A 72,089-nucleotide genomic window follows, 5' to 3' on the forward strand; every position below is an offset into this window, starting at 1 on the left:
TAACTTCCCAAGCTCATAGTAAAATATGTACAGCTTTGTGCAGCCATCAATGAAACAAGCACATGTTTTAAATCAGGAAACCGGAAAAATCTGCAAAGGTTTGAATTCTTTCACAGTCAAAACCCAATTGTTTTTTTCTTTAAACACAAAGTAAAAATCACAGAGTCGTTGAACAAGCCACGTAACCAACAGTGGACTACCCGAATAACGTTAACTTGCATGTAGATTTTATTGACATAACTAAAATACACAACATAAATCACGTTTTAAGAATGTAAACCTGTCAAGCAATTATGCAGATTCTCTTTTGACTTCAGTGTCACCGTATTCCCTTTATTAAAAGTTCTGATGGGTAGGCACTACAGTACATTCTTGTTGGACATCAGTTTTGTTGAGCACTATAATATGTTCAGAGATGTTACAAGCTTTATTTTGAAATATGCTTTTCCAGCCATGTCACGTTTGGTAAACTCTGTTGTCTGGAAATAAATCTGATGTACCCTGATGCTTTGTTATCTTGTAAGGAACTTGATATGTGTCCAAATGCACCAAATCTGCAAGAAAAAAAAAAAAAAGAAAATCTGAACTTAATAAAAGCAAAAGTAACTCTAATGTCATGATATTGTTAGCATAAAACTGTGTGGATCTGGCACAATCTAATAGCCGCCATTGCTATACATTAGAACATTGTAGACGAGAACAGGCCATTCAACCCAACAAAGCTCACCAGTCCTATTCACTAAATTGTCCCTAAAGTCTTACTGTCTGCCACACTACTTGGTAGCTTATTCCATGTGTCTGTGGTTCTCTGTGTAAAGAAAAACTTCCTAATGTTTGTGCGAACTTTACCGTTAACAAGTTTCCAACTGTGTCCCCGTGTTCTTGATGAACTCATTTTAGAGTAACAGTCTTGATCCGCTCCACTGATTCCCTTCATAATTTTGAACACTTTCATCATGTCTCCTCTTACTCATAAAACGACGCAGCACTTTTAATCTTTCCTCACAATTCTTCACCTTCTCATAAGGAGTGTTCTATCCAGGCCCAGGGACTGCTCCCCAGCTCGCCTGTGGGTTGCTTTACTTTTTTTTTTTTTACAGTTTTGTTTATCTGTGCAGCTTTCTTCCTACTTTCCTAATATGTGCTGCTCTCTGTAAATCTACTTTGAACCACTGTCCGCATGTGTGATTGGGTTTTTATGTGCCTTGTGACAACGTGGCGTTTCTCTTAAAAGTTATCTTGCACCTGCTTCTGCCTCAGCAGACTCCTGTTCACATGGATCGTGAAGTGCATAAATAGGCTGGCAAAACTGGTGGACATACAGTTAAGTCCATAAATATTTGGGACAGAGACAACTTTTTTCCAATTTTGGTTCTGTACATTACCACAATGAATTTTAAATGAAACAACTCAGATGCAGTTGAAGTGCAGACTTTCAGATTTAATTCAGTGGGGTGAACATTTTTTTAACACAATCCCTTCATTTCAGGGGCTCAAAAGTAATTGGACAATTGACTCAAAGGCCATTTCATGGGCAGGTGTGGGCAAGTCTGTCGTTATGTCATTATCAATTAAACAGACAAAAGGCCTGGAGTTGATTTGAGGTGTGGTGCTTGCATGTGGAAGATTTTGCTGTGAACAGACAACATGCGGTCAAAGGAGCTTTCCATGCAGGAGAAAGAAGCCATCCTTAAGATGCGAAAACAGAAAAAAACCATCCGAGAAATTGCTGCAATATTAAGAGTGGCAAAATCTACAGTTTGGTTCATCCTGAGAAAGAAAGCAAGCAAGCACTGGTGAACTCAGCAACGCAAAAAGACCTGGACGTTCATGGAAGACAACAGTGGTGGATGAACGCAGAATCATTTCCATGGTGAAGAGAAACCCCTTCTCAACAGCCAACCAAGTGAACAACACTCTCCAGGGGGTAGGCGTATCGATATCCAAGTCTACCATAAAGAGAAGACTGCATGAATGTAAATACAGAGGGTGCACTGCAAGGTGCAGGCCACTCATAAGCCTCAAGAATAGAAAGGCTAGATGGGACTTTGCTAAAGAACATCTAAAAAAAACAGCACAGTTCTGGAAAAACATTGTTTGGACAGATGAAACCAAAATTAACCTCTACCAGAATGATGGCAAGAACAAAGTATGGAGAAGGTGTGGAACATCTCATTATCCAAAGCATGCCACATCATCTGTAAAACATAGTGTGATGGTTTGGGCGTGCATGGCTGCCAGTGGCACTGGGACACTAGTGTTTATTGATGATGTGACACAGGACAGAAGCAGCCGAATTAATTCTGAGGTGTTCAGAGACATACTGTCTGCTCAAATTCAGCTAAATGCAGTCAAATTGATTGGGCGGCGCTTCATGATACAGATGGACAATGACCCAAAACGTACAGCCAAAGCAACCCTGGAGTGTATTAAATCAAAGAAGTGGAAAATTCTTGAATGGCCAAGTCAGTCACCTGATCTTAACCCAATTGAGCATGCATTTCACTTGTTGAAGACTAAACTTTGGACAGAAAGGCCCACAAACAAACAGCAACTGAAAGCCGCTGCAGTAAAGGCCTGGCAGAGCATTAAAAAGGAGGAAGCCCAACATCTGGTGATGTCCATGAGTTCAAGACTTCAGGCTGTCATTGCCAGAAAAGGGTTTTCAACCAAGTATTAGAAATGAACATTTTATTTGCAGTTATTTAATTTGTCCAATTACTTTTGAGCCCCTGAAATAAAGGGACAGTGTTAAAAAAATACTTTAGTTCCCTCACATTTTTATGTAATAGTTTTATTCAACCCACTGAATTAAAGCTGAAAGTCTGCACTTCAACTGCATCCGAGTTGTTTCATTTAAAATTCATTGTGGTAATGTACAGAACCAAAATTAGAAAAAAGTTGTCTCTGTCCAAATATTTATGGACCTAACTGTAAGTGATTATTCCTCTTAGGATTTATAAGACGGCACTGTGGTGGGCTGGCACCCTGCCCAGGGTTTGTTTCCTGCCTTGCACCCTGTGTAGGCTGGGATTGGCTCCAGCAGACCCCCCCTGTGACCCTGTAGTTAGGATATAGCAGATTGGATAATGGATGGATGGATAATAATGCAGAGTGGTGGCTCTGAAGCTCAAGATCTACGCTAGTATCTGGAAGGTAGCCAGTTCCACTACTGTCAGAAGGGATCTTTCTCCACTGGGCCCTTAACGTGAAAATTGCTCCAGGGCTGCTGTACAATGGCTGACGCTACACTGTGTCATCCAAAGGTCATGCAAAAAGACAATTTCCCCTTGGGGATTAATACAGTGTACCAAATACCAAAAATAATCGGCAGGAATTAACTGAAATATTCACTTAAATGTTCTAAATCACATGTAATGTCATTCCTGCTCTATTCATTGCTGGGATATACCACTGCTGTCTGTTACCTATTATGAAATTTCCTGTTTAGCAAGTCTAGTTACAGTAATTTTCAAGTGAAACTGTGCCACATGCAACCATGCATGTGAACCAACAGATGAAAACTCTCCTCGCTGAAGGTGTTAACATTTTTAAAAACACTAAAATGAAGGAAGATCCGACTCAACGTGTACAATCCAGCATGAAACCTCAATGGCCACATTTACTCTGCCAGCGCAGTCTAACCAAATGTCAGTATTTTTGGATGTCTAACATACAAGTATAAGTGATTTTTCCCTCCCACCTAAACAGTGCCCATGGAAATCCGATCTTTTTGTACTGGAAGAAAGCCACATTTATGAGCAGACCCCTCAACTTGAACATAATTCTCATTGGCCTACATGTGCATGTTTAGATACGATTTTTAAAGATAAAATGTGTTTTTCTACAATACTGAAGATCTAAATAAACACTGGGACTGTAATGAGAAGGCAAGTACTTATATGGATGACTAGATGAGTGGGATTAGGAAAATCCAAATTGTTTCTTTAAGCCTGTATTTCAATGTTTCATTTATATTACACATAAAACACTATCCTAATTCAATAATTAAAAAAAAAAAAAAATTCACAACTAAAAGCTTGGTATGTTCTTTTATGACTGGTTTAGTCCAATGTTACTGTAATGCTGTTGGAAAATGGTGCTTTTACCATATGTTAAATATGACTCATAATATTTTTAATTTGTGTACTTTTATTTTAGAATTATTTAGATAAAAACTCAAGCTGTGGTTTCAGAGCTCATGTGGGAAATGTTCTGTAACAAAGGGCAGGCAGGCACAAATGGCCTCATTAGCTCATTAATATTCATGAGGTTATTTTTCAAATTTGGGATTAGATCAAATTCTGGGTGTACGCCACATAGACAGACAGGAATTCTGGGAAAATAAATATAAAATTGTTATAAACAGTGTCATTGTTTATTAGAATATATACGTTTGCACTTAGATAAAGTGACCAGTGTGTGTGTGCTGATAAGGGTACGTGAAGTGGAGGCTTAGGACTTAGAACATGCTTCATGTCTAGCCAAAAGTAACTTACTGTATATACTCGCATATAAGTTGGGTCTTGAAACCCGAAAAAAATCGATCATAAAAATCAGACCCCAACTTATACGTCCGTTCAAAAATGTGACACTTAAATTTTTTTTTTTTTACATCTTCTTACCTCCTCCAATCTCGCACCAGTTTCTCAGATGTATCGAATTTAGTTGCAGCAGCGCAGCTACCAATTTCTTTTGCCACTTCAACGTTTAATTTAAAACCAGCATCATATTTTCTTCTAACGCTCCATCGTAGATAAGGGATGCTCTTATGATAAAGGTGTATGAGGGTGTGAGATACAAAAAAAAAAAAACACAAAATGGTGCAAACGTCGCTTCGGAAAAGGCAGTGTGCTTCGTGGTTACTCTCGTGTTAGCATATCGTAATCTCTCGGACCAATAGCGTGAGTTTTCTGCATTCGACTTATACAACTGACATTATAAAATACTGGAAATAATACGGAAAAAATCAAGCCCAGACTTGCCTGCGGGAGAACTTAAACACGAGTATATACAGTAATTAACAGTCAAATAGACCATGGAAACGTATCAGTGGTCTGAAATTTCTGACTAATGCAATATCTTACACAAGGCGGTCAACAAAAATCTATAAAATCACAAGATTTTGAAGTAAGCGTTCAGAGAATGAGAGAACGAGGAACAACAGCTGAAGAAGTCAACTTGGTCAGACTTTGCCACCTACAGACCACCCCCCCCACCCCCAACTACTAAGCATCGTGCCTGGTTTAAGATAGATAGATAGATAGATACTTTATTAATCCCAAGGGGAAATTCACAAGAAAACAAAGGCTGTAACAACCAAAGTCACAGTCACCTGATATGAACCCCGATTTGAATCATTCAGGCTATATGTTTTCATATCTAACGTTTACACCTGGTCTCTCCTTTGAATATACAGAATTAATGATTGCAATAGTTTGAGTATTGCTTTGCTGAAGTTGTCCTGTTGTTTACTGACATCTAGCAATGGTAGATGATTGTTAATGAAACAAACTGCGTCCATTTCGATTATAGATAACGTTGTAGCAAAACTGTCTATAGTTATAAACAGCACTAGATTTTCACATATTCAGTTTCTCAAACTGCTCCTTACAATAAAAAGTAATGCAGCTTAGTCCTCTTTTCCTAATAGGCCAAATTTGGACCATCTTTTATTAAAAAAATAACGAGACACACCTTCTTGTTTAGCCAGACTCTGTGCCAAATGTGTAATACAACACCACTTACGTCAGGTAAGTTGAGATTCACTTAGGATATAAGAAGGGCAGCACTATATTTACATGAAAAACTGAAAAGCCTTTTGTCATATTTGCATTAAACAGTTATATGAAGCTTAACTTGCTTTTTAGTTTCTGTGGAGATTTAAAACAAAATATTTATACCTCAATGGCCAGGCACCAAAGCCTGCCAGCAGAAAGAACAACAATTCCAACCCACTGCAGTATACGAGGTAGGTGAAGGGGGTCTGTTAACACTCCTGTGAAAAATGAATACAACCAGACAGGCAGCAGATGGAGTCCAGCAATCACAAACACACCAAGAGTGGTTTTAAAACCTAAAGTGATAAAGAGTGAACAAGGAGTAATATTACAATAACAATACACTGATAAAAAAGATGCATTACGGCATATACTCACAAGATTAAACAACTATGATAATTATATCATTCATGATTATATATAATTAGAAAATAAAAGTGAATTGACAAAATGATCATCTTTCCAAAGGGAAAAAAAAAAAAAAAAAATCCCAATTCCAAACGTAGATTGGCTAATCGTCAAAGGTACTTCATTATTTGTTACAGTTTTAATTACATGCAGTAACTTACTTCTAATCAAGTCACTTAAACATTGTGCTCCAGCTACAAAAAAAATTGTATATAAAAATTGTACTGTGTGCTTGTTATATGGAAATCATTTAAAACAAAATATACTGGACAAATAAGTACATAAGAAATGATACCATTTGCCATAACTCTGTGCACCCACCAGGGGCTGCTCACAAATCTGCTCTTCCACTCGGCGCCCATTGAGCTGTGGGTACAGACAAAGACACACCATTCTAAGGCTGAAATAAAACAGCCACCCTATAAAAAAAGAAAACATTATCTTATTAGCAGAACACATATTGCTGATAGAATGACATATTACTATTCATAAAATAAAAATCTTAACGTCTGCAAATTAGTGTACAATACACTAAGAGTAACTTTACACATTAAAATAAGTGTCAAACAAATAAATGTATGAACAATACACACTACTAAGCATTACTACATTTTTACTTTGTTTTATGCAGATACTGTATATGTATAGAGTACTGTGCAAACATCTCAAGCACTTGTGAAAAAATGCTGTAAACCAGGAATGCTTTTAAAAATAATGCCATGAATAGTTGTTAATAATCGATAAACCTCCTAGAAAGTGACGTGACCAGAAACAAACTAAATCAGCATTTGGGGTGACCACCCTTTGCCTTAAACACAGCAGCAATTCTCTTAGATTCACTTGTGTGCAGTTTCTGAAGTTACTTGTGTTGTAGGGTTGCTCCAAGCCTCATGGAGAACTTGCCACAGTTCCACTGTAGGCTTTGGCTGCCTTAACTTTGCTTCTTGTGTGTCCAAACATTCCCAGTCTGGCTTAATGTTGTTAAGATCAGGGCTCTGTGGAGGCTTACCATCTTTTAGGAGTTCCTGTTGCTTTTTTGACTGCATATTTGAATGGTTCTTGGCCCTGTATTTGGTGTCATTGGCATGCTGCAGAATGGGACCAATCAGACGCCTAACTTCAGATACTGCGTGATGGATAAGAATCTTCCTGTACTTCTCAATCATCAATTTTGATCAAAACACCAATTTTATTTGTGGAAATGCAGTTTCTGTCACTTCTTCACTGCTAGCAGTGCTGATCATCTTCCAACTGCAAAGGGAAATAAGTTTCTGTTGCCAGACCACTGCGTTTCTAGTCCTCGGCCTTGCCTGACTGTTTTTGTCTTTGTTGATGTAGGATGATCAGGTTAAGTTTTGCTATGGTTTAAGAGCTGTAGTTGAAACCTGTACATGTACCACAGCCTGACCTTTTTAGTATGCTTCTCCCCTGTACAGGTTTATTCCCTTTACATAGATGTTCCTGTTTCAGTTCATCACTTTGGTTCAACCTACACATTAGGTCGCTGAACATCATTTGTTTGTTATTTTGGGATAATCAAGCACTAGGTTATATGCCTAAAAAGATTTCTCATTTTTTAACTTGAAAGTTGTATGTTACTATGTTAGTTTCTTTCTTTAAGGACATTAAAAAATCACTTTTTGCAAAAGGAATGTTTGGAACTGTAAAATGTGTCTTCTTCTGTTGACAATCTAATCACAAAGACATAAAATCAATGTGTAAAACAAATATATTTGTCAACTGTCTAGGATGGTCCAAAGTTATGGCAATTCCAAACATATGAATAGGGACATAAAACCCCCATAATTTTTTCAACCAAATTTTGATATAGGGACTTGTGTTTTATTTTTAACTCACAAAAAGTAGTAAACTAGTTTTGACACAAATGAATACATAGCAGCCGTCGGTAACACTGAGGAATAGTACTGCAACACTACAGACTTTGTCACCATTTTGTGTGCATGTGTAGCCAGATGTACCCAGCAGGATGCACAACTAAGCAGTAATCTCACTCACATATAAGCAGCTCGACTGACAGGTGGCTTTTTAGCTAGAGCATTAGAACCCACTGCTTGTAATTCCCAGCATCCTAAGTTTGCATCCCAGCTGTGTCGCCTCAATGGGAATAGCTGCGGGGATGGGGTGCTGATACTTCACAATCTCTGAGCAACTATAGCACACGTAGCCACACGATAAGTTCCGTCACAGGTAAGGAGCTGCCCGTGTAATGGAGCAGATGAAGAACATGCAGCTTGTAATGCCCAAAATCCTAAGTACACATCCCAGATAGGACTGAGCAATATGGCCTAAACATAAAATCTTGGGTTTTTTCTCACCTACACTCAACAATTTGAAGTGATCTTTTTCTTTAAACAAACTCTCTAAACATACGTTATTCAAATAAGTGTGGTTTTCTTTTTAACAATGAAAGCAAAAAAAAATGTTTAAGAATATCACGCATATTTCTTGTCTTTGTTTTTTTTTTGTAGTGGAAAAGGCTTTACAAGTGGAATTGTTCACTAAATGCTGATCAGTCCCTGCTTACTACTTGTAGTTGTTAGCATAGGTTTAGTTGTTAGGGTAAAGTGCAAAAGATAATTTTCCCTATGGGGACTGATAAAGTGTAAACACAAGCAAGTTCACAAATCAGAACAAATAATTAACTTCATAGAAAAAATGCCTTATATCCTCGAAGTAAGACTATTCTAAACAAAACAAATAGAAAAATAATCTTGTGTGAGCTGCTTTTAAATGTCCTTTAAAAGTTTTGGGTTTTTTTGGCAAGGAATATACACCTGTCTACTGCCTCTGATATGAGGCATTCTCTGTGCCATGTTACAATGCTGCCCCCCACACTAAAGACCCTTTCTGATGGAGCACTTCTAGCAGGCATTTATAGAGATTTATTGGCCAGACTACTGAGTTTTTGGAAGTTGGATTAGTGGCGCCTCCACCAACGCAGTCAATTGCCGTCTGTGTCTGGAAAAATGACTCTGCTATTGTTATCTGCTTTTTTGTAGTTGTTCTGGGGCTGCCGCTAGATTGTGCATTTTGCAGAGCTACACGTCTCTCCCACTTGGCTGCATGCCTCTAATGGAGATCCTGGAATAAGTTTGTTGTGTTGCTACCTTGCTAAAGACTTTACAGTGGCTTACTCGACATCAGACATTGCATAATCAAACCACTTCCAAATGACAGAGGAGACACTGCCAGTTTTAGACACAATCTCCTCACTTGTTCATGCATGTGCTGCCATCTTGCTACTGTGTTTGTGTGTGTGAGGGGGTGGAACAGTTTGACCGAGTGTTTTCTCATTACCCAGGTTAAAGTGAATCTAGATTTTTTTATTATTTTTTTAACATACTGCCCTAACTCAAAAATTCGAATGAATCGATAAAATCAATTTATCGTCAAACTCTACTCCCAGACCAGCCATATCAATATTCGGTTAACAGCAGCAGGGATTCCTTTTTCATAACTTGGGGGTCATCTGTATGTATACATACTTACTGTAATAGAGGACATGGACTGAATTCTTTACCCAGTCAGGAGGCCCCTATCATGGAGGAATCCCATGAATGGATGGGTGTCCCATCTGAGAATGTAAGCATTCCATTTTCTGGTGAGGATAATATACTTGAAGAATGGAAGCAGACTGTCTCCCAGTGCCATGTGTTTCACCAGAATGCTGAGTGGGTGGCAGTAGCCCTCTGATGGGTCTGCCATATGGACACCTGCAGCACTGCATGGGAGTTGTGGTCCCTGCTGGATTTCTTAAGAGATAACAGGGAGAGCTGCAAGGAGAAGGCTTCCTTGCTTTAAGATGGCTCAACTTGACCTTTAAGTCAGTCAGTCATTGTCCAATCTGCTATATTCTAACACAGGGTCATGGGGGTCTGCTGGAGCCAATCCCAGCCAACACAATGACACACACACACACACACATTTTTGTAATAAAATAATCAGTATTTTGTACCTGAAATAGTGCACTCCACAGCATTCCCCTTCCCAGATTATCAATAGCAACATCTAACCAGGCTCCGAATTCTGAAACCTGCCCAAGGTAGCGGGCTGCATACCCATCCAAGCCTTTGAAAGGAGTGATGTGGAATGTTTAGTTTTACCTAATTACTTTAAACATACATTTTTGTAAAGTATTAATTTTGTTTTAATGAATTACTGTAATCTGATATATAAAGTCAATAAAACCCAGTGAAAATAAATGTAAAAATCAGTACATGAATAAAAACATTTTATGGAAGATGTATTTGCACAGGAACATTGAACTACAAAGCTTCAATTCATTTAAAACATAACACAGTCATTTACTTTTCACCTGCGATAGCTACCAACTGGTAACTAAGGGGAGTCAATGAATACACAAAATGAGCACAATGAATATGATGCTTGATTTAAGACTCAATTCTGTGGCTCAGTTAAACTGTGGATAAATCAACAAAACTTCAGAACTGTGAAGGTCACTATATACTTCTGAGCAAGTAACTCAATGTACCTGTGCTTGTAACAATTAAGTGTATTTTAAATATAAATATTGTTGGATTGATTTCCATTATCTTTCACTACTAAAGAATACTCTATATTGGTCCATATGAAACAAATTATATTTACCATCAAGAATTACGAACCATAAATAACAGGGCAGAAATATTTGGGGATAGTTAAGGAAGCCCCAAGCAGTCAGCAATAATACAATTCTGAAGTATCCTAGAGAAATAGAAAAGCAGAATGTTAAACAGACAGTAAGTTACAACAGAGAAAATCTGCCTTATGCTATTGCTTTTAAAGTTATTTATTAATTTAAGTTTATTTATAAATAAAATTTACACCTTTTTTGTAGTGATATTAAATTTTGAAGCTTCATTAATTAAATGTATTTGTAGTGGACTGACACTTAACTCTGCCTAGGTAGTTCTTGTTAACACCTCTAGGAACGAATATGCTTCTGGGATAGAAATGCTTAGCCTGTCCCAAGTCAGGATAAAAGAGGAGGGTTTCCAGTCAGTCAAAACTGCATTGGTGTAAATGGAATCATTAGGCCCAGTAAGCAGTAAGCAGACGAGAACATTCAAAGCTTGTAGCGACTCTGAAAAGTGCAAAAGAAAAGACACAAAGCAACTTGAAAACCTGCCAACAGATCCAGTCTCATGATTCCATGAAGGGTGAGGGGGAAACCAAAAGGATCTCTACCTCTGACAATGCTGATGTTGGACAAACAAAAGCCAATGGAACCACTCAAGGCTTACATCATATCTAGCTACAATATTCGGACAAATAAAAGCACCATGAAAGTTGCACCATAATACTGACCAAGTACGCATTCAAGAACATAAGTGGAAAGCAAATGAAGGTACAATCCACACATACATACCGTACCACGAGAACAACAAAGGATGATTGTTTATATACATTACAGCAACAAATGAGGGCATTGGAAGAGTCTGCATTCTACTTAAGGAACATAAAGTTCGAATCATCTCAACACAATTCGTGTCCAACAAAATCGTACTGATCCACCTCAAAGGAAATCCAGTAACAACAATAATATTTTAAGTTGGTTTATGCTCCAACTGAAAATATCTGACGACAGTGAGAAGGACAAATTTTACAAACATCTATATAACACCATAACATTCCAGCACACAACGTACTGATAATAGCTGGAGAAATCAATGCAAGAATGGAAAAAGACAGTCACTCAACCAATCCATTGGTAGTAGGTCAATTCACTTTCCATGATAACACCAACAGCAAAGAAAATAGGCTGATAGAACTATACCAATCCTTTAAACATTACCACAATTCAAAGCAAATTTCCTTAACTGGGAACACAGCTTTGGACATGAAAGCACCCTGCTGAAACGGTGGCACAACGAGATCATAGATTAGGCGAAAATGGGTAAAAGGAACTTCAAGGCTTACGATACAGTATATGTAGAATCAGATCACAGAATTATCAGTGCCAACATCAAACTAAACCGCAGGTCCAATCAAGCCCCAAAGCACCACAGAAACAAACACACATGGGACAAACTGCAGAACAATAAGTCCCTTCAAAGCAAATTCGATGTTTAAGTCCAGAACAAGTACAACATTCTCATGAAAGAGTGATAAGAGCAACACAGATAAGACAACTTTGAAAAAGCAGTACAGGAAATAGCAGCAGAGTTAACAACACAAGAAACACTAGGTCACAGAGAGAAGTCAAGGGCTACTAAACGAAAGTAACAAAGCCAGACAACACATAACAAGATACACATGGAGACGTTAAAGATCCAACTACAAAAACTCAACAGACTGCTCAGCAAAGTGTATGCTGAAGATCAACCAAAACATCTAGAAGAAAAACTGGTAGACTTCTGCAACACAGCTAGTGCCAATTGGTAAAGAATTACATGGGGAAATCAAAGAACTCAGCAGAACCCACTCTACCCACCAAGCCACCAAGTTTAACTCTTTCAGGGCTGATGTCAACTTTTGTCAAAATTCAGGAGTAGAGGACAGTAATCAGCCATAAACTGCAACAAATTACATTTTAGTTTGACTCTCTTTGCTAGAAGAAAAGTTATGAAGCTTTGTTGATTTAACCTTGATTCCTTATGCGTGCGTGAGTAGCGAAGAGCAAATAACCTCTAAAATGGCACCGACATCTGGTGAGAAACCAAAGAGAATATAGAAAGCAAAATGCTCTATGGACGTTTTACGTAATTTTGTTGAATAGGACTCTGACTTGTCAGACTCCAAGTTTGATGCAAGTGATCTGGAGATGGAGATCAAAAACGAAAGTGAGGTACCAGCATCATCTAATCAGTCCCTAGGTGATCGTGTTGCTGAACACTTTAATGTAGCTGACACCTACAGCAGTGTTTGCCTGGGAGGACCACCACTTATGATGACAAGAGGTACAAACCAGATTGCGTCACACTGCAACTGCCACTACAGTTGCCCACCATGCATTCCTGCTGACCATCGAGGTGCCACCAATCCAGCCACTGCCGCCAGAGATGCCCAACCTGCACCAACAGCAGCCACAGCAAATAGCAACTGATGTTTTATGTTGACTTGTCATGTGTGAAACCGTTGCTTTGTGTGCTTTTCAGAAAACTGAGTTCTTTGTAAAAAATATTCAGCCCTCAAAGAGTTAAGAAAGCAGACTATGCCACAGCAAGCACAACAGTTGAACATATGGAAGAATGGGCCATATACTTTGAAGATCTACTCAATGTCCCAGAGACATGATCACTGGATACAACAGATGAACCAATCCTTCTAAGAGAGAATGACCTCAGCTTTGAAAATTGGTCCAGTAACATTAGATGATCAAAGAAAGCAATCAGTGAACTTGTTGAAGCCACTGTCCTCCATACTCCAGTGCTTCTGCTGTTATTGAGCAATCTATGCCAGTGCCAGTGTGGTGCATATGCAATAAGGTGTACACAACTCATAAAGCACCAAAACAGTGGCTCACAAACATCATCGTACCATTACCACAGAAGAGCGACAAATTATTAATGAGCAACTACAGGGGCTTCAGTCTTGCATCAATGGCAGCAAAAACTTACAATTACATGCTGCTAAACAGAATAAGAGAACCAGTCAATACCATTCTACAATCAAATCAGGCAGGCTTTAGAAAAGGTAGAAGTTGCCTCAAACAGATACAGTGGTGTGAAAAACCTATTTGCCCCCTTCCTGATTTCTTATTCTTTTGCATGTTTGTCACACAAAATGTTTCTGATCATCAAACACATTTAACCATTAGTCAAATATAACACAAGTAAACACAAAATGCAGTTTTTAAATGATGGTTTTATTATTTAGGGAGAAAAAAATCCAAACCTACATGGCCCTGTGTGAAAAAGTAATTGCCCCCTTGTTAAAAAATAACCTAACTGTGGTGTATCACACCTGAGTTCAATTTCCGTAGCCACTCCCAGGCCTGATTACTGCCACACCTGTTTCAATCAAGAAATCACTTAAATAGGAGCTGCCTGACACAGAGAAGTAGACCAAAAGCACCTCAAAAGCTAGACATCATGCCAAGATCCAAAGAATTCAGGAACAAATGAGAACACAATCAAATGCTATCACTACATACTCTGCATTGAAACTATCGATGCTAAGACCACATACAAAACAGAGAAATCCTCAACCAAGTCAGGCAAGAATCACTCACTGATACCATACAAAAGCATCCACTAAGATTCACTGGTCATCGTTTAAGCGGAAACCCAATAGAATCTTGTGACATCTATGCACTGTACACTCCAACACATGGGAAATGAAAAAGAAAATAAAAACTACATAAGCAGGCTGATCAATGAGTAGGAAATAAGAAAATTGGTAGAAGACAGAGCTGGCTGGTCAAAACACTTGCTCGACTGCATACCCAAACAGTAGCAGCTGAATGATGATGAGGATGATGATGATGGACTGACACAGTAGCCTGGATTGCTTCCTAATTTGCACACTAATATCCCAAGATTGTCTCTGCCTCCCCATGAAACTGCATAGGATAACCAGGTGAATAAATGGATTAATTAATTTTTATGTAAAAATAAGTAAACAATATATGCAATTTACTAGTGCATGAAATCTATTCAAAGCTACTAGTGTAGCATGCACTTGGTGCAAAGAGGGGTGCAGTTATGTAATCACCTTACTCAGAAAGAGAGTGGTGTACCGTTCCAATCTCCTAAAATAATGTAAATACAGAGACAACCAAACAGCTGCTAACAACCAAGTTTAAGAAACTCATGCAGGAAAGTTTTAGAGCTCAGCAGTGTGATTGACTGGATGGTTTTCAAACATGGTGTTGTTCCTGCGGGATAACACACACTTTCATATGGACAATTTTTCTACTGAACTGTCAAAAATTAAAGAGTTTCTGAAGAGAGTTTACATTGCTAATGCAATGAATTAAAGTATCCTTTAATCAAGTTTCTGAACTAATTTGAACTTCCTGGTGACAGCTCCCACTCAAGTGTGTTATTTTAGATTCTCACAAACTTATTACTGTATCACAGCAAATTACTAAGTGTAATGTTTATCATATACAGTAAACGTTCATATACTAACAACTTAAAGGAGGGCACAGTGAATAATCAGAATCAGAATCCCTTTTGTTCACCAGCACTTAATGTACAAAAATTTGACTTGGTAGATTTGGACCTGCTTATAATGGAACATAACATTACATACAAATAACATAAATAGCTTAAGTTATAAAGAAAAACTTTAAGTTGCAGAAACGCACAATTATAAAGATGTGCAAATGATGATGTGCGAGTGAAAGTGTGTGTGTATAGTGAGTACGCAAGTGCACAGGCATACACAGACATACCCTGGAAACACACACACCTTCATAAAGTATATGGCAGAACGCATGAACATACAAAGAAGACCGCTACTGACCTCCAGCCTTTTGGATTGGATGTGCGGAATTGCCTAGATATGGCTATCGATTTTTGGCGTATAATTTGTTATACTCTTAAATATGAACAAAAAAAAATGGTAAAAATGTGCTGAAAGTACCATAATTATAATGATCTTAAGGCAGGAGATAATAAATGAGGCTTCTGTGGATAATTTGTCCACGACCGCCCAGCTGTAGTTTTACAGGTCCGCGTGTTATTGTCAGTTGTGTTATTGTCCGCGTGAGATTGTCAATACGAGGCCGCAAGAGACAGTGGCGGACAACTTGTAAGATACGTAAGGTATGCAAATTTTCAATATTACGTAAGTCCAATTAGAACAAAGTAGCGCTCATTCAACTTCCCCCGAAGATTTTAGTCTAAACATTCACATTTCTTACCGATTATATTTGGTATATACAGGAATACTTCCGACCTCATACTCACTCAAACCCAATAACACGCGACATTTAAGGGCGTTGCCACGGAGGCGACCAATCTGCAGGGCTCCTGGCTGAATGACGTCACGCCTGTTTTTAGTTCGTTTGTTGATGCTGAAGTGCATAGAGGCATATACAGATAGACGCCGCATTCACTGTGCTGCCCAGTCGACACGATATGTCAGCGCGTCCGCACTATTGCGAGTGGCAAAAGTGCCATTTAAACTAATACAGGTAGACGTGGAAACCGGGTTTTCTGATGAAAAACAATAACGTTGAAAACAGTATCGTTTACATACAACAGATTTTGGCGAATCGTTTAAATGCAATTATTTATATCCATTTATATACTAATAGTGGCAATTATTAAATAATAATATTATTATTCCATCCATCTATTATCCAACCCGCTATATCCTAACTACAGGGTCACATGGTCTGCTGGAGCCAATCCCAGCCAAAACAGGGCGCGAGGCGCCAGCCCACTGCAGTAATATTATTAATAATAATAATAATTAATAATTATATTCTTCTTATTATTATTATTATTAAATAATTCCTTCCATATAAGTAACATTTCTCTGACTGCCTTCTTCCATCTCCAAAACATGTCTAGACTTCGTCCTGTTCTTACGCAACACAGTACTGAAGTATTGATTAATGCCCGAGTCAACCTCATGTATATATTACAGTAATGCTATTCTAACTGGTATCCCACAAAAACTTATCCATCGCTTACAACCTCTTCAAAATTCTGCTGCCAGTTAGTGGTGTTTCCAGACCAAATTTACTAGGGGGGCCAGTGTTTTTTCATGGGGGCACAGAACATCCCCGTAAGTAATTAATTAAAATTTGATCTGTTCAGCACAGGGGCCACGGCCAGTTCTACAGGGGCACTGGCCCCTGTTTGCCCCCATCTAAAACCGCCTATGCTGCCAGTATAATCCATCCATCCATCCAACCCGCTGAATCCAAACACAGGGGTCTGCTGGAGCCAATCCCAGCCAACACAGGGCACAAGGCAGGAACCAATCCTGGGCAGGGTGCCAAACCACCACAGGACACACACAAACCAAGCACACACTAGGGCCAATTTAGAATAGACAATTCACCTAAGCGGCATGTCTTTGGACTGTGGGAGGAAACCGGAGCAAATCCTCGCATGGGGACATGGGGAGAACATGCAAACTCCACGCAGGGAGGACCCTGGAAGTGAACCTGGGTCTCCTAACTGCAAGGCAGCAGCGCTACCACTGCGCCACCATGCCGCCTGCCACTATAATAACCTATTCTAAATCCACTGAACATGTTACACCTCTTCTCTCTCAGCTTCACCGGCTCCCTGTTAACTACAGAATACAATACTAAATACCGCTCTTAACATTTAAAGCTCTCCACAACCTCACTGATCTCCTACAGACTGACACTCCTCTCGCTCACTCAGATTCTCATCTGCAGCTCTACTTTCTCTACCACACATCAAACTCTGTGCTATGGGAGCTCAAACGTCTCTCATAGTGCTCCTCAACTCAGGAATTCTCTTTCCTCTCATATACGTCAGCTTGATTCAATAACACATTTTAAAACTGCCCTCTAAACTTATCTTTTCAAACTGGCATACCAATTGTGAATTTTGCACTGTCACTGCCAGTTATCTTTGTTTGTCTTTCTTTTAACAGTGAAATGATTCAATCAGTGACAAAAATAAACAATTTTATTGTAAACAAATTGGCTTAATAATTTCTGAAAACATTTCACTCATTCCTCTCTCTCTCTCTCTCTCACACACACACACACGCACAATGTGGTTACTTAAATATATACAGGACAGGATCTAAAATCTGTGAAACAGAACTGTCTTACATAGCTTTTTCTGTGTGTTGCCACTCTGCAATTTGAGAGTATTCAGTCTGGCAATCTGGTGCAGCCTTAGTTTGTGGAAGACAGACGCAACTAAAGACATGAGCATAAAATGATGGTTGTAAATTTCAAACTGTGTTTCCTCAATGTGCTCCTTGAGAAAAAACACATCATCTGAACCAATCTCAGCCCGAACAAGATGATTGATCAAAGATACACTGACAGCTTGCCCTAATGTCGACTGTCAGATGACACACTCAGCTACTTTGACCACCTTGACTGTACCCTCAAAAGGAATCATCAAACCTTCTTTGTTTTTTTTAAATGTGAGCAAGGGGTAGCTTTGATCATATGATGCCGGAACAGCATCTGTTACCAAACTAGCACGGCACACATCACAAGACAGCTTTCTCAAAATCCCGTCTAAGGGCTACCTCCCACTGCTTCTTGAGGTGGATTTCTTTGGGAAACCTTCAGAATTTGAGAAATGTTAACAGCTAACAACAATCTACATAGTTAGTGACTAAATACACTTAGCCAAAATGTTGTTTGGAGGCTCACTTGAGTACATAAATGCACAGCTTTGCTAGCTTAGTCTGGCATAGCTAAAGTAAAGATTATAAAACAGGATTTTCAAATGGCCAAATATAACCAAAACAATTGTTCAGCCTTACCTATGAAGTGTAATCCCCCGAGATCTGGTTTGGAGCATACAGCGGTTTGTAAAATCCCAAGCAGAACATGTGTGAGGGATCTTATCCATTACTTCACTCCACAGCAGTGCCACTCGCAATATGGCGGTGACGTTGACGTACAATGCTGCTGGTCATGCGGTGTCTAGTAATTCTTAGTCTATGGTGTTAAGGGTGTGTTATGGTGTATAAAATCTGTACATTTTGGTTTCCATTATATTTTGTTCGAGACAAGACAATAGACGAACTAAGACAAATTAAAGCAGGTTTTCTTTTAGTTTTTGTTTATAGCTTAGTGCTAATTTGGTTTACAGCCTGGGAAAGAATGCTGAGCTGATACCTCAGGCTATTGATTACTTTATGGATGGACATCTGGAACAACAGTTTGGTTTACAGCCTGGGACAAGAAGAACTACTGATACCTCAGAGTACATCAAAGGTTTTGTTGTTTGGGAAAACGGACAGTGAATTAATTCATCAATCATTTTGACAGCCAGCCAATCAGGTGCATGTGTTGTGAAACCAAGGCATGACATTTTCATAATAAATATGCCTTGGTTTGAGACAGAAGACAGAGAGAAGAAAAGAGGAGAAGCAAAGAAGAAGAAGAAGAAAAGGAACGGACGAAGACGGCACTGGTCGTCAGAAAGGCATCATGAACATCGATTGCTAAATCAAACGCCTCCCTGGGACATTCATCCTTGTCATCTGTAACTTTTTCGTAAGGTTTTTCTAAAGACTATATTTATTCAGACTTTCCTATCAGTACCTATTTTCTAGTATTCTTTGTTCCTGTGGTATTATTGTTATTCTTGTAATAAATACCATGCTGCTTTTAACTTTCAATGCTTTGTCTTAATGTCTAGAGTGATTGAAGTAATAAGTTAGATTTCTTTGAGCACCTGGTGACAGCCGGATTTTTACCATTATTTCTGTGCTGCGAGGTTTATAAGGCTAAGAGTGAGAGCGCTACTCAATAGAAGGGACAATATGATAAACAAGGTTTTCTTGGCTGATAAATGGCCTATAGTCAAGAGTGCCGAGTCTTTGTATGTTTAAATGTATTCTTGTAGACCAAAAGTAATATTTAGGTCTGAGATATCACTAAAACATCGTACTGTATGTTGTTTGTGCCGAAAATAAGTAAGTCTCTTGAAGTGCTGAATGACAGACTGTTATTCCTATAGCACTTGTGTGGTTCAAAGTGCTAAGGGTTAATCAGCATGTGTGTGTCATTCATAGGGCACTGTTGTTAGGGTCTGTGTGTGTGTTTATCTATGTGTGTGTGTGTTCATATTAAAGTGCAACAGTAGACCAACCCGATAACGAACTTGACGAGAACACTTACCCTTGAGAAAACAGGTAAAGGGTAAGTAGAGGGAAACACTACAATAATACAGGGAGACACTGTGATTGTTGTTGATAGACGCACATTAATTCTTATATTTATTAACAGTAATGACAAAAAAGGAAACTCTTTTGATTTCATCTGCAGAATTTTTTCTTCTAATTAATTTTATTCAGAAGCCTGTCATTGCCTTCAATTCGATGACAATTTGTTTCTCCACTAGTGAGTTCCTGCTCTTGGCTTAAAACAGCAAAATTTTACAACTCTTCATTTTCTCCTTACATTGAACTGGATAATGCAACTTTGGATATGTTTGTGTTTTTAAAAAATCAGTAAAGCAGTGTGTGTTTTGCAGTAAGGTTCGAATTAATGTAACATTCTAAATCTCACTTCCTCCAGTTCAGGCTTGTGGGGCAGAGGGATGCTGGAGTCTGTCCAGGCAGCAGTGCAGGAAACAATTCCATACATAGTGCCATTGGATTGCAGGGCCTTTCCTACATACGCACAAACAGGGCCTGCATGAATTATTAACTTACCTTTCATGCTTTTTGGGACATCAGAGAAAACCTGGAAAACCCAGAGGAAAATCCCTGCAGGCATGGGCAGACTGTGCAAATTCCACATAGATAACAATTGCAGGAGAAATTCAAATTCAGGATGTTAATCCATGAGGCTAACTAATGTACCACATTGCTGCCCAATCCAATATTGAATTGGCCCCCCAAATCCTAAAATTTTCATTTAGGAAGCCATATTATAAGAAGACTAAAACATTATGGTTTTTGTTCCAGCCAGTTTCATATTCAGTTTGTCTCATGATTAGCTTCTTCTTCTTTACTTATTCTGCATTCAGAAAACCTGTGTGAATTACAGTTATACAAAAAATGAAATATTGTTGTTTTTGCCATTGCTTTAAATGCATAACCTTCTATTTGTCAGTGTCCTACTAATTTGACTTTTTTTCATAGTTTGCTCCCTTAATTGAATCCTAATGATAACAATTGATGAGAGGGGAGGACACCAGGCCAAATGCCACTGCATGGTAAAGAGGCAGCATCTACTTGATTGTCATGATCATTAGTAAATAGCAGCTTAAATAATCAGAGCACATGATAAAGTGGAATAAAAATGATGATGATGATGAAAATCTTAAAAAGCAAGACAAAAAGAGTAAATTATCTCAAGCAAACATATGTAAATGCTTGCTACAAACTTTGTAGACCAACATGGATTAGTGGGTTTTGAAGGTGGATGGATGGATGGATGGACAGTTGTAATTTCTGGACATCAAAACTAAGAAACTGGCAAATAACAACTTTCTGAATTAAAGTAGGAGTCCCCCCAGGACTAAACTTGAGAATGGCAGCCATGGCACCTTGTATTGTCAGGAAACCACAATAAGTGAAAATAAATAGTTAGATTTCAATGTTTATTGCAGTTTAAGATTAAGATAAAGAAAAACCCTTCTAATCACCTCTCAGTATATCCAGTACACTTCAGAAATAGTGGCTATTGTTTTATCCTTACAGATGGATTGAAGAAGCCCATGCAGAACAATGGTAATATGTTTGGACTCATTATCAACCCTGGTGAATGTTAAGTCTGGTTGTTCACCACTGATATAATACATAAATTAATAAGGTGCTGCTTCAATTGAATCTTCGTATCATTTATATCATATGTCTGCTTTTGTGGATTCAAGCTCATAAAGTTAAGGAATGAAATGGGATTGTAGATTTCTTGTTTAAAAAAAGGAAAGTTATTAGAGAACTTCCAATTGGCATAGGAGAAGTTAAGAACGGTCCTTATGGGTGACACTGCAGTTGTGACTTGCTGGGCTGGCTACTTTGACCAGCTGTTTCAACTGATCCTCCAGCTAGGATGTTGGATATCTCTGGGTACACAATTCTTGAGGCTGGTTTTCCAATTAGCTGTGAACCATCCAGTCTCACTGAGATTGCACAGGTGGTGAACCAGCTAAAGGGGGGAAATGCTGCAGGGATCTGTGGTATCCATGGTTAACTTCTCCAGACTGGTGGTAAGGCTGTCCTCCTGTCATTGCAAGAAATCTTTGCTTTCATTTGGGAGACTGGCATCATCCCAACTGACTGGAAAACAGAACTTGATGTTCCTCTTCCCTGGAAAGGGAAGGGTGATCACCTGGACTGCAGCAACTACAGGGTGATAACACTGCTCTTGGTGCCGGGTAAGGTCCTTGCTATGGTCATCCTCAATACGATTTGTGATCACTTGATCACCTACTAGTGACCAGAGCAGTCTGGTTTTATGCCCAAGAAGCCTACAACTGACTGTATCCTTGTCGACCTTGTCAAGAGGTTTACTTACCTCGGTAGTGACATTCATGTCTCTGGTGACTCCTCCTATGAAGTCAGCAGATGGATTGGGAGAGCATGGGGGGGTTCATGAGGTCACTGGAAAGGGGTGTGTGGCGCTATGCAAAAGTACGAAGGTCCAAGTCTTTAAAGTCCTGGTGATTCCTGTCTTGGTATATGGTTGCACTGACTGTATCCTTGTCGACCTTGTCAAGAAGTTTACTTACCTCGGTAGTGACATTCCTGTCTTTGGTGACTCCTCCTATGAAGTCAGCAGATGGATTGGGAGAGCATGGGGGGGTCATGAGGTCACTGGAAAGGGGTGTGTGGCGCTATGCAAAAGTACGAAGGTCCAAGTCTTTAAAGTCCTGGTGATTCCTGTCTTGGTATATGGTTGCACTGACTGTATCCTTGTCGACCTTGTCAAGAAGTTTACTTACCTCGGTAGTGACATTCCTGTCTTTGGTGACTCCTCCTATGAAGTCAGCAGATGGATTGGGAGAGCATGGGGGGGTCATGAGGTCACTGGAAAGGGGTGTGTGGCGCTATGCAAAAGGACGAAGGTCCAAGTCTTTAAAGTCCTGGTGATTCCTGTCTTGGTATATGGTTGCAAGACAAAGACTGGACTCCTTCAGTACTGTGTCTCTTTGGAGAATCCTTGGGTACCGCTGGTTTGACTTTGTGTTGAATGAGCGGGTTGTTCACAGAGTCCCAAATGAGGCACATTACCTGCATTGTGAGGGAGCATCAGTTACAGCACTATGACCATGATATTGAGGGACTCTCGTGTGTCAACACTGTGGTACCCTCAAACACTGTACGTTGCTTTGTAAACAACAATCCCTTGATTGCTAAGAAGCTAAAAGGTCTCCTGAATGAGAAAAAGAGAGCATTGAGAATACAAAGTAACATGGAAGATGTCTGGAAAGGACTGGACATAGTTACTGGACTCAAGCAATCCAGGAATCAGGTGCTAGATGGTGATGTGGACAAAGCTAACATCCTAAACCACTTTATAAATACATTTTCCCTTCTGCCACCTTATTCCAATGACCAGTCCCCCCACACCATCCTTAATACATCAACAACTCCTACCACATGAACTGGAATGACCATCAGTATGGACCATCCATAGCTGACTGACAAGTAAGAGACAACTGAGGAAGCTACATAAAGGAAATACTGCAGGACCACGTGGAGTCAGTCCTTGAGTTCTTAAGACCTGTGCTGACCAACTTTGTGGTGTACTTTGACACCTGCTCAATCTGTCAATAAGGCTCCAGAAGGTGCTACTGCTGTGAAAAGCATCCTGTATTGTCCCGGTACCAAGAAAGAAAGCAGGCACCCCTTCACTTCACTTCTAGCCATCCCTGTTATGGTGTAAACTCAAGAGATATGTAGGTGGATGAGCCCATGGTGTCCTGGATAATGGACTATCTGTTGGGCAGATCACAGTTTGTGAGACACAAGGACTGTGACTCTGATATGTTGTTTCTTGGTACAGAAGTAGTTGTCTGCAACTTTACATCAGCAAAACCAAGGAACTGGTTATTGGCTTTTGTGGCACCAAACAACCTCAATGTCTGGTCACTATTCAGGGAGTGGATGTTGAGGTGGTCTATTCCTTCAGATACTTGGGGGTCCACATTAATGACAGTTTGGACTGGTCTCGTAACACAGAGGAGCTACATAAGAGAGTGCAGAGCAGGCTCTTCTTTCTTAGGAGACTGTGTTCTTTTAATGTGTAAAGTGACATCCTTCACATTTTCTACAACTCTGTGACGGCCAGTGCAGTTTTCTACAATATGGCTATTGGGCTGGTAACACCAATCCACAAGCCAATTAAAAGGGCAAGCTCAGTTATAGGACACACTGTGGACCCCCTGGAGGTAGCAGAGAAGGAGAGAATTAAAACGCAACTGAGTGCCATTATAACAATGCTTCACATCCCCTCTCTGGCACACTAATACTGAGGAGTTTCGGCCAATGAATTATTCAGCAGGTGTGTGTCAAGAAAAGCTACAGGGGCTCCTTTACACAAAGAGCAATATGCCCGCATAATGCTTCACTAGGACAGTGACAGCAAAATCAGCAGATTTACTTTATTTTTAATTTTCTTCCATTTTAGTTATTCTAGTGTGTGTTTAGATGATAGTCCATCCATCCTCTTCCGCTTATCTGAGGTCGGGTCGCGGGGGCAGCAGCTTAAGCAGAGAGGCCCAGACTTCCCTCTCCCCGGCCACTTCTTCCAGCTCTTCCGGGAGAATCCCAAGGCGTTCCCAGGCCAGCCGGGAGACATAGTCCCTCCAGCGTGTCCTGGGTCTTCCCCGGGGCCTCCTCCCGGTTGGACGTGCCCGGAACACCTCACCAGGGAGACGTCCAGGAGGCATCCTGATCAGATGCCCGAGCCACCTCATCTGACTCCTCTCGATGCGGAGGAGCACCGGCTCTACTCTGAGCCCCTCCCGGATGACTGAGCTTCTCACCCTATCTTTAAGGGAAAGCCCAGACACCCCTGGAGGAAACTCATTTCAGCCGCTTGTATTCGCGATCTCGTTCTTTCGGTCACTACCCATAGCTCATGACCATAGGTGAGGGTAGGAGCGTAGATCGACTGGTAAATTGAGAGCTTTGCCTTACGGCTCAGCTCCTTTTTTACCACGACAGACCGATGCAGAGCCCGCATCACTGCGGATGCCGCACCGATCCGCCTGTCGATCTCACGCTCCATTCTTCCATCACTCGTGAACAAGACCCGAGATACTTGAACTCCTCCACTTGGGGCAGGATCTCTCCCCCAACCCTGAGAGGGCACTCCACCCTTTTCCGGCTGAGGACCATGCTCTTGGATTTGGAGGTGCTGATTCTCATCCCAGCCGCTTCACACTCAGCTGCGAACCGATCCAGAGAGAGCTGAAGATCACGGCCTGATGAAGCAAACAGGACAACATCATCTGCAAAAAGCAGTGACCCAATCCTGAGTCCACCAAACCGGACCCCTTCAACACCCTGGCTGCGCCTAGAAATTCTGTCCATAAAAGTTATGAACAGAATCGGTGACAAAGGGCAGCCCTGGCGGAGTCCAACTCTCACTGGAAACGGGCTCGACTTACTGCCGGCAATGCGGACCAAACTCTGACACCGGTTGTACAGAGACCAACAGCTCTTATCAGGGGTCCGGTACCCCATACTCCCGAGCACCCCCACAGGATTCCCAGAGGGACACGGTCGAATGCCTTTCCAAGTCCACAAAACACATGTAGACCGGTCGGGCAAACTCCCATGCACCCTCCAGGACTCTGCTAAGGGTGAAGAGCTGGTCCACTGTTCCGCGACCAGGACGAAAACCACACTGTTCCTCCTGAATCCGAGGTTCGACTATCCGACGGACCCTCCTCTCCAGAACCCCCGAATAGACTTTTCCAGGGAGGCTGAGGAGTGTGATCCCTCTATAGTTGGAACACACCCTCCGGTCCCCCTTTTTAAAGAGGGGGACCACCACCCCGGTCTGCCAATCCAGAGGCACTGTCCCGATGTCCATGCGATGTTGCAGAGACGTGTCAACCAAGACAGTCCTACAACATCCAGAGCCTTAAGGAACTCCGGCGATCTCATCCACCCCGGGCCCTGCCACCAAGGAGTTTTTTGACCACCTCGGTGACTTCAGTCCCAGAGATGGGAGAGCCCACCTCAGAATCCCCAGGCTCTGCTTCCTCATTGGAAGGCATGTTAGTGGGATTGAGGAGGTCTTCGAAGGTCAGCAGCGCACCATCCCCACTATATACGGTGTTGACACTGCACTGCTTCCCCCTCCTGAGACGCCAGACGGTGGACCAGAATCTCCTCGAAGCAGTCCGAAAGTCGTTCTCCATGGCCTCTCCAAACTCCTCCCATGCCCGAGTTTTGCCTCAGCAACAACCGGCCGCTCGCTTGGCCTGCGGTACCTATCAGCTGCCTCCAGAGACCCACAGGACAAAAAAGTCCCATAGGACTCCTTCTTCAGCTTGACGGCATCCCTCACCGCCGGTGTCCACCAACGGGTTCGGGATTGCGCCACGACAGGCACCACCACCTTGCGCCACAGCTCCGTCAGCCGCCTCAATAGAGGCACGGAACATGGCCCATTCGGACTCAATGTCCCCCACCTCCCTCGGGACGTGGTTGAAGTTCTGCTGGAGGTGGGAGTTGAAGCTACTTCTGACAGGGGACTCTGCCAGCCGTTCCCAGCCGACCCTCACAACACGTTTGGGCCTACCAGGTCTGACGGGCATCTTCCCCCACCATCGAAGCCAACTCACCACCAGGTGGTGATCAGTTGACAGCTCCGCCCCTCTCTTCACCCGCAAGTGTCCAAGACATATGGCCGCAAGTCCGACGACACGACCACAAAGTCGATCATCGACCTGAGGCCTAGGGTGTCCTGGTGCCAAGTGCACATATGAACACCCTTATGCTTGAACATGGTGTTCGTTATGGACAATCCATGACGAGCACAGAAGTCCAATAACAAAACACCGCTCGGGTTCAGATCGGGGGGGCCTTTCCTCCCAATCACACCCTTCCAGGTCTCACTGTCATTGCCCACGTGAGCATTGAAGTCTCCCAGCAAAATGAGGGAATCCCCAGAAGGTATGCCCTCTAGCAACCCCTCCAGAGACTCCAAAAAGGGTGGATACTCCAAACTGCTGTTCGGCGCATACGCACAAACAAACCCCAATGGGTAAACCCCAATGCACAGGCTCCAAGTTGGGGGGCAATAAGTATGCCCAGATGATAGTGTGTTCATATAATATTCTGGAAGAATACTTTTAGGGTAGCATAGCATTCATCTTAAAGAAACTGCATAAAGGATTAATAAATGTCAGAAACCTTTGCAGGCATATCAGGAAACCAGATAAAGGTCAAGTGAACAACAAAATGTACTGAAAAATGACTAAGAGATGACTAAGAAATCAGCAGATGCCCTTTAAAACAACCAGAATGGGTAGTTGTAATATGCACAGACATTTCAATGGTGATGGTTCAACTCAAAGGTGTAATTAGAACCAGAATATAATATAATAGACTAGGGGGCTTCACCCCCTGCTCGCTTCGCTCACCAACCCTTGTATTTGGTTAATCGGATATACAATTAAAATTTTTTTTTTCTTTGGAATTGTTTCAGTTTCATTATTTGTATTTTTACTTTAAAGCTTCATTAAAAACAATATTTTTGGAGACACATTGTGACAACGAAACTTATAACTGCCTGTGAGTGACTATTGTTTCTGTTTCTCTAATAAATAATCTTTTTCTAATGTTTGTCCCCGTGATTTATTGATTGTCATAGCAAAAGCTATTCTCACGGTAAACTGTAAACATTTTAATACGGACGGCATATCACAATCTCCTTTGGTGTATAATGTTATTCCTGGAATATATACATATACATATAAATATAAATATAAATATATACCTTTGTTTTTGCCTGTTAAAATTTGCATTGCTTCTCCGTGATCATCAATATACACCTGACCGAATTGTGTATGCTTTGAAATTCAACTTGTCGTTGGTTTAACTGTTGCGGGACCACAGATTCTCATAGCGTATGGTCCATTATTGTGTAAATCCATGTTTTGTGCATTGAATGATGCGAATGCGAAAAGACTTTGTTGCCTACTCTTTGCATTTTATTTCTGAGCTCGACTTGTCCTGCAATTTTTTCAATTACACCTGTTTCTGATGATTAATCGCCTTTTGTTTGCAGTAATGCAATCTTTTCTATCTTTTCTTTGATACTGTAGCGACTGACTTGATAAAGTGTCACAAAAGTTTTACTTGAACAATCGCCGACTTCCTAACCCCAAACACAACTTTCTAGCACCCTCTCCAACCCCTCCTCCCCCGGGTCTCGCCCCCCATTACTGCATCAATCAATACCACGCTATCAGTCTTCCGTGCTGTACTCCGCCCTCCCTCAATTGGACCGAACAGTCACTTAAAACCAATAAGGCCTCAACTTGGTTGGGACGCTACAATATTTTCGAATTTTACTGCTTTCATATTCTGTAGCTTTCTCTGCATGTGTATCGCACCATCGTTTGGTTGAGCCTTTCGAATCCCACTGCTTTCATAATCTCTTATCTGCCTTTTTTTATCTCCAACGCCTTTGGGTCTCTATTCTCCGTATTGTCCTTATATGCTTTATATGTGCTGAGAGAACATGATCTGTGTGCACTACGTGCTTTTACACGTCTGAGTGTTTTTTGATGGTTGTGCTCTTATATGATATCTTTTGTAAGTAGGGCGTGTCTTGCAAGAATCTCATGTTCCACATCCCCGCGAGACAACCCTGGGACAATCTCTTGGCACCAAGTCTCATGTTTACGGTCCCCGCGAGATGCTCCGTGGCAAGTCTCTTTTGTCTTGCGGGCCTTTTAAATGTCTTCTGAGAACTTCCGAGAAGATCACATATCGTTGCCTTGCTTTTGCTTTCCAGGATTTTTTTTATAATAGAGAGACTTATTTTATACAAGTCCTTTGGGTGTAAACCATTGAACCAACCAAATATATGCATTGGCTGACATTGTATGTAAATTCAATAGTTTATAAAATGACTCTCTATTCCTTGTTTCACTGATCCTTCTGGCAATGTTGTAACAGACTGCTTTTGAAGAATGCTCCCTCTAAGGTAATTAAAAATACCATGAACAGCTTTTCTCCTTCCTGATTACTTATTTGTCCTGTTATAGGATGTTTCTTTAATAAGACTAAGGAGCGAATGCTCGGTTCGCTCACCAACCCCTCCGACCTGCGCTACACACCAGCCACTTTGCCGCTCACATATGTGGATTTCACTTTCACCAAACAACAAATCTTTTATTTCTCGCGGATACGCCTCTTCATTGGGAAGTATTACTACTTTTCCCTGATGGCAACATGAATTAGATGATCTACAAGTCTCTGACTTAAAGTTTAAATCCAAACAATATATTTGATCTCTTCTCACTGTTCCGTTATTTCACTGAGTAATAATTTCCATTTGCGATCTTTACTATAATTTTTTGAGACTTTTAAATTTTAGTACTTTCATTATCTCTAACCTGCTTTAATTGTGTATCGCATCAACGTTTTTGAATTCTTTACAAAGTTATACTTTGCCATCTACTCTATGTCTTTTATTTCCGGCCCCGGGTGTGTTTAAATCTCTTGACACAAAGTCTTGTCTTGCAGGACATGAAAGTATCACCCTGAAAAAGTCACGTCCCACCCCAGGCTAAAAAGTCTCATGTCATCCCAGGATTTTTTTATTATAATAGAGAGATGTTAAATTTCTACCATTATATATATATATTTTTTTATTTAAAGAGCTTCAATAATACGCCAAACTTCCAGCTTCAACCAGTAAATAAACTGCAAAGAAAATCATGTTGGCCTGCCTTTTATATGTGTTTTAAGTGCCAAAAATTGCACAATTGGCTTTGATAGGATTAAATCAAATTATGTTACTTTTCTACTCAATTTGTAATAAAGGATATACTATACTATATGATAGACTGTCTTAAAGACCTCAGTATGTGCGTCGCGGGAACTGCAGGTCTGACATTGTGGTCAGCAACACAGGAGCGCCACAGGGCACTGTACTTTCTCTGGTACTGTTCAGCCTATATACATTGGACTTCCAATACAACTCAGAGTCCTGCCACATGCAAAAGTTTGCAGACGACACTGCTATCGTGGGCTGAATCAGGAGTGGGCAGAAGGAGGAGTATAGGAACCTAATCAAGGACTTTGTTAAATGGTGTGACTCAAACCACTTACACCTGAACACCAGTAAAATCAAGGAGCTGGTGGTGGACTTTAGGAGGCCCCAGGCCCCTCATGGACCCTGTGATTATCAGAGGTGACTGTGTGCAGAGGGTGCAGACCTATAAATACCTGGGAGTGCAGCTGGATGATAAATTGGACTGGACTGCCAACACTGATGCTCTGTACAAGAGAGGACAGGGCTTGACTATACTTCCTTAGAAGGCTGGCGTCCTTCAGCATCTGCAATGAGATGCTGCAGATGTTCTATCAGACAGTTGTGGCAAGCACCCTCTTCTACACGGTGGTGTGCTGGGGGGGGCAGCATAAAGAAGAGGGACAGCTCACGCCTGGACAAACTAGTGATGAAGACAGGCACTATTGTAGGCACGGAGCTGGACAGTTTGTCATCCGTGGCAGAAAGACGGGCGCTGAGCAGGCTCCTGTCAATAATAGAAAATCCACGGCATCCACTGAACAGTATCATCTTCAGGCAGAGGAGCAGCTTCAGCGACAGACTGAAGAGATCGTTCCTCCCCCATACTATGTAATTCTTCAATTCCACCCGGGGGGGTAAACGTTAATATTATACAAAATTATTGTTTGCCTGTTATACCTTCATTGTTATCACTCTTTAATTTCATATTGTTCTTTATCAGTATGCTGCTGCTGGAGTATGTGGATTTCCCCTTGGGATTAATAAAGTATCTATCTATCTATCTATCTATCTATCTATCTATCTATCTATCTATCTATCTATCTATCTATCTATCTATCTATCTATCTATCTATCTATTCATCTAAAAACTTGAAGTGATTTAAAGCTGCATTCAGACACACCTAATTAAATATCAATTTGCCCTCTTCATAGGCTGTCTTGGTCATTATTAATGTAACACAAGAATCTTTATTCTTCTCTAAGTGCCTCTGTCATTGAGAAACTCTCTCTGCTTCTCTACTATATAATACTCTTATTCGCCCATTAAGGTCCTCTGATATTGCAATCTTGTTGTGCCCCATGCTAAACTTCACTCTATGGATGACAGGGCATTCTGCTGTATAGCGCCCAGACTTTGGAATGATCTCCCTAAATTAATTAGATCACCTGACTCCAGTAATTCTTTTAAAAAAAAACATCTTAAAACTCATCTGTCCAGGAAGGCATATAACATAACCTAATATTCTGCCCCTTCTTTAAGTTTACCTCTCTTTTAGATGCTCAGGATAATTTGTGTGTGTGTTATATTACAAATTATGTTATTTGTTCAGGCTTTTTTTTTAGTATTGAATTTAGTATTCTACTTTGGTTTATTGTCTTTTATTCTGTTTAACGCTTTGTATATCCTGTATTTACCTATTGCAGTGTTCTATGAAGAAAATATTAGTATCCAATGGATGGATGTTACATATACCCGGCTGTTCTTTCTGAGACTCTCTCAAAATCTCTTCTTGCTCAAGTGGTTTCATACATGGACTCGACATTCACCAAAATGGCTAGAGACTGCAATATTGTATTGTGAAGTGCTTGAGCTGAACAATGTATTTATTTCTTTATCCACATGTGCAGGAAACACTTCCAATCCAAGCCTCTAGATAAATTATTCAGTAACACATTATCTTACAGTATGTCTATTAACTGAGACTGAGTGCCCAACAGTTTTTCTGAGGCAAGAAAAAAAAGTAACAGACCAGGAAATGTGGGGAGAGAAAGGCATTTTCATAAGCTGAATGAGGCTAATGCCAAAAAATCATCAATACCCAATACACAAACCAAAACCTTTTTCAAAAGATTCATGCAAAATTCCTGACTACTAAAGCTGATTTGACCTAACCATCCCACAAGGTCTGGTCAGGTTGGGGAGTATGCACTGGTACAGCGAGTTGCCATGCCCACCACACGACAAAACAGCTTGGGACCCTGGTTGGCAACTGCCCAGGCCTGGGGTTGCAACCTTTTTAAAGCAAAGAGCCATTTAATCCTAAACATTTGACTCAAGATTTAGAAAGAGACACAATGGGTAGAGTAAGGGGTTTGAGATTTTAATGTGATATGGATATATATATGCATTTAACACAAAAACAGTACTTATAGGAAATAAAGAAAAACAATTTAATGAGACTTCTGACACTGCTTTTCCACAGAGTTTATTCATGTTTGGTGAGTAGTTGGAAATCTTCAAATTCAAATATGATTCTAAGCTTACATCATTAAGCTGACTCCTTGATAGCATTCATAATCAAAAGAATAAGTGGACCCAAAAATTATCAAAATTTCAAAAACTACTATTTTGAGTTGACAACAATAGTCTGGTAGGCTGTTCCATGTTTAGAAAATCAATTGGTCCTCCTTTCTATAGTTGGAAAGTTCCGTCCATTTTGTAAATTGTGGCTAAAGTCGCCTTTTCTCTTTTCTAGTTCCACTTGTAAAGATGTAAATTTTGAAGACCACAAATCTTTCCTTTTCAGGTCAGTTAGTTGTAGTTCAAACTGAGCTCTGTCAACCACTGAAAAATGTGAAGAATTTATTCAATTGGCATTTGCCACAAGTGACTTTGTCAAGAACGAAAGAGTAGACTTTTCATCTCTGAAATCTTTGAAGCGACCAGTAAATGAATCATCTATTTTTGTAATAGTTGCCAGAAAGAAATTGCTATCAATGACACTTCCAGTAGTTTCCAGATTTTTTTTAAGTTTTGAAAAGAAACAGATTTCCACTTTCCAAGTCTTCCGCAAACAATAGTAGTTTGGTTTGAAGAGGGTAACAAAGCCTTTATTCTTACCTGTCATTACTGGGTGCTCCATCTGTAGCGATAGATACCAATTTATTGATGTCAATTTCCCTAACATTCAACAATTCCAAAATTGCTGCAGAGATATCATCACCTCGAGTTTGTTCTTTAAGAGGTATCAAAGCCAGTAATTCTTCATGGATACCTTTATTGGAAACAGACTGTCCCAGAAGACTAATTTGTGCGACTTCATTACAACTCATCACATGCCAAAGAAAATACAGATGCAGATTTTGTATCATTAATCTGTCGATATGTCACATTCTTACCCATTTTAATGATTCTGTCATGAACAGAATTTTGCAGAGAGTGGAGTGTCTTTAATTTTTAAATAATGTCTTCTTTATTCTGTGGTGAGCTGGCACCCTACCTGGGATTTGTTTCCTACCTTGCCCCCTGTGTTGGCTGGGATTGGCTCCAGCAGACCCCCATGACCCTGTAGTTAGGATATAGCGGGTTGGATAATGGATGGATGGATCTTCTTTATTTTTGAAGTCAGAGTAGACATGTTCGGACAAATTTACAATGCATCCAAAAAGTATTCACAGCGCATCACTTTTTCCACATTTTGTTATGTTACAGCCTTATTCCAAAATGGATTAAATTCATTTTTTTCCTCAGAATTCTACACACAACACCCCATAATGACAAAGTGAAAAAATTTTACTTGAGGTTTTTGCAAATTTATTAAAAATAAAAAAAACTGAGAAATCACATGTACATAAGAATTTACAGCCTTTGCTCAATACTTTGTCAATGCACCTTTGGCAGCAATTACAGCCTCAAGTCTTTTTGAATATGATGCCACAAGCTTGGCACACCTATCCTTGGCCAGTTTCGCCCATTCCTCTTTGCAGCACCTCTCAAGCTCCATCCGGTTGGATGGGAAGTGTCGGTGCACAGCCATTTTAAGATCTCTCCAGAGATGTTCAATTGGATTCAAGTCTGGGCTATGGCTGGGCCACTCAAAGACATTCACAGAGTTGTCCTGAAGCCACTCCTTTGATATCTTGGCTGTGTGCTTAGGGTTGTTGTCCTGCTGAAAGATGAACTGTTGCCCCAGTCTGAGGTCAAGAACACTCTGGAGCAGGTTTTCATCCAGGATGTCTCTCTACATTGCTGCAGTCATCTTTCCCTTTATCCTGACTAGTCTCTCAGTTCCTGCCGCTGAAAAACATCCCCACAGCATGATGCTGCCACCACCATGCTTCACTGTAGGGATGGTATTGGCCTGGTTATGAGCGGTGTCTGGTTTCCTCCAAATGTGACGCCTGGCATTCATACCAAAGAATTCAATCTTTGTCTCATCAGACCAGAGAATTTTGTTTCTCATGGTCTGAGAGTCTTTCAGGTGCCTTTTGGCAAACTCCAGGTGGGATGCCATGTGCCTTTTACTAAGGAGTGGCTTCCGTCTGCCCACTCTACCATACAGGCCTGATTGGTGGATTGCTGCAGAGATGGTTGTCCTTCTGGAAGGTTCTCCTCTCTCCACAGAGGACCTCTGGAGCTCTGACAGCGTGACTATCGGGTTCTTGGTCACCTCCCTGACTAAGGCCCTTCTCCCCCGATCGCTCATTTTAGATGGCCGGCCAGCTCTACGAAGAGTCCTGGTGGTTTTGAACCTCTTCCACTTATGGATGATGGAGGCCACTTTGCTCATTGGGACCTTCAAAGCAGCAGAAATTTTTCTGTAACCTTCCCCAGATTTGTGCCTCGAGACAATCCTGTCTCAGAGGTCTACAGACAATTCCTTTGACTTCATGCTTGGTTTGTGCTCTGACATGAACTGTCAACTGTGGGACCTTATATAGACAGGTGTGTGTCTTTCCAAATCAAGTCCAATCAACTGAATTTACCACAGGTGGACTCCAATTAAGCTGCAGAAACATCTCAAGGATGATCAGGGGAAACAGGATGCACCTGAGCTCAATTTTGAGCTTCATGGCAAAGGCTGTGAATACTTATGTACATGTGCTTTTTCAGTTTTTTTATTTTTAATAAATTTGTAAAAATCTCAAGTGAACTTTTTTCATGTTGTCATTATGGTGTGTAGAATTCTGAGGAAAAAAAAGCACCTGTGAAAGCATTCTATGCTTTGCAATCTAATGAGAAACAGCAAAACCTGCTGATTTGTTGCATAATTTGCTTTAATTCTGTTACCGTTTTTTCTTTTTTTCTCCAAATGATTTTTTTTTGCAAATGCATAACTCATTGTTAAGAAGTGACGTTCGAGATTTGATTTTTTTGCTATTGAATAACTATTTATTGTAAATTAGACATGTTAGGAGACCCATAGAGTTTTCTGCCTCAGTTTTCAATCACTCAGATGCTTATCAACTCAAAGGTGACTAATATAACAACATTGTTCAGTTCTGTAGTGATATTCTTTACTCTTGCGCCCCACCTTTCTTGTTTAAAGTTCATTCAGGTCGGCAGTCATTTGCCCTTCACTCTTTACTTCGCTACTGTAACTGTGCTGAGCGAGCTGTGCTAAATGTACTCATCACTTTGAACTCATCTAGCTATAATATGTAAATAGCAGAAAATATAATAATGTTTACAAAGACCTAGGAAGGCATGGTGAAAATTAACAAAAAGTATATGACAGAATTAGGAATCCCAATAAACAGTTGACCAAAGATGTAATCTCGTCAAACAGAATGACTTTGAGGAAGGTGTAGATTATGCTGTTAAGAGGTTAAACACAACAGAGATGTACGACAGACCACCTGATTCACATCTCTCTATTATAAAAAAAAATCTTGGAAGGCTTGGAAGAAGACAAGAAGTGATTTTCTTACAGACACTTTAATGTCCAGCGAGACAAGGCAGCGAGGCAAAAGGACAGCTGCTGTACAGGCTTTTAAATGTTCGAAGCGCTGCACGACATGCAGATAACACAGCACGCCAGAAGCTGGTCAAGCAAAGAGGAGGTAAAAAAAAAGTATTTGTTTCCCATTGTATCACTGTTTAAGAGGGGGTTACGGAGGAGCAACCACATCTCCTAAGCGTGCATTCAGCCCCCCTCTTCATAACGCGAGCAGCAGAGATGCGAAGTGGCAGGCGTATAATGTGCCTGGGGTGGTTGGGGGGAGGGGGCAAGTAGTGGGCAAAGCCCCCTAGTATAGCTAAAGAAATATCTAAATGAAAAACAATAATATTAACCTATACATAAAATATTTATCTTCACGAAAGTATTATGAGATAATATGTTAAGACATGAAAATGTGAATGCGTCTATCATTCAAGGAAGAGCCGCATATGGCTTGCGAGCCTCAGGTTACCGACCTCTGCCCCAGGCAGATACATGGTCCAGTCTCACGCAGTGGCGTAGCTGGAGTTCGTGCTGCTCGGGGAATTTGCCGCCCTCCAACATATCTGAATATGTTAACCCTTTTAAATAGAAAATTAAAATGATATATAGAGAAAAGTTAAGATACATTTTGCATAGATTTACCAATATATAGAGAAACAGCAATAATTTTTCACATATAATTATTTATAAGCATCAACTAGACAAGAATATAGTATAGACGCACTGATAAGCCGTGTTCTAATCATTAGTTTAATAAAATGACACTGTGAAAACCAAAACCAGGGTAGTGTACAAGTGATAGGTGGGGATGTTTTCTGCGCAGAGCAAGAATACATTCGGATTGATAATGAAACAAAATTATAAATTGTAAATTAATTGTTTATCTTCCTAGAAATTATAATCGGTGTAACGTTTGTTTATTTTTGTTATTGCCTCATAAATTTCAACAGCTGTGTCTGATGCCGTCACAGAAGGACAGTCTGAAAATTATTTTTGAAGCATTTGTGGATAAAAATCAGAGATTTTTATATTTTTCAGTCATGAGTGATATTTTTCTGAACCCTGCTGCTTACACACGAATTGTACTGAGCCTTTTAGCCAATAATGCCACCCCCAAAATGTGCTGCCTGAGGTGAACTGCCTCCTCCGCCTGCCCCTAGCTACGCCACTGGTCCTACCCTCCAGAAATGCCCATCTATCTGCCGTGGCCAGTAAGCTTACTTATACTGACCTTTATACCATTGTGACAATTATATACAGAACTGTGTTCTGCATTTCAGAAAAACCCTAAATCATGACAATAATCTGGGAGGATACAAACAGGAGCAGCACTTTAATGAAGGGAATTAAGAGGAAATATCCTAGCTGCTTATCCACTTGAGTCATTCATCTTCTTATGTAGAGTCATTTTAATAATAGTGAGCCCTGCATCTTATATGACATGCAGTAGCTATGGCATATGAGACTGCGTATCAGTCAATCAATCATTTATATTTAAATTCAATGTTCTCTCCTTCTGTAAAATAATCTGGCACTTAATATATGCTTAAATACCATTACTTGCTTAATACTAATTGTACAACTGAAGATGTGGTACTCAAAGATGGCACCATACACTATGTTGCTCCCTTATGACAATTTGTATTTATTTCAATTTTTGTTTACTGTAATGCAAAAAATATACTACATGCAGTTATATATCATAAAATTTAAAAAGAGAATGAAACTCTTACAGTTTCTATATTCAATAACTCAGCTGACAAATGGTGATGCAAACAAGTGCCTTCTTCTTCACTAAACCACCTTGTAGAAAAGACACTACCCAGTTAATCAGCAAACAAGAATTTGCACATAAAGCATTTCAAAATAGTAGTGTTAGGAAATTAAGCAATAGAAAAAGAATGAATAGTAAAGACAGGGAAATTAATCATAGTCAAAATACAGAAAAGAGTCATTACCTAAAAGCCAAAGTAAGAATCCAAGCACAGAAAAACAGAATGTCAAGCAAGATCATAGTCAAAAGATATTCTACACCAGAACAGGAAAACAAGAGATTCACAAAAAATTGTTTAGAATTTTAGTATTTATTCAAATGATAGAAAGTGAGCAGAGCATCATGCCAGAATTTAAACTGTTATGATGAGCTCAAATGCATCGACCAGTAACTAAAACATTCAGTTGTGGCTACACAATCTACGAAATGACAGCTCCCATAACCACAACAAACATGGTGCTTTGGAGATAAAGAAAAATTGCTAATAATAAATTATTATTACCACACATAGATCATTGGTCTTTACTAAATCAAGAAAATAATGTTCTTTGCTGTCCCATTCGCAACAGCTGCCTCTTACAATACATTATGTAACTTGGAAGTGTTAAAAAACAGCTGGGTGAACAAAACAAAAATGTTCTTTATGAGTTGCAGAGGTCAAGTACCTAGTGAACAGGCATGTCAGAAACAAAAGTCAGGTTCTTTAATTCTTAACAGTGATTGAAAAATGAAACATAACCAAGGATGGATGAAAATAATACTGTAAGTAATTGCATCAACTTTTTAATGTAAGCAGAGCATGGAGACTTGAAAGTTTGATTTAAAGATATGTACTGTAGTTTCTCATTTTGTATCCTGTATTACTCAAAACCCAAAAGCATCACATCAAAAGGTATATAAACAGAATCAAAATCAGATTTATTGGCCAAGTATGCACAAATACAAGGAATTTGACTCTGTTTTTGGTGACTCTCCAATTATAAATTACATCAACATACACATAACAGTTAATCAAACACCTCAAATAAAAAAAAACACAGAAAATGTATATAAATACATATATATTGTCATGCACGCACGAGTCGGGGGCCGTGGACGGACCTTAATACGATCGGGAAGACATACGCCAGGAGGGAGTGGCGGGGTACTAACCTTTCTCTCTTTGTTTCTTACAGAAGAAAAGACACACCGCGGCCATGAGCCTACCTCCTACAGCTTCCCGCAGTACGCTACTTCCGCCCTTCCTCTGTCCACTACTCATGACGTCATCAATCCCATCTTCCACCACGGCTCCTTCCCAGCATTCCTCCACTTCCGGCCCCTCCTACATAAATACTCCGCCAACGCCATCTTTGGACTGTCAAACCATACTGATTGTTTTTTTCATGACCGTGATAATTCATATTGTGGATTATTATTCAGTAGAACATTAGAACATTAGAACAATCTAGACGAGAACAGGCCATTCAGCCCAACAAAGCTCGCCAGTCTTATCCACTTGTTTCCTCCAAGAAAACATCAAGTCGAGTTTTGAAAGTCCCTAACGTCTTACTGTCTACCACACTACTTGGTAACTTATTCCAAGTGTCTATCGTTCTTTGTGTAAAGAAAAACTTCCTAATGTTTGTGCGAAATTTACCCTTAACATGTTTCCAACTGTGTCCCGTGTTTTTGTCATTTTAAAATGCAAGTCTCGATCCACTGTACTAATTCCCTTCATAATTTTAAACACTTCAATCATGCCACCTCTTAATCTTCTTTTGCTTAAACTGTAATGGCTCAGCTCTTTTAATCTTTCCTCATAATTCAACCCCTGTAGACCTGGAATCAGCCTAGTCGATCTTCTTTGGACCTTTTCTAGTGCTGCTATGTCCTTTTGTAGCCTGGAGACCAAAACTGCACACAGTACTCAAGATGAGGCCTCACCAGTGCATTATAAAGGTTGAGCATAACCTCCTTGGACTTGTACTCCACAGATCGTGCTATATAACCTAACATTCTGTTAGCCTTCTTAATGGCTTCTGAACACTGTTTGGAAGTTGATAGCTTGGAGTCCACTATGACTCCTAAATCCTTCTCATAAGGTGTACTCTCGATTTTCCGACCGCCCATTGTGTATTCAAACCTAATATTTTTACTTCCTATGTGTAATACTTTACATTTACTGACATTAAATTTCATCTGCCACAAATCTGCCCAAGCCTGTATGCTATCCAAGTCCTTCTGTAATGATATAACGGATTCCAAATTATCTGCTAATCCACCTATCTTGGTATCATCTGCAAACTTAACCAGCTTGTTACTTATATTCCTATCTAAATCATTTATATATATTAAAAATAGCAGCGGCCCTAGCACTGACCCCTGTGGAACACCACTCTTAACATCGCCAGTTCTGATGAGGTTCCTCGCACCATCACCCTCTGCTTCCTGTGTCTGAGCCAATTCTGCACCCATCTAAAAACATCACCCTGAATTCCCACTTCTTTTAACTTGATGCCCAACCTCTCATGTGGCACCTTATCAAATGCTTTCTGAAAGTCCAGATAAATAATATCATAAGCTCCACTTTGATCGTATCCTTTTGTTGCCTCCTCATAGAATTCCAACATGTTAGTAAAACACGACCTCCCCTTCTGAACCCATGCTGACTGTTCAGAATAACTCCTGTCCTTGTCATGTGTTGCTCAATCTTATCCTTAATAATTCCTTCCATTAATTTTCCTGTGATGCTTGTTAAGCTTACTGGCCTATAGTTGCTTGGATCTGCCCTGTCACCCTTTTTATATAATGGGATGATATTTGCCATTTTCCAGTCCTTTGGAATCTCTCCAGTGCACAGTGACTTCCTAAAAATATGTGTCAAGGGTTTATATATGTACTCACTAGCCTCCTTAAGAACACGAGGATAAATATTATCTGGGCCTGGTGATTTGTTTGATTTCATCTTATTTAATCTGAGCAGCACTTCTCCCTCTACAATTTCCAAATCCCTCAGTACCTCCTTAGTAGTTGTGTTTACCTCTGGCAGGTTATCCACTTGCTCACTTGTAAACACCTCAGAAAAATGTAAGTTTAGGGCATCTGCTATTTCATTGTCTGTATCTTTTAATTCCCTTTACTATTCCTGATGAACTTGACCTCCTCCTTAACTGTTCTTTTACTACTAAAATACTGAAAGAATCTCTTGGGGTCTTCTTTCGCCTTATCTGCTATATTCCTCTCCAACTGTCTTTTAGCCTCTCTGATATCCTTCTTAATGGTTGCCCTCATTTCTCATACGCTACGGTTCTCTTTGCAGTCATTAGTCTTATATGCCTTATACAGCAGTTTTTCCTTTGCAACTTCTTTTTAAATCTTTATTAATCCATCGTGGAGTTTTTTAGTTTCCTATTACTTCCAAATTTAGGTATGTATCTGTCCTGCATTACATGTAAAACATTTTAAACCTGTTCCACTGCTCCTCGACTGTCTCCACATTTAAAAGCTTATCCCAGTCTATCCTACTTAGACTTTGTCGCATCTGCTCAAAATTAGCCCTACTAAAGTTCAACTTAACAATTTTAGTCTTTGCATCTGTACTCTTACAAAATACTGAGAATTGTATTACATTATGGTCACTTGACCCTAGTGGTTCAATCACCTCTACACCCTCAATTCTATCCTGATTATTACAGAATACTAAATCCAGATAGGCTTCACCCCTTGTTGGTGCTTTAACATGCTGTGTTAAAAACAGTCACTGATTACTTCTAAAACTCCTGCTCTTGTGCTCCTCCATCTGTAAGGTTATCCCAGTTAATATTTGGATAATTAAAGTCCCCATGACTATAATATCCCCTGTAAACTTGCCTTTTGATATTACTAAAAGATGTGTGTTGAAATTACTGTCTGAATTGGGTGGTCTATAACACACTCCTAAAATGAGACCTTTTCCCTAATATTTTCCAGGCGAAGCCACATGTCCTCACTAAGATGGGGCTCATCATCCAACTGAAGATGACTTACATTTAATTCCTGTTTGGCATAAACAGCAACCCCACCTCCTTTTCTGTTCTGTCTATCCTTCCTAAAAATGTGTATCCCTCTATGTTACACTCATCCCCATCTTTGTTATTTAGCCAGGTTTCCGTTATTGCTATAATATCATAATTGTGCTCTGCTACATACAACTCCAACTCACTTACCTTATTTTTGATACTTCTAGCATTAAGGCAAGCTATTTTTAATGTGTTAATCCTTCTATCTTTACGTGTTTGCTTAAAATTTACATTACTATGCATTTTTATTTCTACACCATTGTTTGTTCTTCCATGTATAGATCTAAATCTGGCCTGTCCTAAACTCCATTCCCTAGTTTAAACAATCCTCGACTAGCCTACGCATACGCCTCCCCAATACATTGGTGCCCCTCCGGTTCAGATGTAACCCGTCACGGCGAACAGGTCCCATCTGTTCCAAAAGGAGTCCCAATGCCCCATAAACCTATACCCTTCTACCCTGCACCAAGATTTGAGCCACGTTAAGCCTTCTAATCTCCTCAATCTTACCTGGACTGGCGTGGCACAGGCAGAACTTCGGAGAAGACTACCTTGTCAGTTCTGCTCCTCAGCTTGGTACCTAACTCTTTGAATTTGGATCGCAGAACTGACAGACTACCCTTATGTATGTCATTTGTTCCAACGTGGACAATGACAACTGGATCCACCCGCTCTGGCCAAGAGCCTATCCACCCTTCCAGGAGGTCTCCCACCTGTGCTCCCGGAAGGCAACACACCGTGAGACTCTCTCTCTCTGGAGCACACCTGCGCTTCAATCCCCTAATGATTGAGTCCCCAACTATCACTACCTCTCTCTTTTGGGAACTGGTTTTGAGGTGGCCCGTTGGGGCTCCTCAACCCTGCCTACCACCTCAGAATTATCAGAGTCACCGTCCAGCTCCGCCAGGACATGATAACGGTTAGACACTTCTAATTCTGGGGTTGATGCCCCCGGACAGTGTGCACCCTTTACCTTACGCCTTGTGACCGTGACCCACCTATTCTACCTGTCTGGTCTGGAATCTCCTCCGCGCCACCTTAGGGGTGCACACTATCTCTAAAGGACACCTGGGCCAAGTCCGCCAATTCTCTATTACAACGCAGGTCAGCCAACTCCTCCTCCAGTTCAGCGACCCTGAGCTCGAGGTGCTGGATCAGCTGGCATCTCTTGCAGATGTAGCCCTCATAGACAACTGGCTCTTCCAAACCATCATCTAAAAGTCCAACATCCAACAGGACTTGCATTGCACTGGCCTCATTATTAAAATTTGATTTGGGATTACTAAGCTGCCTTAACTATATATTTTTTTTTCTTAAAATTAAATTTCTTCTTCTTTCAGCTGCTCCTTAACTTAAATGGTAACACTAAGATCTGCTACAGATATTTTACACCTTTTCCCCTTAAGCTCCTGTACTGTTCTCCCTCTCAGCTGCCTGCTATTTGCCTTTCTATGAGGTTAACTTTACTTTTCTCTGTCTCTTCTAGCTTTGCGCTCTTCTTACTTATAAGCTCTTCACTCGCACTGTTTGTATTCCCCCGTATTAATGAACCAATACGCTGTCCCACTTAACTGTTCTGCCTCTGGACGCTAAGGACTGTTTAATCTAAAATAAACAAATAAATAAAACTTTACTACCTTATTTGCTCCTACTGCTCCTTGTGCCTGATCGGTGTCTTAACGCAGGCCGCTTACCTGCGCACTACTGAGTTTCCACCTTTTACTGCTTTGAAGTCAGCCGCGGCCTTTTTTTCTTTTCCTTTAAACTAAGGAATCGCTGTTACGACGACGCGGTTATTTATTTACAAATGCCGATATCAGTTACTGCTGCTTTCTACCCTGCCGCCTCGATGCTAATTTAAATACAGATAACAAGAAAAAGAACAAGTACAAGTACAAATAACTTTTCCAAGCGCACTTCCAAACACCCAGCTACTTTTGCTCTTGTGCGGCGAAAAAAGCAAAAAACCCTTCTAAAGGGAAAAAAGCTTTAAAATTCCCACACGGTTCCTTAGAGGCAACCAAAACCCAAGTTTTAAGAGCAAAATGTATTTTTTTAATGTAAATCTCACACCACAGAACAAACCAACACTCTCAACAGACTCTAGCGTTTGCAAAGCACACGTCAGCACAAAGCACACGTGACTCTCTGTCCATCTCAGTATACAGGGCCAGAAACCCCAAACCTTTATGCTTGTGTCTGATTTCTCTTTTACAGTGGCGTAGTCAGCAGGATAGACAGTCCGAAAGAATGTCAGAAGGACAGGACCTGAACTCCGTGCTGCAAGGCCTGTCAGCACAGATCCAGTCCCTACAGAAAGCGCAAGCCACGACGAACCGGGAACTAGAGGAGACAAAGTCCAGGTTGGCCACTGCGCAGATGGTAAGACCAGATCCGCCTCGACCGACGCCTCCACCTCTTGTTCCCCCATCGGAAGCTGACAACATTGAGTCGTATTTGGGCATCTTTGAAAGGACGGCCACCCGGAACCAGTGGCAGCAGTCCGAGTGGGCGTCCATCCTGGCACCCTACCTGAAGGGACCCGCGCAGCGGGCTTATTACGACCTCCCCGAGGAGGAGGCCGCAGACTATGACCTCCTAAAAGTGGAGATCCTGGCACTCTACGGCATTACGCCGGGCAAGCAGGTGAGCGAGTGGAGGAACTGGCAGTTTGACCCTGACAAGCCGGCCCGAGCACAGGCCTGAGGCGAGATGGGGCGTTGGTTATGGCCTGAAGGTGACAGGACTGGTCGCCCAGAATCTGCAGTAAAATACACACCGCTCCCGGGGCCTCGTTGGGTCTGGTTAGGAAGGGGCGGGGCTCCCTTCCTGCAGTCCCCACGCTGTGCTCTCGGGCAGACACGAATGACGCAGGCCCTCAGGGGGACGCTTCTCCGGCGACGGACCCTGACCTGGAAGTATCCGCCGGGGAGGGCACGAGCCAGGGAACTCTTCCTATCACTGACACACAAGACCCTCTGAATAGCCTGGATCACCAGTTTCGATCCACGCCTGCGTCATTCAAAAGAGAATAGTGGAATGATGATTCCCTGAGATTTGCCCGGAATGCTATCATTGTCCCCGGCAGCCCACAGGCTGACGATTCCATACCACGCAAGCCTTTTTTTGTTATGGAGAATGATCTGCTATATCGAGTTGCGACCCACGAGGGTGAGGTGCGGAAGTTGCTGCTAGTCCCGCGTACCTTCCGGCGGGAGATATGCGAACTAGCTCATGCTCACCTCTTAGGTGCCCACCTCGGGGCCGAGAAGACCTTGGAGAGAATAAAGCTCCGCTTTTACTGGCCCGGGATCAATGAGGAGGTCTGGCGTTTCTGCCAGTCCTGCCCGGAGTGTCAGATTCGCCAGATACCTAGGAGGGACTGTGCTCCTCTCATTCCCATTCCGCTAATTGACGTTCCCTTTGACAGAATAGGGGTGGATTTGGTAAGACCCCTGGAACCCTCAAATCGTAGCCATACAGCCTCACGGACCAGGGTACACCCTTACCTCGGATACGTTCAAAGAGGTTGCCAGGTTACTCCATATTAAGCACCTGAAGACGTCTGTCTATTACCCGCAAACAGACGGGTTGGTGGAACGCTTTAACCAGACGCTTAAACAGATGCTACGCAAGGTAGTCAACGTGGACGGTAGAAACTGGGACCAGCTCTTACCACTCGTGCTTTTTGCATACCGGGAAGTACCCCAAGCCTCTACAGGTTTCTCCCCTTTTGAGTTATTATATGGACGACAACCCCGAGGACTATTGGATATAATAAAAGAAGGTTGGGAAGCAGAGGCCCTACCCTCCACCAATATATTAGAGTATGTGGCGCAACTGCGCGACAGGCTCAATAAAATTAGGCCACTCCTAAAGGATCACGTGACTCGTGCGCAAACAGCGCAAGCCCGGTGTTACAATCGTAACTCGGTACTCCGGGAGTTCCACCCGGGGGATCGAGTGATGGTGCTCGTTCCTACCTCCCATTCTAAATTACTGGCTCACTGGCAAGGACCCTACGAGGTTAAAGAAAGATAGGGGCTCGTTGATTATTTGGTTAAACAACCAAATCATCGGCAGAGCGAGAGGATCTACCATGTAAATTTATTAAAACCTTGGAAAGACAGGGAGGAGTCTCCCGACACTCGTAGATCCCTCTCCCTGTTCGCATGCACACCTGCCCTTAACCTCGAAGACGAGCTGACACCCCTACAATGGCAGGAATTAACCCAGGCAATCCTGGCCATTCCCGAAGTAGTGAGCGAGTCACCAGGCCGGACTTTGCCGATTGAGCACGACATCGTCACGGCACCCGGAGTTATAGTCCGGGAGAGACCCTATAGACTCCCGGAGGCAAAACGCACCGAAGTGGAACTTGAGGTTCAACGGATGTTGGACATGGATATTATTGAAGAGAGCCATAGTCCTTGGTCCAGTCCTATTGTCCTCGTTTCTAAGCCCGATGGCTCCTGGAGATTTTGTAATGACTTCAGACGTCTAAATCAGGTCTCCAAGTTCGATGCCTGCCCGATGCCCCGGATAGATGACCTTATTGAATGCTTGGGTATGGCTCGATATCTGACTACCCTTGACATGACAAAAGGGTACTAGCAAATTCCCTTAACGGCATCTGCCAAGGAGAAAACTGCCTTCTGCACCCCTAGTGGACATTGGCAATATAAGGTCCTCCCATTTGGGCTGCACGGGGCCCCAGCGATGTTTCAGCGTCTGGTGGATAGAGTGCTAAAGCCCCACCAGTCCTATAGTGCCGCCTTGCTTGATGACGTAGTCATCTATTCCGGCACCTGGAAGGAGCATCTATTGCAGGTATCCGCTGTCCTCGCAACACTAGTGAAGGCTGGCCTCCACATAAACCCCCGTAAATTCTTCTTTGGTCTAAAGGAGGCCAAGCTACCTAGTGGGACGAGGACAGGTGAAACCATAATGTTAAAAAATAAAAGACATCCTGGAATTGCCCCATCCGAATACCAAGAGACAGGTGCAGGCTTTCTTGGGGTTAGCAGGGTACTCCCGCCGGATCTTGCCCTGCTTCTCCGAAAGAGCAGCACCCTTGACTGATTTAACGAAAAAAGGCGCTCCCTTATACGTGGTATGGAACAACCAGGCGGAACGTGCATTCAGTGACTTGAAAAAGGCCCTGATATCGGCACCAGTATTGAGAACCCCTGATTTTGCTCTTCCTTTTATTCTCCAGACCGATGTTTCGGACACAGGCCTGGGCGCCGTGTTGAGCCAAAGTATCGATGGTGTCGAGCACCCCATAATGTACCTGAGCCGGAAACTGCTGGACCGGGAGACCAGGTATGCAGCAGTGGAGAGGGAAGCCTTGGCCATTAAGTGGGCGGTGACACATTTATGCTACTACCTGTTGGGTCGCAAATTCACTCTGGTGACTGATCACGCTGCTCTTCAGTGGATGTCACTACACAAGGAGTTGAATCCCCGAGTCACCAGGTGGTTTCTGGATTTGCAGCCATAGAAGTTCGCCGTCACTTATCGTCGTGGCAACCTTAATGCCAATGCCGATGTCCTCTCCCGTATTCACGACCTCTTGGTTCGGTCCGCCCGACCTGACGGATCTGGTCTGAGGGGGTGGTTGTGTCACGCATGTGCAAGGGGCCGCGGACGGACCTTAATACGATCGGGAAGACATACGCCAGGAGGGAGTGGCGGGGTACTAACCTTTCTCTCTTTGTTTCTTACAGAAGAAAAGACGCACCGCCGCCATGAGCCTACCTCCTACAGCTTCCTGCAGTACACTACTTCTGCCCTTCCTCAGTCCACTACTCATGACGTCATCAATCCCATTTTCCACCACGGCTCCTTCCCAGCATTCCTCCACTTCTGGCCCCTCCTACATAAATACTCCGCCAACGCCATCTTTGGACTATCAAACAATACTGATTGTTTTTTTCATGTACTTTGACCGTGATAATTCATATTGTGGATTATTATTCAGTATACGGGGCCGGAAAATTCCAAACCTTTATGCTTGTGTCTGATTTCTCTTTTACAATATATATATTGTAAAAAAACAAGAATCTTCCACAAGTGATGTCATCGAGATGGAGCCGAAAGTGACAACCTTCTTTTTTTTTCTTCTTTTTGTCTGACTAAAGAGAGAGAGAGGTGTTAGTACCGCATGTCAAACCCTTGTCTAGCGATATTTCACTAAGCTCAGGGCTTGTTGACTGTCTCCTAAGTGCACATGTGTGACATAACCCGCCCTCAGTCCAGACCTGTCAGGTCGGGTGGCCTGCACCAAGAGGTTGTAAACATGGGAGAGAACATCCGCATTGGCCTACAAAGAACCCCTGCGATAAACGACTGAAAACCAATAAGGTTGAAGGTCTAAAAACCACCTCAGACTCCCAATGAATGGCCATCCGCTGAAGGGCAACATGATCCAACACCAGGGTGAACTCCCATCCCAATAGGTAGTACCTAAATTGGGTTATAGCCCATTTAATTACTAAGGCTTCACATTCCACCGCGGCATACCTGATCTACCGGTCTAGCAGTTTCTGGCTGAGGTACATAATGAGGTGTTCAGTACAGTCAATGAATTGGCTCAGCACGGCTCCGAGTCATGTTTCCAATGCATTGGTCTGGAGAATGAAAGGAAAAGAAAAGTTAGGAGACTTCAATATAGGTGCTTACGTCAGGGCCATTTTTAAGTCACGAAATGCAGAATCAGTTTTTTCATCCCATACCACTTTTAAAGGTGCCCGCTTCTTTGTCAAATCAGTTAGTGGCGAAGAAATCTCTGAGGAGCGAGGTACAAAACCGGACGTGGTAGTAGCTTGCTAGACCCAGGAAAGTTTGTACCTGCCACTTAATCACCGGACAGGGCCACTTAATAATGTCATCGACTTTGGAACATTGTGGCTTTACGGCACCCCCACTCCCCAAATAGCCCAAATATTTGGCTTCCTTCAATCCGAAAAAGCATTTCTTCTGATTAATACAAAGTCCAGACTGTGCCAGAATTGAGAGGATCATTTTAATCTGCATTACATGTTTCTTCCATGTGTGAATAGATAACTACGTCATCCAGGTATGCGGCAGTATCTGAATTGTGGGGCCTTAACAGTGTGTCTACCAGATGTTGGAAAGTCACCGGTGCCCCGTGCAATCCATTTGTAAGGACCGTGTACTGCCATTGTCCACTGGGAGTACTAAATGCGTTTTTTTCTTTTGCGGAAGCTGTTAAAGGAATTTGCCAGTACACTTTCGTCATGTCATGAGTAGTTAGGAATTACGCGTTACCTAGCCTCTTGAGTAGATCATCCACCTGAGGCATCAGATAAGTGTCAAATTTAGAGACCTGATTGAGTCCTCAGAAGTCATTACAGAACCTCCACGACCCATCGGGTTTAGGAACCAAGACAATAGGACTGGACCAAGGGCTGCGGCTCTCTTTAATCACACCCAGTCCCAGCATACTTCTGATTTCTAACACTACTTCAGTAACAATATTATGTTCAATCAGCTAAGTGCAACCTGGCTGCTCACTTACCACCTCCGGTACAGACAGGATAGCAAACTCCAATTCCTGTCTCTGTTTCCAAGTCAAATCAGATCAGAAATTAAGGGGTTGATGTTTAACGAAAAGGGAGTGGGGCAGTCCAGAAGAGGGATCAATCTCCCTGTTCTTCCATGGTTTCAGCAAATTTATATGGTATACCGGCTCACTTGGTCGACGATTGGGCTGTTTAACTAAATAGTCGCTGAGTCCTTTTCTTTCCTTAATTTCATATGTGCCTTGCAAGTAATTTAGAATGGGAGGATGGAACAAGCACCATCACACGTTCTCCCGGGAGAAACTCCTGGAGGGTGGTGTTTCTATTATAATATTGTGCCTGTGCTGCTTGAACTTTTTCAAGGTGTTCTTTTAGCATAGGTCAAATTTTATCCAATCTATTGCGTAATTGTGTGACATATTCTAAAATGTTTGAGGAGGTAAGGACCTCTTCTTCCCATCCTACTTTTAACATATCCAGTAGACTTCTGGGTTTTTAGATGTTGCCGAGCGCAAAGGAACAGCCTCTGTGTTTTATCTTGGTAGAGTAATATGTTTTGCTCTACTTTCCCCTTTTGTATTATTAATATGTAGCCTTAGAATGCCTAATCTCACAGACTTACCACTGTCTATAAGGTATTATTGTATATAACTTATCCCCACCTTCCTTTCTATATCTATAACCTCAGGCAATGTAGTAAAAAGACAAACAGGAGTTAAGTTACACATAATATAATCTTTACTGATAATATACGTAAATAATAACAAAATGCAAAGTACATTTGAATATTGGCAACCATGCAACCTGATTAAATGGTGATGTGTAATTCAGGTGGCACACAGACTTGTAGTTACTTAATGTCTCTAGTTAAGGCATCATTGGTGCTCAGCTTTTAGCCACATGTCTGTTCAAAATGGCTGAAGTTGTTCTCTTCATTGTGTTGTCTTCAGTTCATGGTGTGATGGTCTTCTTCAGTTGTTAGCAAGAGATGCTTCATCATATGTTGGTTAGTAAGAGAGAGATACTTCTACATCATCACAGGTTAGCAAAAGAGAGATGCTTCTTCATCATATGTTGGTAAGAGAGAGAATGTGAGGTTAAGCACGTACATTTATAGATGTTCTGTCCAACCCCTACAGCCAATAGGACATCATGGTACTTAAAGGCCTCTGAGACAAGCCAATTCCAAACAGCCATACCTCAGACCAATGGGGGAAATAGAACATCTTAACAAAAAACCATATGTTAAAGTACACTCACCAAACTGGTTTAAGACACATCCCCCAAATCCTGTTCTAAAATTACAAATACACTCAGTCGTAAAAAATTGGGGGGTTGGTTGGTAAACACTAAATTACAAATAAAGACATACAATATATTTATCAAGTTAAATGCAAAATCTCACATCACAACACTCCACCCCAATTAATGTTTTGTACAATGTCTTTATAAACAGTCTTAATTGTTTAAAGAGTCTCATGCATAACTTGTGCATTGATTTGCAGTATTTGCTCTCCCAGTGTTAAAAGTTGTCCATGACCATTTGTCCATTACATATCTTCTTTATTTCAAAGACAATCTGAAGAACTTGGATCTGCTCCTGATGACATGGATCTGGTCCAAATCTTTCTGCAGTCTTCATATGTCATCAGATCTGGTGGTTCAAAATGAGACAAGTCCACACTTTCCACTAAACTAGCCCACTGAAAATTAAGTCTATTGTGTGAATTCTTAATCTGTACTGGTTTTGTGTCTAACTGCTAATTAGACCCTGTCCCAAACTATCTTTTAAGCATATGCAGCTGTACAATTAACATCAAAATTTGAAAGGTAACCACAGGTGCCAGTATAACCACTTCTGCCCAAGTGACAGCACATGTGCCACTGCATAAACTGTTCACAAACCAACATCTGTGGCCCCTCTGCACACATTTGGGGTTGATTTAGTTGCCTCTTGTGCTTTCCTACCCATGGTGCAACTCTTGACTGCCATCAGCCTTTACCAGTATAGGCTGGCATCACCACCATGAGACATCATAGCTATGCAACTCATCCTTCCCCCTTTAGGCCACCCCTAGAGTTGTTTGCTCACCATATGCATACTCATTGTGCTAAACACCTCAGTTCAGAATTGGCCCACTGGTCCTCTGTTGTACCACAGCCGACAATCTCAGCAGGGCTTCCATATTTTCCCAATTAGACTATACCTAAACATCGGAGCCCATATAACTTGTAAATGTATCAGCTGCACCTGCTTTCCTGAAAAGTTCACCAATTTTCTTAGTATACATTTTCCTTAATAATAGTATTAATTATATTAATTTTCTCACTTAATTAATTAATACCCAGAATGTATACTTTATGAGCACAAAATTAATCCCCTTATTTTGGCATTCCTAACTGGTTTGTTCAGTTTCCACCCCTTGGAATATACATTTGCTGCAGTAATGAACAAACCTTTCCTTTTAAACTATAGCTATTGTGACTAGCCTTATTATTGCATGACTTGTGGACTTGTTACTCACTTAAACCCCAGTAAGTGTCTTTTTCTTGCTGTCTCTTCAGTTCTTCTTCATGTCTTTGTCTTTAGTCTTTGCATTTTGTCTTTAGGCAGGTCTGTAGGCAGGTCTGCAAAATGGAGGGGACAAAGCAGTTTCTGTCCATCTCATTTTTTGGATTGCCGACCTGGTGCCAAAACTCAAACTTTGCTTCCAGGCATTCATTGGAACAGCTTAGCCGCTAGTGCCATGCCACTCCAATGTGCCAATGGTAACCCAATCTCCTGCATGGATTTTACTCTGCTAATTGCCTTCACTATTTATTACCTGCACCAAACCAAAGTCCATAAAACCTTACAATAGAAGTAGCACTATTGCAAAAGGCCAGAAAATTGAAACAGAAATAACTGTTTTCCATTTCCTGTCTTCCTGTGCTACCCTTCTATTTTTTTTCATTGCCTGTGTGTCCTTTTTATTTTATGGTAACTGCTACCTGAAAGTGTGGGCTAAAACCTCTCCAGAATCCAAGTTCTAAATCCAGCATTTCTGCTAAAACTGACCTGTGTTCTTTACTAAAGACCAGCTCACTTTTCTCCATTTTATTGCATGGAGATTCATAGGCTGTCTTTTTAAACAACTGGTCAGTCAGGTTTCGAATTACTGAACCTAAGTGTGTGTGCTTTTTAATTACTGCTGGCCCCAGCACAGCTGTTAGGATTTTCACACCCCTGTGCATTCCTGGCTTGCTGGCTGAGCTTCCTGCTGCACCATCCCACATCCTTTGTTCTTTGGCTTGTCCTGGTTCATTCAAACCAACTCCTAAACTGGGGCACTTTTTTCCAACTCAGCCATTCTTGCACTAGCACATTCAGACCTTTCACACACAAGCACTTGAATTCCTTTCATTTCCATTGTTCTTTGTTTAAATTCCACACTTTCTTTACTCAGTATCCTTAAGCCAATATCCAGTTCATGCCCTCTAGTCAACAATTGCCATTCACACTCACCAGCTCCTCTGCCTTCTATCTGATCTCTTTGTCCTAAATCAAATTTCAGTGCAGCACTGGTTACCTTTCCTAACAGTGGTGAAATATCTATCAGTGTAGCATGCTCTTTAAATACTGGACAGACCTCAGAATTACTTGGAGATTGTGGTGCAGTGGAGAATAAAGGAAGAAAACACCCTTGCTGTTTTCCCTTACTTTCATCCCTCTCCTTTTCCTCACACTCACATTCCCTCTCTTTATCTGAGCACTCATCTGTCTCATGTAAGTCACCCACCCATGTTTTAGGGTTCCAGTCTGATCTGGTTACTATTGCCCTAACTTTCACCATGGGTGGTTTTCTCTCCTTGTTTCCACTTCTTTCACTGCTTTCTACTTTAGCAGTGGGTGTTCTACATGCTAACACTTCACAATTATCACACCAACTGTTACATCTTTCAAAACTCTCACTCAACATTCCATAACTTTCACTTTCATTCACTTTGCTATTTTCTTCCTTATCATGATCTTCCTTATTACCAATAATACAAGCTAGTAAACCTCTTATAACAGCAGCTGTCTTCTTTAAACCTGATCTCTGTTTTCTTGCTTTTAATCCTTCCAGCCCCCTTCCATTTTGTGGCACACTCAGCTCAGCTTCTGCTTTCTCTACCTGCACTACAGGTTTCCTAGCTTTAGCCTGCTTGCCTCTGCCACTCCACTGGAAGATGGCTGACTTTAAAATGAACTTAGGCATTTCTGAGTCTACAATTTTACTCTAATACAATTTGCCAAATTCGTTATGGGTTGGCCTACTTTTGCCCCTGTAAGCAAACATACACATACATACACAAAGATCCTAAATGAATAAGTACCGTATGAATGAGGAATGCATGTCCCATCACTCCCTAGTACTTTAACCACTTAAATGCCACATGAATGACGCATGCATCTTTCACCACTCCCTAGCACTTTAATTAGGGACTCGCTACACCAGCACTAACAAACACGTGGGTGTCCTTGTGACACACATGAAGTCTCTACACTTTGTTGGTTATATTCCATTCAGCAACCAAACAATGTTTTACTTCGACCGCATTTGTACACTGGGTGCCCTAAAATTCACATACATAAACACATACATCAAAACAGTATTTGCAAACAGGGTGCAAAATATGATCACCCCAAAATCCTGCCTGCTACGCCAATTGTTTTATCTTGGTAGAGTAATATATTTTGCTCTACTTTCCCCTTTTGTATTATTAATATGTAGCCTTAGAATGCCTAATCTCACAGATTTCCTACTGTCTATAAGGTATTATTATATATAACATATCCTCACCTTCCCTTCTATATCTATAACCTCAGGCAGTTAGATGTAGTAAAAAGACAAGCAGGAGTTAAGTTACACATAAAATAATGTATTACTGATAATATTCATAAATAATAACAAAATGCAAAGTACATTTGAATATTGGCAACCATACAACCTGATTAAATGGTGATGTGTAATTCAGGTGGCACACAGACTTGTAGTTACTTAAAATGTCTCTAGTTAAGGCATCATTGGTGCTCAGCTTTTAGCCACATGTCTGTTCAAAATGGCTGAAGTTGTTCTCTTCATTGTGTAGTCTTCAGTTCATGGTGTGATGGTCTTCTTCAGTTGTTAGCAAGAGATGCTTCTTCATCATATGTTGGTTAGTAAGAGAGAGATACTTCTACATCATCACAGGTTAGCAAAAGAGAGATGCTTCTTCATCATATGTTGGTAAGAGAGAGAATGTGAGGTTAAGCACGTACATTTATAGATGTTCTGTCCAACCCCTACAGCCAATAGGACATCATGGTACTTAAAGGCCTCTGAGACAAGCCAATTCCAAACAGCCATACCTCAGACCAATGGGGGAAATAGAACATCTTAACAACAAACTATATGTTAAAGTACACCTTAGCCTACTTGCGGGGGTAGAAAGACTTTAGCAAAGAAACACTTGTCAAACTGGTTTAAGACACATCCCCCAAATCATGTCGTAAAATTACAAATAGACTCAGTCGTAAAACGGGTTTGGTAAACACTAAATTACATTGCTTTGCCTACATTACAAATAAAGATGTACAAAATATTTATCAAGTTAAATGCAAAATCTCACATTACAACACTCTGGAAATCGGGCGGCATAGTCTACCAAGACCAATATGTATTTATAGCCTCGTGTCGAGGATTCTAATGGTCCTATGAGATCAATACTGACTCATTCGAAGGGAATATCAATAAGGGGTAGAGGGACTAGAGCAGCACGGTCCCTTCTAGGAATATGACAAAGTTGACCCTCAGGACATGAAGTGCAAAATCATTTTCCTAGGCCAATAAAATTAAAACTTAATTATTTCTAGTGTTTTTTCAGTGCCTAAATGGTGTCCTAGGAGATGGGTGTGCGCTAGTTTGCATACCTGCTGTTGATAAGTACGTGGTACTCACAGCAGTGACCTCACCTCACCCTCATGTTCTGCCACTCGATACAAGAGTTCATTATTAATAACAAAGTAGGGCATTCGTAGTAAAGGATCAATAGATGGTTGTCCATTAACATCATTGTTCCATTGTTCCCTTTTAAAGGATGATGGCGTAAGCTTAAACTGAGAAGATGAGTCCACAAGTTGCTAGTTTGAATGAATGGAAAAAAATAAAAAAGTAAACTGCCTCTGGGTAGTTGGCTGAGCAGGTCTTAGTCTTAGAGACTGGATGGCTACCACACAGCTTTATGTTAAAAGAACACTTATGAAAGATAAGTTCATGGCTATTGCTATATAAAGTATAACTGTTTGTGTCCACTGTGATCGGCGGCTATAAAGTAAAGTAACTAAGGTCTTTACAGAATACAAGTGAGACTTTCATTGTACTCTTCATATAACAATATGTGGTACAGCGAGTCTGCGGCTTCAAAAAAAAACGGGGCCAGTTTTAAATCCATAGAGCCGTGGCACTCTCCGTGGGCGCGATTGCACAACCGTGTGGATTTATATATGTAATTTTTTGAACACTGAACAATTGACAATTTTGTTGGTTTTACTGATGTTTTGACTTTTAATAAAAACACTTGAGCACTTTTTTCACCGTCCTCTGGCCTCATCAGTGAATTGTCCTCATTTGTCAGCTCATCTCAGTCATAACTATCAATGGTGTTGGTTCAGCACATTCCCATGAGGAAAGAGGGAGTCTGTAGGGGACCGGCATCGTCACACAATACTACTACAACTGTGACATGTTCTCAAATTGAGCACAGTTGTGAAATGGCATTTGCAAATTCTAACAAACTTATACAGTAAATTTTCTAAGAAGAATAGTTTAAATCATATGCAGAATGAGAGTAACAGGTTAAAAATTAGAACTAAAGAGGAGCTAAAATGACCATACCATTATCAAAATAAATGTCAGGACATATTGGCACAAACAGGACATACAGGTGCTGGTCATAAAATTAGAATATTATGACAAAGTTGATTTATTTCAGTAATTCCATTCAAAAAGTGAAACTTGTATATTAGATTCATTCATTACACACAGACTGATGTATTTCAAATGTTTATTTCTTTTTAATTTTGATGATTAGAACTGACAACTAATGAAAGTCCCAAATTCAGTATCTCAGAAAATTAGAATATCAATTAAGACTAATGCAAAAAAAGGATTTTTAGAAATGTTGGCCAACTGAAAGGTATGAACATGAAAAGTATGAGCATGTACAGCACTCAATATTTAGTTGGGGCTCCTTTGGCCTGGATTACTGCAGCAATGCGGCGTGGCATGGCGTCCATCAGTCTGTGGCACTGCTCAGGTGTCATGAGAGCCCATGTTGCTCTGATAGTGGCCTTCAGCTCTTCTGAATTGTTGGGTCTGGCGTATTGCATCTTACTCTTCACAATACCCCATAGATTTTCTATGGGGTTAAGGTCAGGTGAGTTTGCCGGCCAATCAAGAACAGGGATACCATGGTCCTTAAACCAGGTACTGGTAGCTTTGGCACTGTGTGCAGGTGCCAGGTCCTGTTGGAAAATGAAATCTGCATTTCCATAAAGTTCGTCAGCAGCAGGAAGCATGAAGTGCTCTAAAACTTCCTGGTAGACGGCTGCGTTGACCTTGGACTTCAGAAAACACAATGGACCAACACCAGCAGATGACATGGCACCCCAAACCATCACTGACTGTGGAAACTTTACACTGGACCTCAAGCAACGTGGATTCTGTGACTCTCCTCTCTTCCTCCAGACTTTGGGACCTTGATTTCCAAAGGAAATGCAAAATTTACTTTCATCAGAGAACATAACTTTGGACCACTCAGCAGCAGTCCAGTCCTTTTTGTCTTTAGCCCAGGCGAGATGCTTCTGACGCTGTCTCTTGTTCAAGAGTGGCTTGACACAAGGAATGCGACAGCTGAAACCCATGTCTTACATACGTCTGTGCGTGGTGGTTCTTGAAGCACTGACTCCAGCTGCAGTCCACTCTTTGTGAATCTCCCCCACAGTTTTAAATGGGTTTTGTTTCACAATCCTCTCCAGGGTGCGGTTATCCCTATTGCTTGTACACTTTTTTCTACCACATCTTGTCCTTCCCTTCGCCTCTCTATTAATGTGCTTGGACACAGAGCTCTGTGAACAGCCAGCCTCTTTAGCAATGGCCTTTTGTGTCTTGCCCTCCTTGTGCAAGTTGTCAATGGTCGTCTTTTGGACAACTGTCAAGTCAGCAGTCTTCCCCATGATTGTGTAGCCTACAGAACTAGACTGAGAGACCATTTAAAGGCTTTTGCAGGTGTTTTGAGTTAATTAGCTGATTAGAGTGTGGCACCAGGTGTCTTCAATATTGAACCTTTTCACAATATTCTAATTTTCCAAGATACTGAATTTGGGACTTTGATTAGTTGTCAGTTATAATCATCAAAATTAAAAGAAAGAAACATTTGAAATACATCAGTCTGTGTGTAATGAATGAATCTAATATACAAGTTTCACTTATTGAATGGAATTACTGAAATAAATCAACTTTGTCATGATATTCTAATTTTATTTTTCCAGAATGCTGGAATAGTGAACATGACTTCAGTAACTGCACTGGAACAGTCGTTGCTAGTTATAGTAACTGTTACTTTATGAGGCATTTCCCATGGTCATAACAGGAAGATGATTCTTCTAAAAGCATAGCTGAAAGTGCTGCTGTTGATCATTCATTTTTTAAAAAAATGTGCCCATAATCAGACATAATTTTAATTTATCTTGTTGCTACTCTGGGGTAGAACAAATTCTTATCCTAGTCAGACTTTTTAGTGCAATGTCTATGAGTAATTCTGAAATGCTTGGTAAATATGGGAACAGGACTTTAACTTGGCCACTCCAGGAGATTAATATTGTTGTTTTTAAGCTATTCCTGTATGTTATGATCAATGGCTTTCATAAATTTACTATGGGTTTCCCTGGATGAATATTTAATAAGTATATATCCGCTTAGGGGGTTTGAAAATCAAGGATTCTGAATATGATGATTGTTTTTTGTTTCAAGGTATTCTGACCTAGTCATAAATTTGTATCCTTACTTCAAGATCACATTTTGTATTATTTTAGATGGCACCATTTTCTTTACTTAGCTTCCTGGTTACCATAGCAAATTTTCCTATAAGGCACCAGGACTGTGCTGTCTGTAACATCCCCCAAGTGACCATAATAATGGTCGGTTTGGGCATCCCGTAAGTATCTGAGGTTTGGATAAAAACAGCGTTGGTGTGTTACTCTGTTCTTTTTAGCTAAACAGTTTCCTGATACTTGACTTTGCTTCTGTTTCCTTAAGACCTTTCAGATTGCCTTGTATTTTGAACTTAATAGCAGATCATTTAGCATTTTTTGGTAATAACCTCCAGCACAAACATTTAGCTGTACCTCATCGCCTGACCTCTTTCATAAAAAAATCTTCACCATGCTGGGTTGAGTCAGCACACTGTGTAGTTTTGGCTTTATGCTTTGGATTGTCATCTTGCTGAAAAACAAATCCTTTCTCATGGCAGATACATCTTGGAGACTTATCAGGTTTTCCTCCAGGATTTCATTGTATTTTGCTGCATTCATTTTACCCTCTACTGTCACAAGCCTACCAGAGCCCGCAGTAGACAATCTTCTGCACAGCATAATGGTGCAACCACCATGCTTCAGAGTGACGATGATGTGTTTTTGATAATGTTCAGTGTTTGAGTTATGCAAAACATGGAGTATAGTCTGATAGCAAATATTTCAACATTCTTCCAGGTGACTTCAGAGACTCTCATATGGTTTCTGGCAAACTCTAGCTGAGATGTCTTGTGTATTTTTTTTAACAGTGGCTTCCTCTAGTCAAATCTCCCATAAAGCTGCGATTGATGAAGCACCCAGGCAACAGTTGTTTGCGCAGTCTCTCCAATCTCAGTCACGGTAGCTTGCTCAAGCATGATTGCTCTCTTACTGGCCTCCCTCACTGGTCTTCTTCTTGCATGATCACTCAGTTTTTGTAGATGGCCTGTTTTTAGCAGATTTACAGCTGTGCCATACTCTTTCTATTTCTTAATGTTTGGTTTAACTGGACTCCAAGAGATATTCAGTGACTTGGATATTTTTTTGTCTCCGGCCAGCGATTTCAATCACCTTTTAATGGAGTTATTAAGAGTGTTTGTTTGTCTTGATTGTGTAGGTTAGGTCATGATACTGACTCACCACATGTTGGCCCTTCCAGATAAGATGCATTTATACTACAATCATCTGAAACCCCTTGACTGTAAACAGATCATCTCCATTGAACTAATCATGTGACTTCTAAAGCCAATTGGTTGCACTGGTGATTATTTAGGTGTGTCATATTAAATGGGGTGAATGCTTATTAGATCAATTAATTTGTGCTTCATATTTCTAATTAATTAAGACCACTTTATAGAGATCTACTTTTACTTTGACATTAAAGAGTCTTTTTCTGCTCATCAATGTCAAAGAAGTCAAAATTAAATCCACAGCAATTTAATGTTGCATAACAAAAAATGTGAAAACTTCCACAGCAGTGAATATGTGTTCCTTAGGGATTGGAGCACTTCCAGTTATTTAACATTATATAATCTTTGCCTATTTACTTAAACTTGGCTCTGAGATACATAGTTACCATAAGCATATGCTTTTCCTGATGGTTTTACCTTTTACATAACTCATATTACACAATGAAGAACAGAAAGTCACTAAAAATTAAGATTGAAAATTGTACATCCTATGAAGTTCTAATGTTCAGTTTTAAAAATGAAATTAAATACAAACCATTTTAGCATTCATTTACACATGTCTGATGCAGAGGATAGGAAAAGATGGAAAAAGATGATCCGCTGTGGCAACCCCTAACGGGAGCAGCAGCAGAATAAGACACATATTTGTAACTAGCTTTAAATAATTATAAACAAGTCTAAAGATGAGCACATTCATAATATATGTTTGCTCCTTTCTGAATCATTACAATGATTATTTTTATTTTATTTATTGGTGTTTTGTTTGTTTGTGTATTGTTGTTTTGTGAGAAATTTACATGAGTTGGCTATGTTGTTGTTAATATCAGCACCTGTTGTCTGTCATATGACCTGTTCACATTTATGACATCATCACGTGGGCACTATTTAAGATAGCAGTTCATTAAAGACAGTATCCCGGCTGCTCCCTTGCCCCTGGTCCCTATCCTGATTTGCTTCTCCCTTTCTCCCCTTCCATGGCCCTGAATGGGATTGGGTTTGAATTGGGTTCGAAGTAGAAAAAAGTGTGACATCTAGATAATGCTTCAAGATTTAATGATCTTCTTAAACCAAAACTGATAAGTTTCCAAATAATTACAGCTAATTTCTGAAATAATATTTAGGTAGAAGATTGTTTTTCCAATCAAAGGTAGTTACAATGAAAAGGAACACAACATTTCCTTTTTTTTAAGAATTTAAGAATATTTTAAGAATTATTATTTTTATTATTTAAGAATATGACACATATTTTATTTTAGAATAACTCAAACTGTGGTAGATATGGAGAAAACCAAAACTGGGGACTTATGAGTTTGCATGACTAACAGCCTTAAATATTTGTGCCTCATTCTAAATACTACTCGAAATTAACCAATGAAAATGAATTCAGCTCTTGTATTTTTTTTCAGGACAGTAGTTTACCTGGCACATAAGAAACTGAAACTGACATACAGAATTCATATAATATTAGTGGCAATGATTATGTGAATGTCTTTACAATTAAAATAAGGAGTATAAGATGAAACTAACAGTATCAAGATGAAATATTTTTGGATAAAGGCATGCTATTCCTTGCACACCTCACCTTACTAATTTTAGGTTAATGACACAGCAGACTATTCTACTTCTAATTTAGAAAATATAACCTACAATTTGTCTCAGCACAGTTCCCTCTTAAATTGTTGCAGAAAAACTCAGTTACCTTACTTGCCCAGCCCATACAGTGTTATAATTAACACATATTTGCTTACAAGTATCTCTTTTGATTGTGATCCTGAAATGGTAGAAAAGGCTGTGTTCCTCAATCATTGGAGCTATTGGGCCTAGAGCACCTTGTAGTATTACCCATGGAAAACTGTTCTAAAGAGTGGACCTGAAAAAGACAAATCTAAATAATGATACTTTACCAATCTATTTGAATCTCAAACAGAGCAGGGAAAATTGGACCTACTCCTGGAGCAACCCAAAAGCTAATGATAGCAGGATGGCAATGAAGCCGAGTCGGGCTGAGACCAAAAATACTTCATAGAATTGGTATATAGGCTTGATGGGTTATAAGCATAGATGGGTGTGACAGATAGAGGGTGCTATTGTCCTCTTGAACCCTCAGACAATACGTCAGACACCAGGTAAAAGTCCAATAAGTTGACTTTTTATTAATTAACAGTGCACAAAGCACTCTCCTCTCCACAATACTCATAAACAAATCCACAATACAATAATCAATAACACTCCACCACTCCCAGACGCGTTGCCACCCTTCCACCCAGCTCAGCTCACCATCTGGGATTTCCCATCGTCCTTTTATATTGCCTGACCCAGAAGTGTTTCCAATTCTGCAGTCCATGTGACTTCCTATCACTTCCGGGTCAGATAAAAAGTCCTCTTCTTCATCCCGGAAGTACATTATTCCTCCTGTCGCTGTGACTAAGACGTCCTTCCGGGTTATAGGGCACATATGATTCTCTGGGCCTCCCTGCAGCATCCTCTGTTGGCCCCTGTGGTATCCAGCAGGGCTGTAAAGGAAAACTCCACTGTCCACGATTCCCTGCTGGTATTTGGGGCACCTTCATGCTGCAGGGAGAGCTCCATCTGGTGGCCTGGGAGTATTGGCCGGGATGACAGGCTGGACGTAGTCCACATGGGACTGGTCCAGATGTACTTCACCTTAACAATGGGCAATGGGTCTTAAAACGTCTTTGGAGAAGAAGAAGCCTTACACAACAGGCTAAAAAATATTGGTCTTATGCAGTCAGATTTACCTATACACATGCTTTGAATCTAGATTTCTTAATCAAGGTTGCTTTGGCTGTTACTCTGGAGTTTCTCCACAGAGGAAACCTCTATTGGGTACAGAAGTTTGTAAATGTCTTCCTTAATATGCTTTTCAAAGTGTCATGGAAGGCGGGGAGACTACTTCAGAAATGTTAGACTGATGTGGTTATTCATGTTTTTTTTTAAATGGGGACAAATAAGTTTGTTCAGATTACCAAAGGATCAAACTTATCAGGTTCTCAGGGAATGCCTGTACAGTAATAGAACACTGAAGTGAAGACTCCATTGGATCACATCAACTCATGTCAAGACAAGCCAAGTTTATTGTCAGGTCATTCAATTTTAATGGAGCACATTTTTAAAAGAATCTTGGCATTACCATTTTTAATTTTGATGACATGTGCCATATGAATTAAACTTAGCTTCCAGAAGTCTTCCAGGTCTTTATTTTAAAAAATAGTTCCACTAGAGGTATAAGCACTTTTCTTCAAACTGGACAGTGTATAAAAAAATGATGGTTTTTCTATTAAAGTTACGTAGCTCGCATTTTGCACAAGTCTAACTGTCTTTTTTCAAGGAAAATGAAAATTATGACATATATGAGCCTGGTATTGATTGTATTAGTTGAATTTGTAAACAAAGGCATATATTGCTCTTTGTATTTTCCCGGTTAAAGTATCAAGAGATATCAAAATAACAGAAAAAGTTATGCCAAAATTCAAAAAGAATTTTGCCTTATTCAATACTTAACATGTAACAAATAGACAGTTAATAAAAAAAACAAGGGGTCTAACCAAAAGTTGATGCAAAGCATTTTAGTAGCATTCTTGATGCTAAAACTGTATGTAGTTTTATGAAAGTGATGACCACCATCTCATGATGGCCAAGAAACAAAAAAATTCAATATCAGTGAGGAGAAAGGATGGTGAAAAAACTACTGTTCTGCATAGGCTCATTCAGAGTGACATGAAAAAACTCTGCCAACATATTAAAAAATATCCCAAATTTAAAATACATTTCGAAAAAATTTCAAGTTTGTTAAATTTAGACAGAAGTTTTGTGCCCTGGCTAAAGCATCTGGCACAAATTATGTGTGTTTTGTTTCCTTCATCAAAATTGTCCACTATCAATATTCAACAGTTACGATGACCTACTGGGACACATTATGCTTGGTTAATTGTCAAAAAAGCATATTTATTTTGCTTTTCTACTCATTACCTTATCTCTTCCTCACTAAAACGTAACGCAAATATAACATATTAACACTTCAGGCTGTTTTACACATGCATTTGTATTTCATTATAAAAAATAGACTTTTTATTTGGCGGCACGGTGGCGCAGTGGTAGCGCTGCTGCCTCGCAGTTAGGGGACCCGGGTTCGCTTCCTGCGTGGAGTTTGCATGTTCTCCCCGTGCCTCATTTAAGTTGCCAAAGACTGCAACAACCAAAGCCATAGCCACCTGAAACAAAGCTTGCTGTGTAACCCTGATCTGAATCATTCAGGTTGTATGCTTACATATCTGACATTTACACCTTTGTTTCTCTTTCAAATAATCATAATTAATGATTGAAATAATTTGAGTATTGCTTTGCTAAAGTTGTCATGTTTTTACTGACATTTAGGAATGGCTGATGATTGTTAATGAAACAAACTGTTTGTTTAGGTATTGTACTGTCGGGGTAGTGAATAACCAGTCCTTGCCTTCTATTAGACTAGGTAGCCATCAGGATACAAAAGCCTGACAGGAGTAGCTGTTCTTGTGTTTTGCTAGGATATTCTGAAGTGTAGCCCTTTCAGGGGTAGTAAGAAAATGGATCAACACATAAATGAATCCTGGCAGGAATGCCTTGTGTGCAGGGAAAGCAAGAAAATGGATAAACACGTTAGTTAATGGCGGCACGGTGGCACAGTGGTAGCGCTGCTGCCTCACAATAAGGAGACCCGGGTTCGCGTCCCGGGTCCTCCCTTCGTGGAGTTTGCATGTTGTCTGTGTGGGTTTTCTCCGGGCGCTCCGGTTTCCTCCCACAATCCAAAGACATGCAGGTTAGGTGGATTGGCGATTCTAAATTGGCCTGTGTTTGTGTGTGTCCTGCGGTGGGTTGGCACCCTGCCCAGGATTGGTTCCTGCCTTGTGCCCTGTGCTGGCTGGGATTGGCTCCAGCAGACCCCCGTGACCCTGTCTTCGGATTCAGCGGGTTAGAAAATGGATGGACTTTTTATTCCAAGCCTTTCCACTGCTTAGTTTAATAACTAAAAGTAGTAAAAAATACAGTTTGCAAGATGAACGTTAAACTTCAAAAATAAACCTAGACTTATCCAAAAGTTAAGTATCATTATAGAGAATTTTGTTGAGCTTTCCAGTGAGCTATAGATAAGCCATATAGCTTTGGCAGGAAAAAAAATTACAGTTCTTAAGAAAAGACTCTAAATTATAATTTTTATGCTAACTGCGGTGAAGAAAAGTGCCTGTATCTCAAATGTATATTTTTTAAATAAACAAAATATACTGTATTTCTAAGCTCTGGAAGTTTATTTCATAAAAATCAAAACTGGTGAGGCAAATGTGTTACAGATGACACTGATATTTGCCGTATGTTTAAGGAAGAAGCCAACTGAGGACGGTGTTTGTTTTCCAAACAATCTTTTTATGCAGTTATGCATCTTGGCCTTTCCCTTCCTTTTCTATTCTGAGTAGATCCAGTTTGCCCTCTTCTCTAAAGATAGCATTAGATACATATCTTCAGTTTTTCAACAAACAAACATGGAAAATAGTCTTCATTCTGCCAAAAAATAACAGACTGACATGTTTTTTGAGATATCTTTGATCTCAGAACTGACTTTAGGAATGCTAGTACCATGCAATCCAAGTGAACAAAATAACAGGTTTCAGCAATCCCAATGCTATTAGAAAGGTTTTTCTAATAACAAATTTGTATTAAAATGAATAAGCTAAAGGAATTTACCACTGAAGGAATGGCTAATAAAAATGGAGCTTTGAAGTAATATGTAATTAATAATTAATAATTAAAAAAATGTTATTTCAAGCAGTTAAAGTTATTAGACACACTAATAAGCTCTTTTTTGTATTTTAAAGTCAATTTATTTGTAGCTTGATAAGAAATTGTATTCATTTCTGTAAAAAAATGAACATTTCTAAATATGTTAAAACTTTTTATTGGAATATTTATGTATATATATTCTGTGTGTGTTTATATATATATATATATATATATATATATATATATATATATATATATATATATATATATATTATATATAATATCTAGTTGTAAATATTGTCACAGATGTCTGGGATTCTTACCTGGCCGGGATGCCTGGAAGGAGGCATTAATAGCTTCTGAGCCACGAGGGGGCAACCGCCCTGGACTAGGAGAGGACCATGGGAGAGGAGCAAAGAGGTTCTGGCCTGTTGGGACCTGTGGCCACCGCCAGGGGGCGCCTCAAGCCTCGTGGGACCTGGAGAACTGTTACTTCTGCCACACCAGGCAAGATGGAGGATGAACCTGCCAGGGACGCCCGTAGTGCTTCCAGTACAAAGGGCAGCATTTCCGCCACACCAGGAAATGCTGCCGGAAGGTCGTCATCAGTCACCTGAAGCACATCCAGGTGGGAATAAAAGGGGCTGCCTTCATAAAATTGAGCAGCTTGAGTCGGGAGTGGGAGCAGGATGAAGCTCCCAGTAGGAGACAGGTAGCCAAGGAATGAGGAAGAGAACGGATTATTGTGATGATTAGTTAGCTGTATGCATTATGTGGTGTTCAGGACTGTGAACCTGTATGTAGTGGTGATTAATAAACGTGTGCCTTTTTATAAAGATGTTGTCTCCGATTGGTGGTGTCCGGGCATGTCTCACTATATCTATACTAATAAAAGGCAATGCCCTCACTGACTCACTCACTCACTGACTCACTCACTGACTGACTCACTCATCACTAATTCTCCAACTTCCCGTGTAGGTAGAAGGCTGACATTTGGAAGGCTTATTCCTTACAGCTTACTTACAAAAGTTAAGCAGGTTTCATTTCAAAATTCTGCACGTAACGGTCATAATGGTCGACAACATCCGCCATGTTGAACTTTCTTATTTATGGCCCCATCTTCACGAAATTTGGTAGGCGGCTTCCCTGCGCTAACCTGAAACCGATGTACATACTTATTTCGGTGGTATGATGCCACTGTCGGCCGCCATATTGAATTTTCCAGCGTCACAAATTCTCCAACTTCCCGTGTAGGTAGAAGGCTGAAATTTGGCAGGCTCATTCCTTACAGCTTACTTACAAAAGTTAAGCAGGTTTCATTTCGAAATTTTACGCTTAACGGTAATAATGGTCGACAACATTTGCCATGTTGAAGTTTCTTATTTATGGCCCCATCTTCACGAAATTTGGTAGGCGGCTTCCCTGCGCTAACCGAAACTAATGTACGTACTTATTTCAGTGGTATGACGCCACTGTCGGCGCCATATTAAACTTTCCAGCGGTCTTTGTTACTTATGGGCCCATCTTCAAGAAATTTGGTATCGCGGGTTCCCAATGCTAACTGAATCCTACTTACGTACATATATACGTTCATAGCCTGCAGCTCGGTCACCGTGTGAGGCGGCATTGGGTCCCCCATCCCAACGCCTCCCACGTTGTTGGCTGCCTGCCTATATAAGGCCGTCCGTCGCTCCGGTCTCTACATTCCCTTCCTTGCTTCGCCACGGGATTCAAGTCTCCTGCTGATAACTACAGCCTTTTTATTTAATCCACAGCTTCTCCGCTGTTTTATTGTTCATTTATTACGATTGTAGTTATTGTGTAGGTATTTTAGACTTACTTTACATTGTTCAGGTACCCATTTCCTTTCGTTCCAACCATACCCCCATTAACATGTCTATTGAGGTGATCACCATCGATCAAAGAACTGTCACTTACCGAGTGGTTTTCATGCCCGGAGATGGCACCTACCTTTTCCATTCTCTTTGTTACATATTACACGGCCATATCAGGCTCACTCTTGATATCCGGAGGAACATTGTGTCTTATGTATTGAATGACTGGGACAGGTTCAAGGTGTGGACTGACGACGGTACAGGAGATAATTATACTACACAGGAGCACTATAAGAGTGAAATACTTAAGCCCTTCACCTGTAGTTCTGCATGTGAGTTGATGGCTACCGCTGAATTGTTTGGTTGTCGCTTTCAAGTGTACCGAAATGGCCAAATACTTTACACCTTTGGACAACTGCCAATGCCTCTGTTTTGTTGTGGGAAAATGGTTCAAGGGATTAGAACATAAGTAGGCAAAGAATCAGAGAGAAGAGGTCCAATACTTCTATTTTATTTACTTAATCAACTATAATAATCAAACACATATAATGCAGACATACAAAACAAAACAATACTTACAGACATATAAAAAGACACAGAGCCATCATCCCAGACCAGTAGACTGAGGGGGCCCGCTTGTCAGTCTTGTCAGAGGACCAACTCATTTTTGCCTTTCAAATACCGGGCGGTGCGCTCTGTCCCCACGGTTGAGCCTCCGAAGAAACTGAGGGCAAAGCCTTCCCTTATATACTAATTGAGCGTCCTTGCCCAAAGCGGTTTACGTGCAAGCAGTGTATACAGAAGTGATTAGTTTCAGCACACACACCTTTCCACGGGACGCGGTGTTGTTTTGCACTTGGTCCTGGAGACGGCACCTGGTACCAGGAGGCACACAAAAATACAGTAAAAGCCCCTCAAAGTGAAAAACAAGTCAGCATAACCCTTTGGCCATATTCCCAGTACTTTTCCTTCTTGTACCCCTCAAAGTGAAAAACAAGTCAGCATAACCTTGGCTGTATCTTTCCAAAACATTAGTAATGCAGCTGGGTTTCGCGCTGAGCGACTAACGCCCATCTGCTCTCTTGATCCCCCCCTCTCTTTAGAAAAATCCTTCCATTACAGCCTCTTAAACATCTTATATTGACAGGTGACGATTTCAGTAGTGGAGACTTTGATGTTTCTGAATGTTTAAATTCTCAAAAGCTGGATGTGAAGTTATCGATGAAACTGGTTGTGTGCTTACAACGCTTGACAGATGCCGAATGTCACTTTAGTACAAGTTCTGCAAATACCGCCGTAATTGAAACAAACCATGAAACTCAAACCAATTATGACAGCAGTAATCCAAGCTGTGAGATTTGAGGCAAGGTTACTTTTCACATGGCCAACTGTACGTTGCATGCTCAAGAGTAAGCTCAGCGCACAGCCTGGCCATATTACAACCGGAGGGCCGAACTGACAACGTGGCATACAAAGAGATCCTTAACAAATAATTATTGGTATATTTTCTCTCAGTGTAAAATGGTTTAATTTTCTTCTTAATAAAAATTTTAAGGCAGTATTTATGCTGCTGCCTTGGTATTTTGCTAGTATATGTATATATATGTGTCTGTGTGTATATATATATGTGTGTGTATGTATGTATGTATGTATGTGTGTATATATATATGTATATTTATCTGTATGTATGTATGTGTATATGTATATATGTATATGTGTGTGTGTATGTATGTGTGTATATGTATGTGTAATATATATATACATGTATGTTGATATGTGTATATATGTATATACTTGTAGATGTGTATATGTATATATATATAGATATGTGTATATGTAGATATGTATATATGTTGTGGAAGACTGCCGGCTTCCGAGGCCGGGCCGCACCCCCAGGCCGACAGGAGGAGCTCTCCGACAGCGGGATCGTGCCCGAGGTCCAGCAGGGCCTTATGGACTCTGTGGTGTTTATACACAGCCCTGCTGGATACCTTGGGCGCCACCAGGAGTCGCTGTGGGGGGACTTATGGGCTCTGTTGTGCCTTATGACCCGGGAGTACGTCACGGTCACGTGACAGGAAGGTATGGCGTGCTCCCGGGTTGAAATAATAGACTGATTGCCCTGACCCGGAAGGAATAAGGAACTGTGGATTGCTGGGACAGGAACACCTCCGGGTCAGGGGCTATAAAAGGACGCTGCCTCAGTCCAGACACTGAGCTGTGCTGGGTGGGAGAGGAGCAAAGTGTCTGGGCGAGGAGGAGAGGTTATTGTGTTTATTGGAGTGTGTTTATTTGTGAAGAGTGTGGAAGGTGCTTGGTGCACTGTGGAAAGAAAATAAAAGAGTCTTGGACTGTTACCTGGTGTCTGGAGTCATCCCTGAGGGTTCAAGGGTGCACTACTGCCCCCTACTGCCACACTGGCGTAGTCGGCAGGATTCTCTGGCCGTCTGTTGGCAGAGGACCTGCATAACAAACAAATTTCGTGTGGGCAGACAACCCTCGGTCGATTCCCCATTTTTACACGGAGGTGCACAACCCCACCCGCTGCCAAGGAAGCGGCAACAGTGCGTGCTATCCCTCTACAAGGCCATGGGCAAGAAAACAGGAAAAAAGAAGGTCAGTCCCAGCCGCCTGCAGGGCATGACGGACGCCGCGATGTCCTGGACCCTCCTGACCGGGAGCGAGGAAGACAAAGCGCTGATACGGGCCAAACAAGCCCGGGCCGCGAAGGACCCGGCACACGGACAAATCCCGGGCGCAGCGTACTCCTTAGACGGTCCGGGGGTGCCGCATTCCGTTACCGAGGCGGCTGCAGGTAAACCGCCCGGCGTCCGTCTTTGTTTTAACCTGTTTTGCAGGCGTCCGCGGGAGGATTGCAGCGGCGTCTTGGGCGACGGCCTCATGCCTCGGCAAAATGGCGCGCTCCCAGAAGGCAAGTCGCGGTGAAAGCGGCTAGGGACAGCCGCGGTTGGCGGCAACAGACTGGTCACCAGCGGGGATGTCGGGGCGGTGGAGGAAACCGAGTCCGCCGGCGAGGCGGTCGTTCCCTAACGGGTCGAGCCTCCTCGAAGGGGAGGGAAGGCGGGCGCCGCCGAAAGAAAAAGCCGCTGACAAAGAGGCGGGTTGTGGCTGACGAGTCTGCAGCGGTAAAGGAGAAGGCAGATCGCAGCCGGCTTGTAGTAGCCAGCCGTCCCTCTGAGGACTCCAACTCCCAGGAGCCTTTGCGACCCAGCGGAACCGTGCCTGGAGGCGGCGTGCTCATTGGTTCCGGCGGAAGGTAAGCACACAGCGAGCGAAAATGCAGCCGGCCGTAGTCACAAACTGTTTGGACTTACGGGGTCTCGAGAATACCTCGAGCCCCTGCACCGTTCTTACAGGACTTACAACAGCTGAAGGAACGTGTGGAGGACTTGGGAGCGGCGGCTGCAGCCCCGTTAAAGGGTCTACAGGACTACGTGCAGCGGCTGGGCGGAAGCTCGGAGATGATCGATCGCGGGAGTACAGGTGAGTCCCTCCGTGTCGTAGAGTGTAAGGGGACACAGTGCGATCGGGCACCGCTGAGAATGAGTAGCGCGTGTCAAAGCACTGTGTACCCGACAAGAGACTGGGGCACGATGACCGAATGGTGGGGACTGGAGCAAACAGCCGGGGCATGCGCTTGGCGTGGCTTTCGGGGCAGTACGGCTCACCAGGACCCGACCGGTCTTAAGTGCGGGTAGCGCCCGGTGGTAGGAGTGCCGGGGATGCGCCGCTTCGTGCGGTGCAGCTGAATAGTGCTGTTCATCGGTGCGGGGCCGGTGCAAATGGCGCCGACTCCCAGTAGGCGGAAGGTAGCGGGTGTGCAGACAGCACAGAGGCTCTCCTCTTCCCATGGAGGGCCTCAGCCTGAGCGCAAGCCCCACATTAAGCGGGAGATCCCGAAAAGGAATGGTGGGTCTCCCAACAGGATGGAAGGAAGGCTTAAGGGCCGCCAGGCGGCGTGATGACTTCCCTGGCAGGTGAAGGGCGGAGACGGCGCTGGCGGAGTTCCCGAGATGTTTTTGGTCCCGCAGAGGGAAGCAACCAGGAGGGCTTCGTCGGTGCTATAATTGCCGGCAACCGGGCCACGTGAGGCGCAATTGTCCCCGGGGAGACAGGAGGTACACCGTCCCCCCAAGGTTCGCTCGAGGACAGGGACAACGCATTCAAGGCCCGGATGGCGCGTCCTCCTGGAGGAGGGCGTCCCTCTCGGGCGGGCGCTCCGCCCCAGAAGTCGTCACTAAGGGGGAACTGTGGAAGACTGCGGCTTCCGAGGCGGGCCGCACCCCAGGCCGACAGGAGGAGCTCTCCGACAGCGGGATGCGTGCCCGAGGTCCAGCAGGGCCTTATGGACTCTGTGGTGTTTATACACAGCCCTGCTGGATACCTTGGGCGCCACCAGGAGTCGCTGTGGGGGGACTTATGGGCTCTGTTGTGCCTTATGACCCGGGAGTACGTCACGGTCACGTGACAGGAAGGTATGGCGTGCTCCCGGGTTGAAATAATAGACTGATTGCCCTGACCCGGAAGGAATAAGGAACTGTGGATTGCTGGGACAGGAACACCTCCGGGTCAGGGGCTATAAAAGGACGCTGCCTCAGTCCAGACACTGAGCTGTGCTGGGTGGGAGAGGAGCAAAGTGTCTGGGCGAGGAGGAGAGGTTATTGTGTTTATTGGAGTGTGTTTATTTGTGAAGAGTGTGGAAGGTGCTTGGTGCACTGTGGAAAGAAAATAAAAGAGTCTTGGACTGTTACCTGGTGTCTGGAGTCATCCCTGAGGGTTCAAGGGTGCACTACTGCCCCCTACTGCCACAATGTATATGTATATATGTTTATATGTGTGTGTGTCTGTGTGTGTATATATATATATATATATACCTGTATATGACAGCAACATTTATAACAGTGACAAAACAATTACATTGACAATCATGTTATGTTATTTTTAAAATGTTTCCTTTTCTTTTTCATAACTTCTTTAACACACTACTTCTCCACTGCTGCCTGGTATTTTGCTAGTGTAGTGTATATATATATATATATATATATATATATATATATATATATATATATATATATAGTAAGAAAGGGTCTATATTGCGCCTGACCTGACACAGATTTGACACAGGAGGCACGTATAAAAGTGCAAAAGACTTTTATTTT

General features: G+C 41.4%; 1 protein-coding gene across 3 annotated transcripts; it reads right to left on the bottom strand.

Annotated features, from left to right (window-relative positions):
- Window positions 1–205: 205 nt before the first annotated feature.
- Window positions 206–16,127, bottom strand: si:ch1073-145m9.1 (CDP-diacylglycerol--inositol 3-phosphatidyltransferase). Of its 3 annotated transcripts, XM_039756742.1 has the most exons (7): window positions 16,021–16,127; window positions 10,818–10,913; window positions 10,165–10,277; window positions 6,484–6,607; window positions 6,350–6,382; window positions 5,904–6,076; window positions 206–554 (listed from the first exon to the last, which is right to left on the bottom strand). In XM_039756742.1, exons 1-7 carry the CDS (start codon window positions 16,058–16,060, stop codon window positions 513–515), a joined length of 621 nt encoding a protein of 206 aa, XP_039612676.1. In that variant the 5' UTR covers window positions 16,061–16,127; the 3' UTR covers window positions 206–512. The 3 variants fall into 3 exon arrangements, with proteins under 3 accessions (XP_039612676.1, XP_039612677.1, XP_039612678.1); XM_039756743.1 differs by lacking the exon at window positions 6,350–6,382; XM_039756744.1 differs by lacking the exons at window positions 206–554; window positions 6,350–6,382 and having other exon boundaries at window positions 5,926–6,076; window positions 6,510–6,607.
- Window positions 16,128–72,089: the final 55,962 nt, after the last annotated feature.

This window comes from Polypterus senegalus, chromosome 6 (genome assembly GCF_016835505.1).
Source record: "Polypterus senegalus isolate Bchr_013 chromosome 6, ASM1683550v1, whole genome shotgun sequence".
In the NCBI taxonomy this organism is placed as follows: domain Eukaryota; kingdom Metazoa; phylum Chordata; class Cladistia; order Polypteriformes; family Polypteridae; genus Polypterus; species Polypterus senegalus.

What these genes read in the sequence shown, in the direction of transcription:
- si:ch1073-145m9.1 (XM_039756742.1), bottom strand. Translation starts at nt 16,060, where the DNA reads ATGAGGTCGGAAGTATTCCTGTATATACCAAATATAATCG. An exon ending in TGTGGAGTGCACTATTTCAG is followed by an intron (nt 6,608 to 10,164) that starts GTACAAAATACT and finishes CTTTTTTTATAG; the next exon opens with GGTGGCTGTTTTATTTCAGC. An exon ending in TTTAAGTGACTTGATTAGAA is followed by an intron (nt 6,077 to 6,349) that starts GTAAGTTACTGC and finishes TTATCACTTTAG; the next exon opens with GTTTTAAAACCACTCTTGGT.